Source organism: Panicum virgatum, chromosome 6N, assembly GCF_016808335.1.
Source record: "Panicum virgatum strain AP13 chromosome 6N, P.virgatum_v5, whole genome shotgun sequence".
Taxonomy (NCBI): Eukaryota; Viridiplantae; Streptophyta; class Magnoliopsida; order Poales; family Poaceae; genus Panicum; species Panicum virgatum.
In genome coordinates this window covers 26,209,769-26,281,857 of record NC_053150.1, presented here as the reverse complement: position 1 = coordinate 26,281,857, position 72,089 = coordinate 26,209,769, and the positions used below count along the sequence as shown (strand labels likewise).

The 72,089-nt window shown below is 45.5% G+C and overlaps 1 protein-coding gene, 1 long non-coding RNA gene and 1 pseudogene across 6 annotated transcripts; 2 read left to right on the top strand and 1 right to left on the bottom strand.

Annotated features, from left to right (window-relative positions):
- The first annotated feature begins 37,713 nt into the window (after window positions 1-37,713).
- On the top strand, window positions 37,714-38,332 carry LOC120678030 (annotated as a pseudogene).
- Window positions 38,333-43,451: 5,119 nt separating this feature from the next.
- LOC120680059 lies at window positions 43,452-53,528 on the top strand. The gene is made up of 2 exons (XR_005677454.1): window positions 43,452-43,573; window positions 53,175-53,528. It is a non-coding gene; the product is annotated as an uncharacterized LOC120680059 (long non-coding RNA).
- Window positions 53,529-53,913: 385 nt separating this feature from the next.
- LOC120680159 (probable sucrose-phosphate synthase 4) lies at window positions 53,914-61,855 on the bottom strand. 5 transcript variants are annotated; one of them, XM_039961784.1, is made up of 15 exons: window positions 61,397-61,810; window positions 61,188-61,277; window positions 60,860-60,938; window positions 60,336-60,577; window positions 59,172-59,235; window positions 58,302-59,000; window positions 58,111-58,224; window positions 57,863-57,994; window positions 57,599-57,775; window positions 57,175-57,228; window positions 57,032-57,094; window positions 56,041-56,946; window positions 55,810-55,937; window positions 54,691-55,010; window positions 53,914-54,273 (listed from the first exon to the last, which is right to left on the bottom strand). In XM_039961784.1, exons 3-14 carry the CDS (start codon window positions 60,878-60,880, stop codon window positions 54,734-54,736), a joined length of 2,877 nt encoding a protein of 958 aa, XP_039817718.1. In that variant the 5' UTR covers window positions 60,881-60,938; window positions 61,188-61,277; window positions 61,397-61,810; the 3' UTR covers window positions 53,914-54,273; window positions 54,691-54,733. The 5 variants fall into 5 exon arrangements, with proteins under 5 accessions (XP_039817718.1, XP_039817716.1, XP_039817714.1 ...); XM_039961782.1 differs by lacking the exon at window positions 60,860-60,938 and having other exon boundaries at window positions 53,914-54,423; window positions 61,397-61,855; XM_039961780.1 differs by lacking the exon at window positions 60,860-60,938 and having other exon boundaries at window positions 54,751-55,010; window positions 61,397-61,855.
- Window positions 61,856-72,089: the final 10,234 nt, after the last annotated feature.

Below are 72,089 nucleotides of genomic sequence, written 5' to 3'. Positions count from 1 at the left end.
TGCCAGCGCCTAGGATATTCATCGATCTTTCTCTTTATGAGCTTGATAAGGCTCTGGTTGGATGCTTCAGCTTGTCCATTAGGTTGGGCATAATACGGAGATGATCTGATCAGCTTAATCCCCATGTCATCGGCAAACTTTCTGAACTCCTCTGATATAAAGACCGATCCTCCATCGGTCGTAATGGTCTGAGGGATCCCAAACCTATGAATGATGTGTTCTTTGACAAAGCTGATCACATCTCTCGATGCTACTGATCTCATGGGCACTGCCTCTACCCACTTTGTGAAATAATCTGTGGCAGCTAAGACCCATTGGTGACCCTTGCTAGACGACGGGTTGATCTGTCCAATCATGTCCATGCCCCATCCTCTGAATGGCTAGGGTTTGATGATAGGATTCATCACTGATGCTGGTACTATCTGAATTTTGCCAAACTTCTGACATGCTTGACATCCCTTGTAATATTTGAAACAATCCTCAAGCATAGTGGGCCAGTAATAACCCAATCGCCTAATCAACCATTTCATCTTATGAGCCGATTGGTGAGTACCGCAAGCTCCTTCATGTATCTCATGCAAGAGCTGATTTGACTCTGAAGGCCCCAGACACTTGAGCAGTAGTCCTTCCAAGGTCCTGTAGAACATGTCATCCCCTATCAGAACATATCGGCTCTTCAGTCTCCGGGTTCTAGAAACTGAACCTCCACATTGACTCCATCGGCTGCTTCCCTGTACCCGGAAGCCATCTGTGCCAAATCATTGGCTTCATTGTTCAGAGTCCTGCGTATCCAGTGGAAATTGATGTATCTAAATTGTGACATCAACTCACGGCACTGCATCCATATTGAGAAAAGAGCCTCGCTCTCACATCTATATTCCTCCGTGAGTTGAGAAATCACCAATTTTGAGTCCCCAAAAATTTCCACCGCCTCTGCTCCAGCCTCAAGGAGTAGTTCCATCCCTTTGCGAACGGCTTCATATTCCACCAAATTATTGGTGCATGAGGCAGTCATTCTGATGGAAAAAGAATATGTCGCCCCATGAGGCGAGACCAACAGAATTCCCACACCGCACCCATCATCACAAGCCGATCCATCAAAGAACATAGCCCAAGCACGAATAAATACTGCAGCAATATCAGTGCTAATCTTGTCCGCAACAAGATCCGCCAATGCTTGTCCCTTGACTGCTTTTGCAGGCTGGTATCGGATATCAAACTCTGACAATGCAAACATCCATTTTCCAAGTCGGCCTTTTAGGACAGGAGCCGACAGCATGTGCTTTATGACATCTGATTTGCATATAACAATTGTTTCCACCGAGAGCAAAATATGACGAAGCTTTGTACATGTAAAGTATAAGCAAAGGCAAAGCTTCTCGATTTCAGGGTACCTGGTCTCGGCATCTAACATGCATCTGCTGAGGTAGAAAACCACCCTCTCCTGGCCGTCATGCTTCTGAACCAACACTGAAGCAATAGAAGTGTCACCCACGGATAGGTACACATAAAACGGCCTATCATGCTGAGGAGGAACCAACACTGGAGGCTTTGACAAATATTCTTTGATTTCATCGAAAGCTTGCTGTTGTTCTGCCCCCCAGCGAAACTCATCATCAGATTTGATCTTCACTAGACCCATGAACGGCTCAATGCGCCCAGACAGATTAGAGATAAACCGTCTGACAAAGTTGATTTTACCGATGAGCTTCTGCAATTCTTTCTTCGTAGTAGGTGGCTTCATCGTCTTCACAGCTTCTTGACTCTTTAGGCCGATCTCGATTCCCCGTTCATGCACCAGGAATCACAGAAATTGACCGGCCGATACACCGAAGGCATACTTCTTTGGGTTCATTTTGAGCCCGAACCTTCGAGTCCGCTCCATAACTTGACGCAGATCTTCTAAATGCCCCGCAGTTGACTTGGACTTGACCACAACGTCATCAATATAAATCTCTACCAGCTTGCCGATGAGATCATGAAAAATGTAATTCATAGCACGTTGGTACGTTGCACTGGCATTTTTCAGTCTGAAGGTCATAACCAAGTACTCAAACAAGCCAACTGCACCTGTTACTCTGAACGCAGTCTTGTTCACGTCCTCTGGGGCCATGAAGATCTGGTTGTAACCGGCGTTGCCATCTATAAAACTCATCATTTTGTGGCCAGCAGCGTCATTGATCAACGTCTCTGCAACATGCATTGGGTATTCATCCTTCGGAGTTGCTCTGCTGAGATCTCTAAAATCGACGCAGGCACGCCATCGGCCATCTTTCTTTTGTACCGGCACCACACTGGAGATCCATTCTGCATACCGGCACGGCCTGATGAACCCAGCATCCAGCATCTTCTCCACCTCTTTCTTAACTTCTTCTAGGACTTCGGCCTTCATCTGACGTGTTGGTTGCTGAAACGGCCGAAACCCCTTCTTGAGCGGGAGCCGATGCTCGACGATGCTTCTATCCAGACCGGGCATTTCAGTGTAGTCCCATGCAAAACAGTCCCGATACTCTTTTAGTAATGCAATCATCTCCTCACGCAAAACCGGATTCAACTTTTTGCTGATAAATGTCGGCCGTGGCTTATCCCCAGAACCGATGTCAACTTCTTCCAAATCGTCAGCTGACGTGAACCCATATCCTAGTTTGCCGTCGTCTGAGAAACCAGCTGCGAACGCAGGCGAGTCTTCATTATCTGCAAGATCAGCGGCAAACACAGGGAGATGACAAGAAAAATTATTTGGCCAACCGCATGGGCTGGCCGCCTCTATACTTCCATTATAATTCGAAATCAAATAGTGGATGAGTGGCCAACTGCCAGAGCAGGCCATCGTGTGTACATGATGTAACAATTCCGAACCCAAACAGGATTTTCCTATTTTTTGGGGCCGATCGCCGGGATCGGCCTCTCTATTTCTATTACATCCCGTGGCATGCCAGGATGCATTTACTCTGTGAGGCCAGTGGATAAGACCAGCCTCAATCCGTTTTTTGTCGCCTCGATCGGATCACAGTATTCAAGGGCGATCCCTGAGATTGGCTCTTGTCCTTCTGCATCCCAAGCATGCATATCCGCGACGGAGACTTCGCTGGAATCGTCTGCAGGGACCACTTCTACTTCATCACCGTCCCATTGGACGAGGTACTGATGCATTGTGGAGGGGATACAACAGTTGGCATGAATCCAGTCCCTTCCAAGCAGCGCCGTGTATGTACCCTTGCTGTTAACGATGAAGAACGATGTCAGTACAGTCTTGCGGCCCACTGTCAGTTCCACATTAAGAACCCCCATTGCTTCTGATGGTTGTCCGTTGAAGTCATTGAGCATCACGTTGGTCTTGATCAGATCAGCAGAAGAACGACCCAGTCGGCGCAGCACAGAGTACGGCATCAAGTTGACTGCAGCGCCAGTGTCGACCAACATCCTGTTCACAGGCTTGCCGTTGATGAAGCCCTTGAGATATAACCCCTTCAAGTGTTTGTAGCTCTTCTCCTTGGGCTTCTCGAAAATCATTGGCCGTGGGCCGAGATCCAGCTGCGCGACGGCCAATTCCTCCTATTGGGGTGCTCGAAACTCTGACGGGAGCACGAACACCATGTTCACGTCAGCCGATGGATTTTCATCGGCTTTTGTCTGCTTGGGGCGCCACTCCATCCTTGGGGGGCGCCTCTCTTCCCTCTGCGGTCGCCTAACTTGCTCCGCGAGATCCGGACGCGCTTTTCTCAGCACGTCAAGATACTTTCCTTCTGCGTCTTCGAGGTTGCGCAAGCGCTGTATTCTGCGCTTCTGCGACCGATTGAGCCCGTCAGGACACCACCGTGGGCGATGGTACCTGTCTTCTTCCTCTAGCTCTGAACCACCTCCGGATGGGCGCCCCACATGGTCGTCCTGACGTGTTCTGGGCCCCAAACGCCGGAACACCGATGTCTTGTCTTGTTGATGCCCTCGAGGCCTGCACTCCAAGCAATCATCTATAGTAGGTAATCGGCTCATGCCGGAATTCCAACAGTACCTGAAGAACGGGCAATGCCAGTGGTCGCGTGTAGCCTGGTGCCTGCCCAGTGTCCTTCCTGAGCGGTGCTCGTACTCGTCTTCCTCCGATTTGTATCGGCGGCGTAGCTGATACTGGTACTGGTATTTCTCCAGAAGCCGATTAGAAGCTGGAAGCTGATTGCGGATGTGACGTACTTGCTCTTCAGTCACATGCTGCTATTCCAAATCACGTTCATCTTGCGGCCGTTTGCCAGAAGCGGCCTCTCTCCTCTACTTGTTATGGCGGCGCACAGGTCCCACCATGTTGATCTGGAATGCTAGATCCTGGCCTTCGGATCCGACGTCTGACAGCTCCACAACGTTAACCGGTGGGAAGGGCTTCGTGTCAACCTTCATGGTGTGTTGAGCCAGGATCAATCGGCCTTGTTCGATAGCCAATTGGATCTGTCGACGCAGCTCCTTGCATTCACCCGTGGCATGAGTGAACGAGTGGTGCCATTTGCAGTACAGCCTCCCCTGCAGCTCTTGTGGCGTCGGTAGCTTGTGGTTCTCTGGGAGCTTCAGCTGTTTTTCTTTGAGGAGCAGGTCGAATATCTGCTCTGTTTTGGTTACGTCGAAGTCGAAGCCCTTCACAAGCCCCTGCTGCTTGATCCACTTGCATGGGACAGGATTTGCCCCCGGGTCCACTCTGCCACGGCTACTTCCTGCTCTTCGCCAGAGTCGTCAGATTCCTCAGCTTGTGCCATGTTTACATGGGGCTTGAACTTGTCCTGGTACAGCTCAGGATGGTAATGCTCGTACGCTGTAAGCTTCTGCACCAGGTGAGCCAAAGATGTGAACTCCAACTGGAAAGCCGCATCCTTGATCGGCTTAGCGAGTCCCAGGACAGCCAGATCGACTGCCTCCTTCTCTGTGATGCGTGACGAGTAGCATCGGTTCTTGACCTCCCTGAAGCGCTGTATGTACTCTGACACGGTCTCTCCTCGCTTCTGCCTGACTTGGGCGAGGTCAGCAATTCCGGCTTCTGCAGCTTCCGAGTGGTACTGGGTATGGAATTGATCTTCAAGCTGCCTCCAAGTCCGGATCGAATCCGGAGCCAGTGATGCATACCATCCAAAAGCTGGGCCTGTCAGGGATTGGCCAAAGAACCGGACCCTCAATGGATCCGATACTGAGATCATCCCAAGCTGCATTAAGTATCGGCTCACATGCTCGATGGAGCTGGCTCCTTCTGACCCGTTGAACTTGGTGAATTCAGGAAGCCGATACTTGGGTGGCAGTGGGATCAAGTCATAATCACTTGGATACGGCTTGGAATAGCCAATCTCTTTCCTCTTGGGCAGGATGCCGAACTGGTCTCTGAGTATTGCACTGACCTGCTCCTCACTGAGAACTCCTGGGGCCGATGGCTCAGCATTCGGCCCAGTAGCATACTTTGCCAGCCACGCTTGTTTTTCTGCGTCTGCTCCAGGAGCTCCTGGGTTCACCATTTGCACCGAGCGTGCTGGACTGACGCTGTCAGGGATGTAGGCGCACGTGTAGCCATGCGGGATCTCCTTAGGTGGCTCGGTGAGGAACTGGCCTTCTCCAGGATCACCGCCGATCTTGTGGACGACGTAGATCGGCGAGCTGTGTGGTCTGGGAGCTGCAAACGAGAATGGCAGTTGCGGCCTAGAATGCAGTGCAGCTTCCTCTGTGTGACTCCCAGGATTGGCCCCGATGGAGAGTACTGGTTCTTGATTATCTCCTGGATGACGCGATGCGCCATGCGCTCGAGTTCGTTCATCAAGCTCTGAGAGTGCCGATGAAGCGCATGGGCCACCATGTAGTTCATCTCCTGACGCAGGGCTCTGGTGCGTTCTTCAGATGGTACAGACAGATCTACATTGTCCAGAGCGCCTTCTGGTGAGAACCCCTTCCACTTGATGCCATGGTTGCGAGTCCTCTCAAAAGAGCCGATGAGATCGGCTTCCAGCAGAGCTTTGATCTCATCAAACTTCTTCTTGTGTTCAGGAGGAAGCTCATCATATGTGACGGGCTTGGGAGCGGGTTCTTGATCTTGAGCTCCAGTCATCATTGCGGTGGATGTTGTTGCCGAGTGTCCCACTGGGCGTGCCAGAATGTGTTGTCGACCGAAACCCACCGGCGAGCAACGACGGGCAACACGAAGAGCCGGGAGGTTGCTGGTGCGCTGGCAAGCACTGCTCCCTCGTCGACGGCCCGCAATTTCCGTCACACGCCCGGAGGATGTGTGAAAGCCGGGCGTGCCACCTGACCTATACCCGATCAGGAGGGTGTAGACGTGCTCCGAACAGTTTCCTGCATACAAAGACACGTGTAAACGTAAGTCCGAGCCGTGGTCGGCTCCCCGGGACGACTCTTGCATCGGCTTTGAAGAGCCGATCGAGTCCTGGTGTCAGATGGGATCTGATTGTATCCGGATATGATAAATAGAGCAAATCACTATAAAAACTGCTTCAATCAAGTCTAATTAATCTTAATCCATGATGGTAACAGCTTCACTACTAGATCGGAACATCCTACACGTGACTAGGCCTAGCGAACGTAACAGACGACTAAACCACAACCTAAAACAGAGGCCTAAGAACTAGCAAGAGCCGATTCCCGGAACAATCCCTATCAAGGCTAAGATAAAGCATCTACTACGCCATCGGATCATCCAATGCGTTTGCAAGGCCTAACCCAGCAGATATTATGCCAACTCTTAAGATAAGAGCAAACCATAACAGATCGGATCTACTAAACATGAAAGAAGCAGGGTGTTGTCCCTGTGCGACTAGTTCTATGCGATAAGAACTAGTGAGAGATTGAAACGTGACTGCACAGAGACAACATGATATTCGCAGATGATAAGCAACAAAGCACAAAAGATCTACTAAAAACCATGCTACGAACATCATGATAACTAGTACTACTCGCCATCAAAAATGCTTCAGTACGAGTAATACCAAGGTAAAAGCAAGAACAATACTGCCCTGATCGCAAGAAGCGATCAGGGCAGCATGGCACTTACTTGGTTGAAACCCTAGGATTAGGGGTGGCGATGCGCCGAGAGTTGTTGTTTGCGAGTCGTGATGACGCCGCTCTCCTTTACAAATAATAAAGGATACATATTTATAGTCCGGAGACTTGGGAAACAATCTAAACTGATCTTGTCCCGATTGGACTCTATCTCTAATCTTGCACTAAATCTAAGGATACACGGCCAATGTGGCCTATACGCTCACGCAGGAGCCGATTTACAAGCCTTCCTCAATCTTCTGCTTTAAGCCCATCTTGTTTTCGGCCCATAAATTAACCCTGTTAATTTATGGCGATAACAGGTGCGTTCGTGGAGAAAAATCCTGGCATGACTTCATGGCACGAGCTTTCGCATTAATTGCACTAGTTCACCCTGTTTTGCATCGAGTTTCATGCGGTTACGAAACGATCCCAAATGCACCCAAACACTATGCAACACACCAAAACATGAGTTTAGGGTCCAAAGGAGTGGATTGCGAGTGTTCATTGCAAAAAATCCCGACGTGACTTCGTGGCACGGACTTTAACATTAATTGCACGAGTTCACACTGTTTTGCACCGAATTTCATGAAGTTACGAAACGATTCCAATTGCAACCAAACACTATGCAACGCACCCAAATATGAGTTTAGGGTCCAATGTGGTGGATTGGGTGCGTTCGTTGTGAAAAATCCCGACATGACTTTGTGGCACGTACTTTGCATTAATTGCTCCAGTTCACACTGTTTTGCGCCGAGTTTCATGAAGTTACGAAACAATCCCAAATGCTCCCAAACACTATGCAGCGCACCAAAACATGAGTTTAGGGTCCAATGTGGTGGATTGGGTGCGTTCGTTGCGAAAAATCCTGATGTGACTACGTGGCACGAACTTTTGCATTAGTTGCACCAGTTCACCCTGTTTTGTATCGAGTTTCATGGAGTTACGAAATGATCCCAAATGCATCCAAACACTATGCAACACACCAAAACATGAGTTTAGGGTCCAATGGAGTGGATTGGGTGCGTTCATTGCAACAAATCCCGACGTGACTTCGTGGCATGTACTTTTGCATTAATTGTACCAGTTCACACTATTTTGCACCGAGTTTCATTCAGTTACGAAACAATCCCAAATGCACCAAAACACTATGCAACGCACCAAAACATGAGTTTAGGGTCCAATGTGGTGGATTAGGTGCGTTCGTTTCAAAAAATCCCGACGTGACTTCGTGGCATGAACTTTTGCATTAATTGCACCAGTTCACAAAATTTTGCACCGAGTTTCATGCAGTTACGAAATGATCCCAAATGCACCCAAACACTATACAACACACCAAAACATGAGTTTAGGGTTTTATGGTGTGGATTGGGTGCGTTTGTTGCGAAAAATCCGGACGTGACTTCGTGGCACGAACTTTTGCATTAATTGCACAGGTTCACACCGTTCTGCATGGAGTTTCATACAGTTACGAAACCATAACAAATGCACCCAAACACTATGCAACGCACCAAAATTTGAGTTTAGGGTCCAATGGGGTGGATTGGGAGTGTTCGTGGAGAAAAATCCCGACGTGACTTCGTGGCACGTGCTTTCGCATTAATTGCACGAGTTCACACTGTTTTGCACCGAGTTTCATGAAGTTATGAAACGATTCCAATTGCAACTAAACACTATGCAACGCACCAAAACATGAGTTTAGGGTCCAATGTGGTGGATTGGGTGCGTTCGTTGCGAAAAATCCCGACATGACTTCGTGGCACGTACTTTGCATTAATTGCTCCAGTTCACACTGTTTTGCGCCGAGTTTCATGCAGTTATGAAACGATCCCAAATGCTCCCAAACACTATGCAGCGCACCAAAACATGAGTTTGGGGTCCAATGTGGTGGATTGGGTGCGTTCGTTGCGAAAAATCCTGACGTGACTTCGTGGCACGAACTTTTGCATTAATTGCACCAGTTCACCCTATTTTGCATCGAGTTTCATGGAGTTACGAAACGATCCCAAATGCATCCAAACACTATGCAACGCACCAAAACATGAGTTTAGGGTCGAATGGGGCGGATTGGGTGCGTTAGTTGCGAAAAATCCTGGCATGACTTCATGGCACGAGCTTTCGCATTAATTGCACCAGTTCACCCTATTTTGCATCGAGTTTCATGGAGTTACGAGATGATCCCAAATGCACCCAAACACAATACAACACACCAAAACATGAGTTTAGGGTCCAATGGTGCAGATTGGGTTCATTCGTTGCGAAAAATCCGGACGTGACTTCGTGGCGAGAACATTTGCATTAATTGCACCAGTTCACACCGTTTTGCACCGAGTTTCATGCAGTTACGAAACCATAACAAATGCACCCAAACACTATGCAACGCACCAAAACTTGAGTTTAGGGTCCTATGGGGTGGATTGGGTGCGTTCATGGAGAAAAATCCCGGCATGACTTCATGGCACGAGCTTTCGCATTAATTGCACTAGTTCACCCTATTTTGCATCGAGTTTCATGCGGTTACGAAACAATCCCAAATGCACCCAAACACTTTGCACCACACCAAAACTTTAGTTTAGGGTCCAATGGAGTGGATTGGGTGCGTTCATTGCAAAAAATCAGGATGTGACTTCGTGGCACGTGCTTTTGCATTAATTGCACTAGTTCACACTGTTTTGCATTGCGTTTCATGCAGTTACGAAACGATTACAAATGCTCCCAAACACTATGCAACGCACCAAAACATGAGTTCAGGGTCCAATGGGATGGATTGGGTGCGTTCGTTGTGAAAAATCCCGACGTGACTTCGTGGCACGAACTTTTGCATTAATTGCACCAGTTCACCCTATTTTGCATCGAGTTTCATGGAGTTACGAAACAATCCCAAATGCACCCAAACACTATGCAACACACCAAAACATGAGTTTAGGGTCCAATGGAGTGGATTGGGTGCGTTCATTGCAAAAAATCAGGATGTGACTTCGTGGCACGTGCTTTTGCATTAATTGCACTAGTTCACACTGTTTTGCATTGCGTTTCATGCAGTTACGAAACGATTACAAATGCTCCCAAACACTATGCAATGCACCAAAACATGAGTTTAGGGTCCAATGTGGCGGATTGGGTGCGTTTGTTGCGAAAAATCCCGACATGACTTCGTGGCACGTACTTTTGCATTAATTCCACCAGTTCACACTGTTTCGCACCGAGTTGAATGCAGTTACGAAACGATCCCAAATGCACCCAAACACTATGCAATGCACCAAAACATGAATTCGGGGTCCAATGTGGTTGATTGGGTGCATTCGTTGCAAAAAATCCCGGCGTGACTTCGTGGCACGTACTTTTGTATTAATTGTACCAGTTCACACTATTTTGCACCGAGTTTCATGCAGTTACGAAACAATCCCAAATGCACCCAAACACTATGCAACGCACCAAAACATGAGGTTAGGGTCCAATATTGTGGATTGGGTGCGTTCGTTGCGAAAAATCCCGACATGACTTCGTGGCACGTACTTTTGTATTAATTGCACCAGTTCACCCCGTTTTGTACCGAGTTTCATGCAGTTATGAAACGATCCCAAATGCACCGAAACACTATGCAACGCACCAAAACATGAGTTTAGGGTTCAATGGGGTGGATTGGGTGTGTTCATAGAGAAAAATCCCGTCGTGACTTCGTGGCACGAGCTTTCGCATTAATTGCACGGATTCACCCTTTTTTGCATCGAGTTTCATGCGTTTACGAAACGATCCCGAATGCACCCAAACACTATGCAATGCACCAAAACAAGAGTTTAGGGTCCAATGGAGTGGATTGGGTGCGTTCGTTGCAAAAAATGCCGACGTGACTTCGTGGCACGTACTTTTGTATTAATTGCACCAGTTCACACTATTTTGCACCGAGTTTCATGCAGTTACGAAACGATCCCAAATGCACCAAAACACTATGCAACGCACCAAAACATGAGTTTAGGGTCCAATGTGGTGGGTTGGGTGCGTTCGTTTCGAAAAATCCCGACGTGACTTCGTGGCACGGACTTTTGCATTAATTGCACCAGTTCACAAAATTTTGAACCAAGTTTCATGCAGTTACGAAATGATAACAGATGAACCCAAACACTATGAAACTTACCAAAACATGAGTTTAGGGTCCAATGGGATGGATTGGGTACGTTTATTGTGAAAAATCCCGACGTGACTTCGTGGCATGAACTTTTGCATTTATTGCACCAGTTCACCCTATTTTGCATCGAGTTTCATGGAGTTACGAAATGATCCCAAATGCACCCAAACACTATACAACACACCAAAACATGAGTTTAGGGTTTTATGGTGTGGATTGGGTGCATTTGTTGCGAAAAATCCAGACGTGACTTCGTGGCACGAACTTTTGCATTAATTGCACCAGTTCACACTGTTTTGCACGGAGTTTCATGCAGTTACGAAACCATAACAAATGCACCCAAAAACTATGCAACACACCAAAACATGAGTTTAGGGTCCAAAGGAGTGGATTGGGAGTGTTCATTGCAAAAAATCCCGACGTGACTTCGTGGCACGTACTTTTGCATTAATTGCACGAGTTCACACTGTTTTGCACCGAGTTTCAAGAAGTTACGAAACGATCCCAATTGCAACCAAACACTATGCAACACACCAAAACATGAGTTTAGGGTCCAATGTGGTGGATTGGGTGCGTTCATTGTGAAAAATCCCGACATGACTTCGTGGCACGTACTTTGCATTAATTGCTCCAGTTCACACTGTTTTGCGCTGAGTTTCATGCAGTTACGAAACGATCCCAAATGCTCCCAAACAATATGCAGCGCACCAAAACAGGAGTTAAGGGTCCAATGTGGTAGATTGGGTGCGTTCGTTGCGAAAAATCCTGACGTGACTTCGTGGCACGAACTTTTGCATTAATTGCACCATTTCACCTTGTTTTGCATCGAGTTTCATGGAGTTACGAAATAATCCCAAATGCATCCAAACACTATGCAATGCACCAAAACATGAGTTTAGGGTCCAATGGAGTGGATTGGGTGCGTTCATTGCAACAAATCCCGACGTGACTTCATGGCACGTACTTTTGCATTAATTGCACCAGTTCACACTGTTTTGCATCGAGTTTCATGCAGTTATGAAACGATCCCAAATGCACCCAAACACTATGCGATGCACCAAAACATGAGTTTAGGGTCGAATGGGGCGGATTGGGTGCGTTCGTTGCGAAAAATCCTTTTATGACTTCATGGCACGAGCTTTCGCATTAATTGCATCAGTTCACCCTATTTTGCATCGAGTTTCATGGAGTTACGAAATGATCCCAAATGCACCCAAACACAATACAACACACCAAAACATGAGTTTAGGGTCCAATGGTGCAGATTGGGTTCATTCGTTTCGAAAAATTCGGACGTGACTTCGTGGCGAGAACATTTGCATTAATTGCACTAGTTCACACCGTTTTGCACCGAGTTTCATGCAGTTACGAAACCATAACAAATGCACCCAAACACTATGCAACGCACCAAAACTTGAGTTTAGGGTCCAATGGGGTGGATTGGGTGCGTTCGTGGAGAAAAATCCCGGCATGACTTCATGGCACGAGCTTTCGCATTAATTGCACTAGTTCACCCTATTTTGCATTGAGTTTCATGCGGTTACGAAACGATCCCAAATGCACCCAAACACTATGCAACACACCAAAACATGAGTTTAGGGTCCAATGGAGTGGATTGGGTGCGTTCATTGCAAAAAAATCAGGATGTGACTTCATGGCACGTGCTTTTGCATTAATTGCACTAGTTCACACTGTTTTGCATCGCGTTTCATGCAGTTACAAAACGATTACAAATGCTCCCAAACACTGTGTAACGCACCAAAACATGAGTTTAGGGTCCAATGTGGTGGATTGGGTGCGTTCGTTGCGAAAAATCCCGACATGACTTCGTGGCACGTACTTTTGCATTAATTGCACCAGTTCACACTGTTTTGCACCGAGTTTCATGCAGTTACGAAACGATCCCAAATGCACCCAAACACTATGCAACGCACCAAAACATGAATTCGGGGTCCAATGGGGTTAATTGGGTGCGTTCGTTGCAAAAAATCCCGGAGTGACTTCGTGGCACGTACTTTTGTATTAATTGCACCAGTTCACACTATTTTGCATCGAGTTTCATGCAGTTACGAAACAATCCCAAATGCACCCAAACACTATGCAACGCACCAAAACATGAGTTTAGGGTCCAATGTGGTGGATTGGGTGCGTTCGTTGCGAAAAATCCCGACGTGACATCGTGGCACGAACTTTTGTATTAATTGCACTAGTTCACACCGTTTTGCACCGAGTTTCATGCAGTTATGAAACAATCTCAAATGCACCCAAACACTATGCAACGCACCAAAACATGAGTTTATGGTCCAATGGGGTGGATTGGTTGCGTTCGTAGAGAAAAATCTCAGCGTGACTTCGTGGCACGAGCTTTCGCATTAATTGCACTAGTTAACCCTGTTTTACATCGAGTTTCATGCAGTTACGAAACGATTCCAAATGCACCCAAACAATATGCAACGCACCAAAACATGAGTTTAGGGTCCAATGGGGTTGATTGGGTGCGTTCGTTGCAAAAAATCCCGACGTGACTTCGTGGCATGAACTTTTGCATTAATTGAACCAATCACTCCTTTTTGCACCAAGTTTCATGCAGTTACGAAAATGATAACAGATGAACCCAAACACTATGAAACTTACCAAAACACGAGTTTAGGGTCCAATGCATGCGTTCGTTGCAAAAAAATCCCGACGTGACTTCTTGGCACGAACTTTTGTATTAATTGCACCAGTTCACCCTATTTTGCATCGAGTTTCATGGAGTTACGAAATGATCCCAAATGCACCCAAACACTATACAACACACCAAAACATGAATTTAGGGTCCAATGGTGCGGATTGGGTGTGTTCGTTGCGAAAAATCCGGATGTGACTTCGTGGCACGAACTTTTGCATTAATTGCACCAGTTCACACCGTTTTGCACCGAGTTTCATGCAGTTACGAAACGATCCCAAATGCACCCAAACACTATGCAACGCACCAAAACTTGAGTTTAGGGTCCAATGGGGTGGAGTGGGTGCGTTCGTGGAGAAAAATCCCGGCATTACTTCATGGCACGAGCTTTCGCATTAATTGCACTTGTTCACCCTATTTTGCATCGAGTTTCATGCGGTTACGAAACAATCCCAAATGCATCCAAACACTATGCAACACACCAAAACATGAGTTTAGGGTCCAATGGAGTGGATTGGGTGCGTTCATTTCAAAAAATCCCGACGTGACTTCGTGGCACGTACTTTTGCATTAATTGCACCAGTTCATACTATTTTGCATCGAGTTTCATGCAGTTATGAAACGATCCAAATGCACCCAAACACTATGCAATGCACCAAAACATGAATTTAGTGTCCAATGTGGTGGATTGGGTGTGTTCGTAATGAAAAATCCCGTCGTGACTTCGTGGCACGAGCTTTCGCATTAATTGCACGGATTCACCCTGTTTTGCATCAAGTTTCATGCGGTTACGAAACGATCCCAAATGCACCCAAACACTATGCAATGCACCAAAACAAGAGTTTAGGGTCCAATGGAGTGGATTGGGTGCGTTCATTGCAAAAAATCCCGACGTGACTTCGTGGCACGTACTTTTATATTAATTGCACCAGTTCACACTGTTTTGCACCTGTGGCGGAACCACCCAAAACTACTGGGCCCGGGTGCACTGATCTTTGTTGCTAAGCAACTCTGACCCAAATTGGCACTCACCGGTAGTTCCTCGAGTGAAGCCTCGATAAAAGCCACGCTATTCCAGGATCAGCAGACAACACTCACACGAAGGTGAGCCCAGAGATTACAACACAGAATATTTCCTACATCTCAGAGTGATTGCAGCAGAAAGGAAATTTATTACAAACCATGTTCAGAGTAGCAAAGTACTACGGGGTTCCAACTACTCAATTATTCAAGTCTCATGTTCAGCGGAAGCAGTAAAAGTTAACTAGCGAGATATAGTGACGCATCGATAAACCCCGTACGAATGCGTCACTCAGCGGGAGGGCGATTAGCACCAGCTGAAGGGCCATCCCACTCAACAGACCAACCCGGAGGCAGAGTACACGGCCAAGTAAGACTTGCAAACAGATCCTCAAAGTTAGTACCTGAAAAACAGTGCCACAAGGAAGGCTGAGTATACTAATACTCAGCAAGACTGACCCGTCACCGGATATAACATAGGCCGATAACTAGACATGCAAGGCTTTTTGGTTGGTGGGGTTTGTTTTGCCAAAAAATGCCACTAAGTGTTGATCCTTACTTTCAGGTTTTACTTAGCCGGATTCTAGTGGGATTAACCATTCTAAATTTGCAACTAACTCTACACAAACATGGTAGAGCAATCATTTAATCAACCAGCAGTATTATCATCATCATGTTCCACTTGTTACTCTATGTGACCGAAATCATTAAGCAATCTCATACCGTGAGAGGCGGACGATTCCGAATCGAATTTCAACCTGGCCAGGGGAACCTAGACCACACGTATGGGAACCAAGTCACCCACACAACATTTCCCCTTTCTTTCCAGTCCGTGGATCCGGCACACCCTCCCCGACTACAGAGTCCGACCACTCTGTACCCGTACGTCGCGACATAAAAATAAACCCTACTTCTACCAGGAGGGTGCGAGATCGTTCCACTCGCCGGTCCAATCAGGTACTTCAGCTTCCCGATTACCATATTTCTCGGTATGTGGCTAGTACTTTCAAACGCTTAATGAAATGAGCCACACACTGCGACCTTAGCCATTTTTGACTACACCAGCGGGCTATCACCACTACACAACCCCGCCCGTTGTCCTTACATTTCACCAGGAATTAAAGTCAGTACAATTCCTATTTGCTCGCGAGAGGCAGGGAACCACTCGACTTCTACCGTACCTATTTAGCATGGCAACTAGTTGATAAAAGATCCGGTATCAAACATAGGTTCCTAGGGATCATGCATCTAAGGTTTTCGATCAACGCCTAGAAAACTTAAATGCAGAAAACAAAGTATTACAATACATTAATAAATAGATAGCTGAATGGTAATTCGGAAAAATAGTGGGATTATGCTCCGGGGCATGCCTTCTTGGGCACTGTCAGGCAGAAAAGCTTCTGGGGCATACTCCAGAAAAATTTTCAAGATTTAAGTCACTATGGTAAATTAGTTATTCAGTTAACTTAGCATGAGTTTGCATAAATTTCTCAAGGTGCATTTAACCAGTATTGCATCTGAACTTTTTATTACAGGTAGAACATACTCTAAACAAGATCATGCCCAAAAATAACGATCAGAAACATTGTAGATTACTCAGAACAAAAAAAAAAGTAAATCTAGCCCTAAGATGATAAGCATGATTATTCACCAAAGCAAAACTCAGCAATTGCAGCTCAAAATTTTTAGAAAGATATACAGAGCTAAAAGGAGACTTCAGAAATAAATATAGATTTTTCTGAGCCTAAGAACTATATATGAAGAATTAAGTTGATTAAACAAGCATAAATCATGGTATATAGCAAATGAACTCTAATAAATCTGAAATTTAGTTATTAACAGTGTTTTAGTCTTACATGCACGCAGTAAAAATTTCAGAGTAAGTTCATGTGCATATTTTCCAGAATTAAATCAAGAAATCTAACAACAGATTAGAGAATCTTGATTGTTCCAATATGATACTGCTTTGGTTGGGTGCCATATTTTTAATATGATCTTTAAATTCCATTAGTGATAACATATCCAAAAATCAAGGTCATTTGATGGGCAGAACTTCATGAACATGCATAAGGTGGTTTTCTTATTCTTTTCCCTAGATTAAATTCGGTTGAGTTTCTGCAAATGTGAATGTTACAAAATTTGTAGATCTTGTTACAAGGAATCCAGATCAGTTGAGTTTGCATTTTTCTGATTTTTCTGTGATTTGTTTCGCATTTTAGCAGTTCACTGGTATACACTGAAAAACTTGCAGAAACACCCTTGAACGAAGAAAAGTATTTACAACCGGGTCCTTCACCGGCCTTCTCCGCCGTGACATCTTGCCGGTGGTGTTCTGCGGTGCAGGGCTTACCGGGGCTGCCACGGGGAGGCGCGTGGGAGAGAAAGGATCGAGGAACACCTACCCTGGTCGACGTTCGAGCGTCTGGTGTACGGGTTCGAGCTCGTCGGCGTCAATGGCGGGGTGGTTGTTCGGTTCGCCGGCGCTGGAGGTGAAGGAGGGCTCGGGGTAGGGGAACAAGGTGCGCACGAGAACCGCGTGAGCTCGTGGATGCTTCTGGGGTAGCTGTCGTGCTCGGTCTCCTTCGGAGGTGGCCGGTCCGCGGTGAGCCTGAGCTCGCCGGCGGCGGCGCCAAAGGGGAATGGCGTCGGGAGGAGGTTAGGGTTCGATTCCGCGCGCGTGGAGCGTGACTAAGAGGTGGCTAAGCGATTGCGGTGGTCGGAGAGGGCAATGTGGGGCTGGGCTAGCCGGTCCGCGCGAGCTGGATCTCGGCGGCCATGGCGGAGCGGCGGGAGGAAGAAGAAGGAGGAGAAGGGGTGCGACGGTGGAGCTCTGGGGGTCTTTATAGGCCAAGGAGCTCCTGGGCGAGGGATGTAGCGACTGGGGGAGGTCGATTTGGGTCGGGGGCGCACGACGGCGAGCGGGCGGAGCTGCAACGGCGCGGCGCAGGGCGGGGGGGTGTCGTGGCGGCTCGGGGAGCGGCCTGGGACGCGTGTGCGCGTGAGGAGGTGCCAAGGGGCGGGCCAGGTGGCGCTGGGGGACTTCCTGGGTCCGTTTGGCCGCGGGCGCGCGGTGGACGAAGTCCACCGGCAGCGTACGGCGGGCGGCGGGCGAAACAGAGCCAGCCGGGAGAGAGAGAAGGAGATGGGGGCTCTTTTGCGATTTCTGAAAAATTCCAGGGACCCCTCGGTAAACTAAAATTATCTCCTACTTAGAGGGCTCAAATGAAAAAGTGTTGAATACCACTTTTGCATAACTTTTCAAGATCTACAACTTTCGTGTTATGCAAATTTTCATTTGAAACTCACATTTTGAACTATTGGTACATTTGCATATTTGCACAAAAGGGCTTTAGTTTTATTCAGTTTTTGACTTGATTTTGGCTGAAGTTCAATTGAGCACATGTCAATTGAAACACCTCTCATGAGCCAACAAAAATTTTGTGCACATTTTTCAATTAAATTTTGAGTAGCCTTTCACTCCTTTTTCTTTTTCCTTTAATTTCTTTTGTATGATTTGTCTTTTATTTGATCCTTTCTCTTTGAATTAATTTCTCAAATTTTTCTTTTAACTTTAACTAAGGTACATTGATTGTATTTAAATATGCTAACACCTGAGGTGTTACAACCTACCCCCCTTAAAAAGAATCTCGTCCCGAGATTGGATGATTGAATTGAGGTGGGGAAAATGATATACCTGAGGTAGAGCTAAGGAAACCCGGATAGTGTCGATTAAGATAATCCTCCGTCTCCCAGGTGGCTTCTTCTTCAGTGTGATGAGACCACTAAATTTTATAAATTTTTACCACATTTCGACGAGTACCTCTCTCTTTTTGATCCAGAATTCTGAGTGGATATTCGGTACATGAGAGATCGGGCTCCACTAAAATTTCCTGTTGATCAATGATTTCCGTAGGAACTCGAACACATTTCTTGAGTTGGGATATGTGGAAAACATTATGGATGGTGGCGAGCCGTGAAGGAAGTCGCAAACGATAAGCCACAGGTCCACATTCTTCAATGATTTCATATGGCCCGACATAGCGAGGTGCGAGCTTACCCCTGACTCCGAAACGTTGAACGCCTCGAGTTGGGGACACTCGTAAATAGACGTGGTTACCAACCATGAACTTCAAAGGATCCCTTCTTTTATCGAAATAACTCTTTTGCCGAGACTGGGCTGCTCGGAGATTAGCTTGTACTATTTTTACTTTCTCCTCAGCCTCGACCACTAATTCGGGTCCAAATATTTGACATTCCCCAGTCTGAGACCAACTCAAAGGGGTTCGACACCGCCGACCATACAAGACCTCAAATGGTGCCATCTTCAGACTGGCCTGATAGCTGTTGTTATAAGAAAACTCCGCCAAGGATAAACACTTGTCCCAGTTCTTATCATAGTGGATGACACATGCTCGAAGCATATCCTCAAGAATTTGATTCACCCTTTCGGTCTGTCCGTCAGTCTGTGGATGGTAAGCTGAGCTTCGAATTAATTTGGTTCTGAGAGCCTCGTGGAGTTGCTCCCAAAACCTTGCCACAAACTGAGGACCACGATCCGATATAATGGTTTTGGGTATACCGTGTAGGCAGACAATCCGATCAATATAGATTTCAGCATATTTCTTGGCTCGATATTCAGTATGCACTGGAATAAAATGAGCAGTCTTTGTGAGCCTATCAACAATGACCCAAATGGAATCATGGTGCTGAGAAGTATTTGGTAAGCCCACGATGAAATCCATGCTGATATCTTCCCATTTCCAAGACGGAATTGGTAGCGGTTGGAGAGTTCCAGCAACCTTCAAGTGACTAGCTTTCACTCTCTGACAGGTGTCACACTCTGCGACATATTTAGCAATCTCTCTCTTCATGCGGGTCCACCAAAAATTTTGTTTTAGATCTTGGTACATCTTGGTGCTACCCGGATGAATAGAGAATTTAGAGAGATGTGCTTCGTCCAGTATTTGTTTCCGCAGCTCATGATTCTTTGGAACGACTAGGCGATCCTCGAACCACAAAATTCCTTTATGGTCCACTCGAAAACACTTGTATTTATTTTCACCTTCTACTACTTGCTGCTTGATGATACCAACACTTTTGTCGTGTAATTGTGCCATGGTGACCTTGTCATAGAGTGTCGGTTCCACCGAAATATGATTCAAAGAGCCCTGAGGAATGATTTCTAATTTCAGCTTTTGCATATCAGCACACAATGTGTCATTATACGACTCTACTGAAAGGCAATTGCAGTGAACCTTGCGACTGAGCGCATCGGCTACAACATTAGCCTTGCCCGGATGATAATGAACTTCCAGGTCGTAATCTTTGATTAATTCCAGCCATCTTCGTTGCCTCATATTCAGCTCACTTTGAGTGAAAATGTATTTGAGACTCTTATGGTCGGTGTAGATATTGCAATGAGTGCCCATAAGATAATGTCTCCAAAGCTTGAGAGCATGAATAACTGCGGCTAGCTCAAGATCATGAGTGGGATAATTTAGCTCGTGTGGCCGAAGAGCGTGGGAAGCATATGCTATAACCCGATTGTCTTGCATTAGAACACAACCAAGACCAGTACCTGAAGCATCACAATAAACGTCGTAGGGTTTATTGTTGTCAGGTTGAGCCAAGACTGGTGCAATGGTTAGATGTGCTCTCAACGTATGGAATGCAGCATCGCACTTTGCATTCCATTTAAATTTGACATCCTTCCTTAGTAGTTCTGTCATGGGCTTAGCAATTCGGGAGAAATCCGGAATAAATCTGCGGTAATACCCCGCCAAGCCGAGAAAACTGCGGATCTGATGAACTGAAGTAGGAGGCTTCCAGTCCATCACTTCCTGTACTTTGCCGAGATCAACTGAGATGCCTTCACTAGATATAGTGTGACCCAGAAATTTGACTGTGTCCAGCCAGAATTCACACTTGGAGAATTTTGCGTATAACTTATGATCTCTGAGACGTTGAAGAACAATGCGCAGATGTTGCTCATGTTCCGCCTCGTTCTTGGAATAGATCAGAATGTCGTTGATAAAAACCACGACAAACTTGTCAAGTTCCGGCATGAATACCGAGTTCATGAGATACATAAAATAAGCCGGAGCATTGGTGAGACCGAAAGACATAACCAAATATTCATAGAGACCATATCGGGTTGAGAAGGCGGTCTTGGGGATATCACAAGGCCGGATTTTAATTTGATGATAACCCGAACGAAGATCAATCTTGGAGAAGATCTTTGCTCCCGCCAACTGATCAAACAGTACATCAATGCGGGGAAGTGGATATTTATTTTTGATGGTCACCGCATTGAGAGGCCGGTAGTCAACACACAACCTCAGACTGTCATCCTTCTTCTTTACGAACAATGCTGGACAACCCCAAGGTGAAGCACTTGGGCGAATATAACCCTTGTCCAGAAGTTCTTGCAGTTGGATCTTTAATTCAGCTAATTCTTTAGGCGGCATTCGGTACGGCCTTTTTGAAATGGGGGCTGTACCAGGCTGAAGTTCAATGACAAATTCGATATCCCGGTCTGGCGGCATACCAGGTAAATCATCCGGAAACACATCTGCATATTCACGGACTACCGGAATATCTTCGAGATGAATATCTTTCATGGCATAGGCACAAGAGTTGTTGCATTGGTGATGAGGTAAATATAGAACCGAATGACCATGAGTTGGAGAATTTATTTCAACAACTCGGGAAGAGATATCTAACATTACCCCATGTCTTTTCATCCAATCCATTCCCAGGATAATGTCCATACCTTCTAGTGGCAACAATATTAAAGTGGTAGGGACGGTTTTACTACCCAAACTTAGTGGCGCATTATTAACGATTTGGTTTGATGCAACTTTGCCACCCGGAGTAGATATCATGAATGACCCTTTTGTGTGGCAAAAATCTAACCCAACCCTTGCTCCGAATTTAGAACTAATGAAGCTATGAGATGCACCAGAGTCGAATAAAATAACTGCGGGGTGATGGTTTATGGAGAATGTACCCGACATAATTGGTGCTCCTTCTGGAAGGTCAGCAAGGTTGGTGAAGTTAAGTCAGCCTTGCCTGACTTGAATGGTTTGCCTCTTGCCCTTGTTCTGATCATTTCTGCGAGAAGCCTGCCCTTGAGTTTGTCCCGCCTGGGGGCACATCTTGGCAAAGTGATCCGGACTCCCGCATCTGAAACAGCGGTTATTGTTATCGGGGCGAGCGGCTGGCTGAGCATTCGGCCTAGGGCCGTTCTGCTGCTGCTGAGGTGCAATTCGAGCTTGCTGAGGAAACCCGAATCGAGTCTGTTGCTGCTGTTGAGGAGGCCGAATAATCCAACGCCCTGGCTGAGGGGCCTTCTGAGAGGGTGCGGGTGGGTTATTCTGCACAATACGATACCTCGGTGCAGAGGCACTCGAGGGTCCAGCAGGTGTCTTGCGCTTCTTTTCAGCGCGGTGTGCAGAAATCAGATCCTCCTGAGATATAGCCATATTCACCAATTCATTGAATGAGTCTGCTCGGACAAGATTTAGCCTCTCCTGTAACTTGGTACTAAGGCCTCGACGGAAGCGTTCACGCTTCTTAGCGTCGGTGTCCGCGTGATGTCCAGCATATTGACACAATTGATGGAATACTTGGGCATACTGCACCACAGTACGAGTGCCCTGAGTCAAGGCCAAGAACTCGTTGAGCTTACGGTCAAGAAGTCCAGCTGGAATATGATGATCTCGAAAAGCCAATTTGAACTCATTCCAGTTCACCACATGATCAGCTGGTAGCATCCCGTGGTAATGATCCCACCACATACGAGCTGATCCGCGAAGCTGCTGCGCGGCATAGCGAGTCTTGTTCGCTTCGGAACAAGGAGTAGTCAATAGAGAAAACTTGGACTCGATCGTGCGAATCCAAGCGTCCGCGTCCAGAGGCTCATCCGCTTTATTGAACAGCGGAGGCTGAGTGCTGAGGAAATCTTGGTAGCTCACCTCTTGTGCGTGATGAGCATAATGCCCACCCCGCGGTTGTTGCTGAGCTTGAACCAGCTGCCGCAAAATTTCCGTCTGGGCGGCAAGAACCTCAGCGATACCCACTGGTGGAGGAGGTGGAGGTGGATCGCCATTCCCCCCGGCTCCAAAACCACTAGGGGTGCCTCGAGTTGATCCAACCATCTGAAATGTGAGTATTTTTACATTAGTTTCAACATTATCATCATTTTAAACAGAAGGTACAACTCCAAATGACATGGAAGTAATGGGGATTGCTTAAATCATGTGGTGCAGCAGAACCAGTGATACGAAAACGATCATAACTAGAGTTCTGTACAGGATATAAACTCGAAATTTTTACAAGAGATAGACAATTTCATGTGCTACAACTTTGGTAGTCATCACAAGGTCAGATTTCCAGAGTAGGTTAGTCGAAAAATTCATTTACTCCTCCTCTGGTTTTTCTGTTTCACAGAAAACAGAGCTTCTGTAATTTACGATTATCTCCTGCGATACTAATCCGTTTGGGCTGAAATTTTGCGAGCATGTTCCCGATGAAATTTGGAACAACTTTGGTATTCAACTCAGGAGCTAAATCCGAAAGGAAAAGAGGGTAAAAATTCGAACTTGCTGCTGCTTTCAGCTTTTCACAGATCACTAATAATTTACACTAGTAGCATTAGGGATTCATTACATCCATCATTCTCTCATTTCTACTTGGTCACTCCTAACATCAGTACTAAGGGGGTTACTCAACTCTAAGTTAGCCTAGTAGCCATGATCCAAAAGTAGGCTACACTAAGAGGAGTCTACAAAAGCTAAGAAACAGCGCCTCGGTCTACATGTTGACCGATGCCTCGCTCGCCGCGGGAGTGTGAACCTCAACCGGTGCGGGCTGCGGCGCCTGGTCCTCGGAGTCCATCTCTGAAACGCCCTCGATCTCCTGGGGCTCGTCCTCCTCGTCCACCTGCATCTCGTCGGGAGGTGCGTGAAGGGCATCCTGCGCGTGCTGTATCGCGTGGAGCTGCCCCTAGGCCTCGTCCATCTCAAGCTGTAGGTCGTGAAACTGGTCCTCCAGGAAGTTGATCATAGCATCACGATCCGACACAGTGTCCTAAAGCTCGTGAACCTGGCCGTGGAGCTGGGCGATAAGAGTAGCCCTGCTCTCGAGCTCGGTACTAGCCTCCTAAAGCTGCCCATCTCTCAGCTGGACCGCCAGGTGCAGGGCCTGAGCGTGGTCTATCAACTCAGCGACGGCGTAACTCTGGTAAGTGTGAAGTCTGTAGAGACCGTCCAAGCACCTCGCTGTCGTCCGAAGTGCCCCGACCGGGTCAAGGGTAGCGACCACGTCCACGTGTGCCATCCGGTCGAGCCAAAGCGGGTCTGCCGGGTCAGGTGCAGGGAACAACCCGAACGCGGTCAGAACCACCTCCAGAGGGCGCAAAGAGCAAAAGGTGGTCATCGCCCTCATGGCGGTAAGCTCCCAAGTGTCCAGCAGGTAGTGACCGACCATCTGAGTCACGATCGGCTCCCACCCATTGAGCGGGTGCTGCGGGATCACCATCGTCACACTACAGCGATGAACTCCGTCCTCCACAAACTCGTGGCCATCGTAAACCGGTGGCTGGAGGTAAACAGGTTGCACTCAACAGCTCCCAGAGACGGCGGGGAAACCCGTCCCAGTGCAGGCAAGCGGAGTGCACGTGTCCCTGCGCGTCAACGACCAGCAGCTCTTCCATCTGTCCCAATAAAAGACCGATGGATCAGCTGATGGTAACAAGAACTACTAACTCTGGACAGTGAAAGAAATGGTCAAAACTGTAGATAACTTGCTTCAAAAATTCTCAAAAAATTACACAAGATCCCTCTGATATTAAGGAACGATTCATCTAGTCATCACTAAGCTCAATTCGGATTCCATGGGGGTGATATGCTCAGGTATTCAGAGTGATGTCAACCAGGAAAACTGAGTGTCCAGAGAGGGTGCATTTTGACCATAACTCTCAACCCAGACGTCAAAAATTTTTCAAATTTTTAGGGTAAGATCATCACTTAGTTGTCTATAACTTTCATGTTGAACGATTTTTCTTTTGAACAACTTATAAGGGTCGAAAAATTTCAGTTGTACAGACTGTTCAGAGTTAACAGTTTTACCCAGGGTTGATCTAAAAATACAAATAGCATGCTAGAGGGCTTCAAAAATTTTCAAATTTTTACAGCAGCTTGATAACTGAGGAAAAATCATTTAGTCTTACTATCCCAAGTCGATTTAAGTAACTTAACAGGAGGTAAAAATTCGTGGAAACCAGGTTACAGACTTTCTGGATACTCCTTAGGATAGTGTTTTAGCTGATTTGCTTGCGATTTCTCCAGAGATTTATTTGCTAACCTTTTTGAGAATGAATGCAGAACCTATACGTCCTCTCCAAGGAAAAGAATTGCCAAGTAACCTTGGTCTTACGCAATGACTTTGGTGGCATACCTATTACGTCTCTCACTATATAGCTACTCGATATAGCTAGATAGCCTATAATTCGATTTCGAGTTAGCGTACCTGCAGAAGATTGACAGTATATAAAATGAACCTTTCATGCCAGCACTCACGAAAGCGTTCCCATACATTACCGATCACTATAGAATTGGCATCCATACCATTACCGCCGTATGGACAACATTAGGCATACGTTATCGAAACAACGTATTGACTGAGTACCGTCTTTGATGGGGAATTGAGTTCCAATTTCGAACCATTACTCCCCATATATTCAACCCAAGTTGGTATATGGGCAGCAGCTCAAGTAGGCCACTGCTTGAGCTCCAGCGTTCGGCTCGCATCACCGACGGGAAGGTCAGACTCCCTCAGCTGACTGAGTAAGCATACCTTCGTGGCGATGATGTAGTTGTAGAATTTAAATTACAGAATTTAAATACTGAAAAGTAACGTGCTGGAAGTTAGCCATACAAAATAAGCCACCTGATAATACCCATAAGATTCCCTGGGGCTTTACGTCCTAGACTTGTCCTTGGAGATCCTAAACTCTTTCAAAAACTTTAGTAGTTTTGAAGTCAAGTTTTAAATTGTTGTTTTGAAAACCGAGGTTGCCATCTCTGGTAGGCTGTCTGCGAGCTCTGATGCCAGCTGTGGCGGAACCACCCAAAACTACTGGGCCCGGGTGCACTGATCTTTGTTGCTAAGCAACTCTGACCCAAATTGGCACTCACCGGTAGTTCCTCGAGTGAAGCCTCGATAAAAGCCACGCTATTCCAGGATCAGCAGACAACACTCACACGAAGGTGAGCCCAGATATTACAACACAGAATATTTCCTACATCTCAGAGTGATTGCAGCGGAAAGGAAATTTATTACAAACCATGTTCAGAGTAGCAAAGTACTACGGGGTTCCAACTACTCAATTATTCAAGTCTCATGTTCAGCGGAAGCAGTAAAAGATAACTAGCGAGATATAGTGACGCATCGATAAAGCCCGTACGAATGCGTCACTCAGCGGGAGGGCGATTAGCACCAGCTGAAGGGCCATCCCACTCAACAGACCAACCCGGAGGCAGAGTACACGGCCAAGTAAGACTTGCAAACAGATCCTCAAAGTTAGTACCTGAAAAACAGTGCCACAAGCAAGGCTGAGTATACTAATACTCAGCAAGACTGACCCGTCACCGGATATAACATAGTCCGATAACTAGACATGCAAGGCTTTTTGGTTGGTGGGGTTTGTTTTGCCAAAAAATGCCACTAAGTGTTGATCCTTACTTTCAGGTTTTACTTAGCCGGATTCTAGTGGGATTAACCATTCTAAATTTGCAACTAACTCTACACAAACATGGTAGAGCAATCATTTAATCAACCAGCAGTATTATCATCATCATGTTCCACTTGTTACTCTATGTGACCGAAATCATTAAGCAATCTCATACCGTGAGAGGCGGACGATTCCGAATCGAATTTCAACCTGGCCAGGGAACCTAGACCACACGTATGGGAACCAAGTCACCCACACAACATTTCCCCTTTCTTTCCAGTCCGTGGATCCGGCACACCCTCCCCGACTACAGAGTCCGACCACTCTGTACCCGTACGTCGCGACATAAAAATAAACCCTACTTCTACCAGGAGGGTGCGAGATCGTTCCACTCGCCGGTCCAATCAGGTACTTCAGCTTCCCGATTACCATATTTCTCGGTATGTGGCTAGTACTTTCAAACGCTTAACGAAATGAGCCACACACTGCGACCTTAGCCATTTTTGACTACACCAGCGGGGTATCACCACTACACAACCCCGCCCGTTGTCCTTACATTTCACCAGGAATTAAAGTCAGTACAATTCCTATTTGCTCGCGAGAGGCAGGGAACCACTCGACTTCTACCGTACCTATTTAGCATGGCAACTAGTTGATAAAAGATCCGGTATCAAACATAGGTTCCTAGGGATCATGCATCTAAGGTTTTCGATCAACGCCTAGAAAACTTAAATGCAGAAAACAAAGTATTACAATACATTAATAAATAGATAGCTGAATGGTAATTCGGAAAAATAGTGGGATTATGCTCCGGGGCATGCCTTCTTGGGCACTGTCAGGCAGAAAAGCTTCTGGGGCTTGGCCCAGGTCTTGAGACAAGTTAGTACAGTTCAAGGAGACCTCCTGATCCACACGAGAGTCCGCGGGCACCAACTCGTAGTCACCGTCCGCGAGATTAACCGTTTCTATATGCAATGCAAGATTATGAGTTATTCATGGATAATAATTTCTTTCCTTCACGATAAAGTTATAGTCCAACGAAAGTTAATTTAGTGACGATTTCACATTTCATTGCATGGGCAATCATTTATAGAGTAGTAAACATAACTATGTTCATTCATGAATGAGTGGGGGTTTTAGTTTTCATTTTTCAATTTCAACACATAGCATGCTTCCCTTATTTCTTATCAACACAACTACTAAAGAGCTAGTGATGAATCACTAAAGTAACACAGATCCAAACTTGAACCTTCATGGCATAAATTCAGCATCTACCATAGAGCAAAAACTATAACTATTCATGCAAATGAATTACTCTAGTTACTTTATCTTTTTGTACAGAACGTTCAACATGTGTTCTGGTGCTACAAATTTTATGAGAGAAACTTCAACGCATATACTCAGCACTGAAATTTTTCCAGATTTTATTCACTTATATAACTGAGCTGATAAAAAGAACAAAAACAGCAAGCTTTTAACTAAGAGTAAATCTACAGAGAGTTTTACTAGAGATATGGCTCTCAAATTTTTACCAGAGACTAGTCATGAGTTAGACATACTCCAGAAAAAATTTCAAGATTTAAGTCACTATGGAAAATTAGTTATTCAGTTAACTTAGCATGAGTTTGCATAAATTTCTCAAGGTGCATTTAACCAGTATTGCATCTGAACTTTTTATTACAGGTAGAACATACTCTAAACAAGATCATGCCCAAAAATAACGATCAGAAACATTGTAGATTACTCAGAACAAAAAAAAAGTAAATCTAGCCCTAAGATGATAAGCATGATTATTCAACAAAGCAAAACTCAGCAATTGCAGCTCAAAATTTTTAGAGAGATACACAGAGCTAAAAGGAGACTTCAGAAATAAATATAGATTTTTCTGAGCCTAAGAACTATATATGAAGAATTAAGTTGATTAAAAAAGCATAAATCATGGTATATAGCACATGAACTCTAATAAATCTGAAATTTAGGTATTAACAGTGTTTTAGTTTTACATGTACGCAGTAAAAATTTCAGAGCAAGTTCATGTGCATATTTTCCAGAATTAAATCGAGAAATCTAACAACAGATTAGAGAATCTTGATTGTTCTAATATGATACTGCTTTGGTTGCATGCCATATTTTTAATGTGATCTTTAAATTCCATTTGTGATAACATATCAAAAAATGAAGGTCATTTGATGGGCAGAACTTCATGAACATGCATAAGGTGGTTTTCTTATTCTTTTCCCTAGATTAAATTTGGTTGAGTTTCTGCAAATGTGAATGTCACAAAATTTGTAGATATTGTTACAAGGAATTCAGATCAGTTGAGTTTGCATTTTTCTGATTTTTCTGTGATTTTTTTCGCATTTTAGGAGTTCACTGGTATACACTGAAAAACTTGCAGAAACACCCTTGAACGAAGAAAAGTATTTACAACCAGGTCCTTCGCCGGCCTTCTCCGCCGTGACATCTTGCCGGTGGTGTTCTGCGGTGCAGGGCTTACCGGGACTGCCACGGGGAGGCGCGTGGGAGAGAAAGGATCGAGGAACACCTACCCTGGTCGACGTTCGAGCGTCTGGTGCACGGGTTCGAGCTCGTCGGCGTCAATGGCGGGGTGGTTGTTCGGTTCGCCGGCGTAGGAGGTGAAGGAGGGCTCGGGGTAGGGGAACAAGGTGCGCACGAGAACCGTGTGAGCTTGTGGATGCTTCTGGGGTAGCTGTCGTGCTCGGTCTCCTTCGGAGCTGGCCGGTCCGCGGTGAGCCTGAGCTCGCCGGCGGCGGCGCCAAAGGGGAACGGCGTCGGGAGGAGGTTTGGGTTCGATTCCGCGCGCGTGGAGCGTGACTAAGAGGTGGCTAAGCGATTGCGGTGGTCGGAGGGGGCAATGTGGGGCTGGGCTAGCCGGTCCGCGCGAGCTGGATCTCGGCGGCCATGGCGGAGCGGCGGGAGGAAGAAGAAGGAGGAGAAGGGGCGCGACGGTGGAGCTCTGGGGGTCTTTATAGGCCAAGGAGCTCCTGGGCGAGGGATGTAGCGACTGGGGGAGGTCGATTTGGGTCGGGGGCGCACGACGGCGAGCGGGCGGAACTGCAACGGCGCGGCGCAGGGCGGGGGGGTGTCGTGGCGGCTCGGGGAGCGGCCTGGGACGCGTGTGCGCGTGAGGAGGTGCCAAGGGGCGGGCCAGGTGGCGCTGGGGGACTTCCTGGGTCCGTTTGGCCGCGGGCGCGCGGTGGACGAAGTCCACCGGCGGCGTACGGTGGGCGGCGGGCGAAACAGAGCCAGCCGGGAGAGAGAGAGAAGGAGATGGGGGCTCTTTTGCGATTTCTGAAAAATTCCAGGGACCCCTCGGTAAACTAAAATTATCTCCTACTTAGAGGGCTCAAATGAAAAAGTGTTGAATACCACTTTTGCATAACTTTTCAAGATCTACAAGTTTCATGTTATGCAAATTTTCATTTGAAACTCACATTTTGATCTATTGGTACATTTGCATATTTGCACAAAAGGGCTTTAGTTTTATTCAGTTTTTGACTTGATTTTGGCTGAAGTTCAATTGAGCACATGTCAATTGAAACACCTCTCATGAGCCAACAAAAATTTTGTGCACAGTTTTGAATTAAATTTTGAGTAGCCTTTCACTCCTTTTTCTTTTTCCTTTAATTTCTTTTGTATGATTTGTCTTTTATTTGATCCTTTCTCTTTGAATTAATTTCTCAAATTTTTCTTTGAACTTTAACTAAGGTACATTGATTGTATTTAAATGTGCTAACACCTGAGGTGTTACAACACCGAGTTTCATGCAGTTACAAAATGATACCAAATACACCCAAACACTATGCAACACGCCAAAACATGAGTTTAGGGTCCAATATGGTGGATTGGGTGCGTTCGTTTCAAAAAATAACGACGTGACTTCGTGTTACGAACTTTTGCATTAATTGCACCAGTTCACACCATTTTGCACCGAGTTTCATGCAGTTACAAAATGATAACAGATGAACCCAAACACTATGAAACTTACCAAAACATGAGTTTAGGGTCCAATGGGATGGATTGGGTGCGTTCGTTGCGAAAAATCCCGACGTGACTTCATGGCACGAACTTTTGCATTAATTGCACCTGTTCACCCTATTTTGCATCGAGATTCATGGAGTTACGAAATGATTCCAAATGCACCCAAACACTATACAACACACCAAAACATGAGTTTAGGGTCCAATGGTGCGGATTGGTTGCGTTCGTTGCGAAAAATCTGGACGTGACTTCGTGACACGAACCTTTGCATTAATTGCACCAGTTCACACCGTTTTGGACGGAGTTTCATGCAGTTACGAAACCATAACAAATGCACCCAAACACTATGCAACACACCAAAACTTGAGTTTAGGGTCCAATGGGGTGGATTGGGTGCGTTCGTGGAGAAAAATCCCGGCACGACTTCATGGCACGAGCTTTCGCATTAATTGCATTAGTTCACCCTGTTTTGCATCGAGTTTCATGCGGTTACGAAACGATCCCAAATGCACCCAAACACTATGCAACACACCAAAACATGAGTTTAGGGTCCAAAGGAGTGGATTGGGTGCGTTCATTGCAAAAAATCCCGACGTGACTTCATGGCACGTACTTTTGCATTAATTGCACTAGTTCACACTGTTTTGCATCAAGTTTCATGCAGTTACGAAACGATCCCAATTGCACCCAAACACTATGCAATGCACCAAAACTTGAGTTTAGGGTCCAATGTGGTGGATTGGGTGCGTTCGTTGCGAAAAATCCCGACATGACTTCGTGGCACGTACTTTGCATTAATTTCTCCTGTTCACACTGTTTTGCGCCGAGTTTCATGCAGTTACGAAACCATCCCAAATGCTCCCAAACACTATACAGCGCACCAAAACATGAGTTTAGGGTCCAATGTGGTGGATTGGGTGCGTTCGTTGAGAAAAATCCTGACGTAACTTCGTGGCATGAACTTTTGTATTAAATGCACCAGTTCACCCTGTTTTGCATCGAGTTTCATGGAGTTACGAAATGATCCCAAATGCATCCAAACACTATGCAACGCACCGAAACATGAGTTTAGGGTCCAATGGAGTGGATTGGGTGCGTTCATTGCAACAATCCCGACGTGACTTCGTGGCATGTACTTTTGCATTAATTGCACCAGTTCACACTATTTTGCATCGAGTTTCATGCAGTTATGAAACGATCCCAAATGCACCCGAACACTATGCGATGCACCAAAAAATGAGTTTAGGGTCGAATGGGGCGGATTGGGTGCGTTCATTGCGAAAAATCCTGGCATGACTTCATGGCACGATCTTTCGCATTAATTGCACCAGTTCACCGTATTTTGCATCGAGTTTCATGGAGTTACGAAATGATCCCAAATGCACCCAAACACAATACAACACACCAAAACATGAGTTTAGGGTCCAATGGTGCAGATTGGGTTCATTCGTTGCGAAAAATCCGGACGTGACTTCGTGGCGAGAACATATGCATTAATTGCACCAGTTCACACCGTTTTGCACCGAGTTTCATGCTGTTACGAAACCATAACAAATGCACCCAAACACTATGCAACGCACCAAAACTTGAGTTTAGGGTCCAATGGGGTGGATTGGGTGCGTTCATGGAGAAAAATCCCGGCATGACTTCATGGCACGAGCTTTCGCATTAATTGCACTATTGAGTTTAGGGTCCAATCGAGTGGATTGGGTGCGTTCATTGCAAAAAATCTGGATTTGACTTCGTGGCACGTGCTTTTGCATTAATTGCACTAGTTCACACTGTTTTGCATTGCGTTTCATGCAGTTACGAAACGATTACAAATGCTCCCAAACACTATGCAACGCACCAAAACATGAGTTTAGGGTCCAATGTGGTGGATTGGGTGCGTTCGTTGCGAAAAATCCCGACATGACCTCGTGGCACGTACTTTTGCATTAATTGCACCAGTTCACACTGTTTTGCACCGAGTTTCATGTAGTTACGAAACGATCCCAAATGCACCCAAACACTATGCAACGCACCAAAACATGAATTTGGGGTCCAATGGGGTTGATTGGGTGCATTCGTTGCAAAAAAAATCCCGGCGTGACTTCGTGGCACGTACTTTTGTATTAATTGTACCAGTTCACACTATTTTGCACCGAGTTTCATGCAGTTACGAAACAATCCCAAATGCACCCAAACAACATGCAACGCACCAACACATTAGTTTAGGGTCCAATGTGGTGGATTGGGTGTGTTCGTCGCGAAAAATCCCGACATGACTTCGTGGCACGTACTTTTGTATTAATTGCACCAGTTCACCCCGTTTTGTACCGAGTTTCATGCAGTTATGAAACGATCCCAAATGAACCCAAACACTATGCAACGCACCAAAACATGAGTTTAGGGTTCAATGGGGTGGATTGGGTGCGTTCATTGCAAAAAATCAGGATGTGACTTCGTTGCACGTGCTTTTGCATTAATTGCACTAGTTCACACTGTTTTGCATTGCGTTTCATGCAGTTACGAAACGATTACAAATGCTCCCAAACACTATGCAACGCACATAAACATGAGTTTAGGGTCCAATGTGGTGGATTGGGTGCGTTCGTTGCGAAAAATCCCGACATGACTTCGTGGCACGTACTTTTGCATTGATTGCACCAGTTCACACTGTTTTGCACCGAGTTTCATGCAGTTACGAAATGATCCGAAATGCACCCAAACACTATGCAACGCACCAAAACATGAATTCGGGGTCCAATGGGGTTGATTGGGTGCATTCGTTGCAAAAAATCCCGGCGTGACTTCGTGGCACGTACTTTTGCATTAATTGCACCAGTTCACACTGTTTTGTACCGAGTTTCATGCAGTTACAAAACGATCCCAAATGCATCCAAACACTATGCAATGCACCAAAACAAGAATTCGTGGTCCAATGGGGTTGATTGGGTGCCTTCGTTGCAAAAAATCCCGGCGTGACTTCGTGGCACGTACTTTTGTATTAATTGCACCAGTTCACACTATTTTGCACCGAGTTTCATGCAGTTACGAAACAATCCCAAATGCACCCAAACACTATGCAACGCAGCAAAACATGAGTTTAGGGTCCAATATGGTGGATTGGGTGCGTTCGTTGCGAAAAATCCCGACGTGACATCATGGCACGAACTTTTTTATTAATTGCACCAGTTCACACCGTTTTGCACCGAGTTTCATGCAGTTATGAAACGATCCCAAATGCACCCAAACACTATGCAACGCACCAAAACATGAGTTTAGGGTCCAATGGGGTGGATTGGGTGCGTTCGTAGAGAAAAATCTCAGCGTGAATTCGTGGCACGAGCTTTCGCATTAATTGCACTAGTTAACCCTATTTTGCATCGAGTTTCATGCGGTTACGAAACGATTCCAAATGCACCCAAACACTATGCAACGCACCAAAACATGAGTTTAGGGTCCAATGGGGTGGATTGGGTGCGTTCGAAGAGAAAAATCTCGACGTGACTTCGTGGCACGAGCTTTCGCATTAATTGCACTAGTTAACCCTGTTTTGCATCGAGTTTCATGCAGTTATGAAACGATCCCAAATGCATCCAAACACTATGCAACGCTCCAAAACATGAGTTTGGGGTCCAATGTGGTGGATTGGGTGCGTTCGTTTCAAAAAATCCTGACGTGACTTCGTGGCACGAACTTTTGCATTAATTGCACCATTCACACCGTTTTGCACCGAGTTTCATGCTGTTACAAAATGATAACAGATGAACCCAAACACTATGAAACTTACCAAAACATGAGTTTAGGGTGCAATGCATGCGTTCGTTGGAAAAAATCCAGACGTGACTTCGTGGCTCGAACTTTTGCATTAATTGCACCAGTTCACCCTATTTTGCATCGAGTTTCATGGAGTTACGAAATGATCCCAAATGCACCCAAACACTATACAACACACCAAAACATGAGTTTAGGGTCCAATGGTGCGGATTGGGTGTGTTCGTTGGGAAAAATCCGGATGTGACTTCGTGGCACGAACTTTTGCATTAATTGCACCAGTTCACACCGTTTTGCACCGAGTTTCATGCAGTTACGAAATGATCCCAAATGCACCCAAACACAATGCAACGCACCAAAACATGAGTTTAGGGTCCAATGTGGTGGATTGGGTGCGTTCGTTGCGAAAAATCCGAACGTGACTTCGTGGCACGAACTTTTGATTTATTTGCACCAGTTCAATCTGTTTTGCACCGAGTTTCATGCAGTTATGAAACGATGCCAAATGCACCCAAACACTATGCAACGGACCAAAACATGAGTTTAGGGTCTAATGGGGTGGACTGGGTGCGTTCGTAGATAAAAATCCCGGCGTGATTTCGTGGCACGAGCTTTCACATTAATTGCACTAGTTCACCCTGTTTTGCATCGAGTTTCATGCGGTTATGAAACGATCCGGAATGCACCCAAACACTATGCAACGCACCAAAACAGGAGTTTAGGGTCCAATGGAGTGGATTGGGTGTGTTCGTTGCAAAAAATCCCGACGTGACTTCATGGCACGTACTTTTGCATTAATTGCACCAGTTCACACTGTTTTGCCCTGAGTTTCATGCAGTTACGAAACAATCCCAAATGCTCCCAAACACTATGCAGTGCACCAAAACATGAGTTTAGGGTCCAATGTGGTTGATTGGGTGTGTTCGTTGTGAAAAATCCCGACGTGACTTCGTGGCACACACTTTTGCATTAATTGCACCAGCTCACACTGTTTTGCATCAAGTTTTATGCAGTTACGAAACGATAATAGATGAACCCAAACACTACGAAACTTACCAAAACATGAGTTTAGGGTCTAATGGAGTGGATTGGGTGCGTTCGAAGAGAAAAATCCCAGCGTGACTTTGTGGCACGAACTTTCGCATTAATTGCACTAGTTCACCGTATTTTGCATCGAGTTTCATGCGGTTACGATACGATCCCAAATGCACCCAAACACTATGCAACGCACCAAAACATGAGTTTAGGGTCCAGTGGAGTGGATTGGGTGCGTTACGAGCTTTCGCATTAATTGCACTAGTTCACCCTGTTTTGCATCGAGTTTCATGCGGTTACGAAACGATCCCAAATGCACTCAAACACTATGCAACACACCAAAACATGAGTTTAGGGTCCAAAGGAGTGGATTGGTTGCGTTCATTACAAAAAATCCCGATGTGACTTCGAGGCACGTACTTTTGCATTAATTGCACTAATTCACACTGTTTAGCATCGGTTTCATGCAGTTACGAAACGATCCCAATTGCACCCAAACACTATGCAACGCACAAAAACATGAGTTTCGGATCCAATGTGGTGGATTGGGTGCGTTCGTGGAGAAAAATCCTGGCATGACTTCAAGGCACGAGCTTTCGCATTAATTGCACTAGTTCACCATATTTTGCATCGAGCTTCATGGAGTTACAAAATGATTCCAAATGCACCCAAACACAATACAACACACCAAAACATGAGTTTAGGGTCCAATGGTGCAGATTGGGTTCATTCGTTGCGAAAAATCCGGACGTGACTTCGTGGCGAGAACTTTTGCATTAATTGCACCAGTTCACACTGTTTTGCACCGAGTTTCATGCAGTTACGAAACCATAACAAATGCGCCCAAACACTATGCAACGCACCAAAACTTGAGTTTAGGGTCCAATGGGGTGGATTGGGTGCGTTTATGGAGAAAAATCCAGGCATGACTTCATGGCACGAGCTTTCGCATTAATTGCACTAGTTCACCCTATTTTGCATCGAGTTTCATGCGGCTACGAAACGATCCCAAATGCACCCAAACACTATGCAACACACCAAAACATGAGTTTAGGGTCCAATGGAGTGGATTGGGCGCGTTCATTGCAAAAAATCAGGATGTGACTTCGTGGCACGTGCTTTTGCATTAATTGCACTAGTTCACACTGTTTTGCATTGCATTTCATGCAGTTACGAAATGATTACAAATGCTCCCAAACACTATGCAACGCACCAAAACATGAGTTTTGGGTCCAATGTGGTGGATTAGGTGCGTTCGTTGCGAAAAATCCCGACATGACTTCGTGGCACGTACTTTTGCATTAATTGCACCAGTTCACACTGTTTTGCACCGAGTTTCATACAGTTACGAAACGATCCCAAATGCACCCAAACACTATGCAACGCACCAAAACATGAATTCGGGGTCCAATGGGGTTGATTGGGTGCATTCGTTGCAAAAAATCCCGGCGTGACTTCGTGGCACGTACTTTTGTATTAATTGTACCAGTTCACACTATTTTGCACCGAGTTTCATGCAGTTACGAAACAATCCCAAATGCACCCAAACACTATGCAACGCACCAAAACATGAGTTTAGGGTCCAATGTGGTGGATTGGGTGCGTTCATTGCGAAAAATCCCGACATGACTTCGTGGCACGTACTTTTGTATTAATTGCACTAGTTCACCCCGTTTCGTACCGAGTTTCATGCAGTTATGAAACGATCCCAAATGCACCCAAACACTATGCAACGCACCAAAACATGAGTTTAGGGTTCAATGGGGTGGATTGGGTGCGTTCGTAGAGAAAAATCTCGGCGTGACTTCGTGGCACGAGCTTTCGCATTAATTGCACTAGTTAACCCTGTTTTGCATCGAGTTTCATGCGGTTACGAAACGATTCCAAATGCAACCAAACACTATGCAACGCACCAAAACATGAGTTTAGGGTCCAATGGGGTGGATTGGGTGCGTTCGTAGAGAAAAATCTCGGCGTGACTTCGTGGCACGAGCTTTCGCATTAATTGCACTAGTTAACCCTGTTTTGCATCGAGTTTCATGCAGTTACGAAACGATCACAAATGCACCCAAACACTATGCAACGCACGAAAACATGAGTTTAGGGTCCAATGTGGTGGGTTGGGAGCGTTCGTTGCGAAAAATCCCAAGGTGACTTCGTGGCACGAACTTTTGCACTAATTGCACCATTCACACCGTTTTGCACCGAGTTTCATGCAGTTACGAAATGATAACAGATGAACCCAAACACTATGAAACTTACCAAAACATGAGTTTAGGGTCCAATGCTTCTTCTGACGCCTTGGTCGTGACACAGTAATTTCCTCACGTTCCTCTTGCCCTTCCCCGCGCACGAATCGCGGCTCGCGTTCGCAGCAAGACCCTACCGGCACGGCTTCCTCCTCTCCGTGTAGCCACCAAGGAGCTTAATTCCTTCGCTGTGAAGGACCACCCGGGGGAGCAGTGGGTGTGCCTCCGCTCCCGCGCCGGAGACGGTGGGGGGGTCAAGGTCGAGGCCACCATGTTCGACGCCGCTGCGGAGCCGTTCCCAGAGGACGCGCCACTCTTCCGCCGTGTCGAGTCGCTCAAGCACGGCCGCCACCTCTACCTCAGCCTCATCATCGAGGTCACCTGGGGGCTGGGGCGACCGCGTGCTCAGCTTCATCTGCTCCGCCTAGCCCGACGATGTCGCCGTCCGCCACGTGCTCGCCCTCAGGGCTGGCAGTGGGATTATTGTTCCCGGCAATTTAATTTCAAGTTCTGTGTTTCTTGAGGTTTGTGTGGTTTGATTTACAGGAAGTTGGGTGCTGCGGAGAGGGAAGCGGTTTCAAAGTTCTTCAACGAGAGGGAGGTGGACGAGTAGCTGGCTGAATTCTTGCATGGCTACATGGTGAATAAAGAGAAGATGAAGCTTCACTGGTGGTTGAGGACCGTCGAATCATTCCTTGACAAGTAGGATAAGAACACATACAACAGGTAATATGGGTTATACGTATGGATATATCCTTGATTCTAGCTAAATTTTAGTATTCTCAGCCCAAGGAGAAATGAGTTCAAGCTCGAGGGCTCTATTGCTGAGAAGTATAATTACCCATGAAAAATGTTAATAGATTACATCTAAGCCCTAAACACCTATTGTGGGTGAGGGGGAAACAATAATCTATCGGCTAGCTGTGAAATTTCAAAATTCATACAACAAAAAAAATATTGTTGAGGGTTTTCTAGATCTCACCATGTGCTGAAAAATAGTAGTTACAATTACAACGACTCTTACCTTTGTTATTTACAAAGAATAGTGCTCTTTTCTTGCAGAACTTTGGAAACGAGAAGAACTTAGCACAGAGAGTGGGATATTGCTTTAGAGCACATCTTTTTTCTTTTACATTTATTTTATTTGAGCTTCAAGTCTTATTTGCATGTTGGTTCCTTGCCAGTAGAGACTTAGTATAATGGATTATTTTCAATTTGCTTTGACCTGACATGTGTGACTGTCATACATATAATAGTTTATGCACCCACTCTAACTGAGGGCATTTGGTGGTTACATATAGTTTATTGCCCTGAAATTTGCCAGGGCTGACCACGCATATAAAGACAGACGACAAGCTTCATATTTTTGAGTTGCATGCACTCCAAGGTATTTTGTGTCTAGATAATTTTACTTAATGAAGGTGGAGCAAGTAAGCGGTATCCTTGCCAACTTTGTTCAACTACTCCGTCAAATTCAGAGTGATGAATGGAAGTCCTAAGATTTTTTTTATGTGCCAGTTTTATAAAATAATTGGATGACTTGTTTTCAGAGTGACGAATGGATGTCCTTCTATGCAAGAAATTAATGCAGAGAACATGGCTAGGTTGGCTGGGATGCCTGCATGGGAGATTGCGGAGGAACAGGCGGATATCATAAATAAGATGAACCCTGCATTAGTGGAGATGTTGAGACGACAGGGGAGGGAGAAATCTGGTGGGAAGGGTGTGGATAAGGATAAGAGTACGCAAACCTCAGGGACACACAGAAGACCAGAATGTGAACATAGTGGGCGCTCTTGGAAGTCATGGAGTGAGAGAGTGGTGTCGTGGGCTTTTGGTGGTACCCACAGCCGGGTGGCGGAACGCACCCGCCTAATCCCAGAGGAAAAGTACTCGGGAAAGTGCTGAGCGATTTGGCCAATCTAGCTTGGGGGCAAGAACACAAGAACACTCGGGTTTTTGAGTGGTTCGGGCCACCGGAGCGTAATACCCTACGTTCACTGTGAGGTGTATTGCTCTTGATATGAACGAGTCTATCCTCTGCCCAGCCGGGCCTCCACCCTTCCTTTAGCGAGCGTCTCCCTTTTATAGACCAAGGGGATGTGTACACAGGCATTCAGACCCCGACAGGTGGGTCTAACGTGAATGTATAGTATACTGCGCAGAAAGCTTCAATGGAGCTACAGCGGTTGAGAATCTCTTCTTGGATACGCTTCATCGCCCTGTAGACTCTCTTGACTGAAGGGAGTCTTTATTTGTCCCATCAGCGAGGCGCCCGTTGGGGCAATGTAGCATGCGGCGTAGTCTATCGAGGCTACCAGGTAGGCGACATAACGGGCGAAGCCGAGCCGTCGTGCCCAACTGGCATAGTAGACTGACATACGCGGCGTGGGCGGCGCCAGCGACTGCACTGTGCGTCTTGGTAACACGCGACCAACAGTGCAACCTGGCAAAAGCCGCCTCGGGCTCTGCTGTGGCAGAGCGCACTTCTGCCTACCGCATTGAATGCGGTAGGTAGGCGAGTCTTCCAGTGGAAGCCATGCGGCTCCGTGCGCGTGCCCGCACCGGCAGACACGTGTGGGCTCCGGACCTGCCCAGGCGGGGTGTCGGATAGTAGCTGGGGATCCGGGACCCGGCGGGGGTCCGGTACTCCCTGGGAGGTCCGGGGCCCCCAGCTGTTTTGGCTGAGGGCTACCTCCCCCGGGACACGTGGCGACACCGGACCTTCCCCAAGCGGGGAGCGGGTCCGGGCCGTTTGCCGGGAGAGTAGGGCTCCAGACCACAGGGGTCTGGCTGCTCGGGCGTCAGTGCGTAGTTAAGGATAACTACGAGACTCTTGTTTAGACACAGCAAGAGGGGGTACCCCAGTCCTGGGGTACCGATAGTGGCCCCCGGGCCCACCTCGGGAGAGGTACGAACCCGCGGGTGGGGCCACTATCATGACCCCCTAAAGGCTGTGTTGGCGTGCTCATGTCGCGAGCGGGTGCTCCGGACCCCCTAAAGGACGGAGCACATGTTGCCAGGTTCAGGTACTAGAGCGCTCTCTGCAGGGCGGCGAAAGTGCAGGCTTAGGGTACGGAACCAACCTAAGCAGCTACACAGACCTCGAACCGCCCAGGGAGCGTGTACCACTTCCCTGTACCTGTCTCCAGGCGACCGTGGCGAGCGGTCTCCGCCGGAGCGGGCCACCGGAGTGGACTTTGAGTCGACCGTGGCGAGCGGTCTCCGCCGGAGTGGGCCACCGGAGTGGACTTTGAGTCGACCGTGGCGAGCGGTCTCCGCCGGAGCGGGCCACCGGAGTGGACTTTGAGTCGACCGTGGTGAGCGGTCTCCGCCGAAGCGGGCCACCGGAGTGGACTTTGAGTGTTGCTGACGATCTATGAATTACGCCACCGGACCTTGCAGCAAGGTGTAGGAAACCAGGCCTTATACTAGAAAGGAGCCCGGGACCTCTAGGGACAGCAGTCTCGGATACTAGGGGACTCGTAATAGGGCAGTGAAGTACGTAGGCTTAGGGTACATTAACAGGCTAAGCTATGCGGAGCTTCTCTACCCCAGGATACGGGCACCACTTCTCCTGAGCAGGTCCCTAGGGGTCCGAACTGCCTTCCAGCTAGAAGGAGTGTCCCCACCTGACCACAAGCCAGCAACTCAACTTGGATCGTTAGTAACTAAAGAAAAGACTCCGTTTGGGAGAAAGACACAGTAAAACCAAAATGGATAAGAGTAATCAAGGTAAAGTTCAGATAGGACTGAGAAAGCAATTCTCCTTTATTGTGGCTATTGTGGTGTACATCAGAGGTCGGGATTACGAGGCCGGATCTCTACCCCTCTGGACCACTTGCTGGCGTTGCCTGTTTGTGCGATGAAGCCAGAGGTCGGGTTTACAAGGGCGGACCTTTACTGCTCCGGACCACACGTAGGCGCCATGTTATTACAGGGATGTACTCTCTTAGTCCTATCTAGAGGTAACCTACGACTACCTTCTGTAAGGCATGCACATTCCCAGCCGGAGCAGAATTGCCACCTTTGAGTTCTCCACAGTCGTCGGAGGCGAAGGCATCCCGGACGTGCCTGAACTGCATCATCCAGCATCACCTCGGGAGCTTGGGGGACCCTTCCCTGCCAAAGAACTGTCATATGCCTAGGTAGCATGGAGACGAATTATTTGGCTCTGAATGAGAGTGGCCTAGCCGCCGCCGTTTGCCGCCGGAAGCCAGCCCGATGATCGCTCATCACGAGCTGGGTGCTCATTTGGATGAGCACGGAGCGTGGAGAAGGGCGGTCGTTCACCGGCTCAACCTTGGTGCAGGTGTTAGGCCTCCGCGCCTGGTGGCGGGATCCTGTCTGCAGCAGCACCGAGAGAGACTCGGTCCTGGCGAGGGAGGAGACGATGATAGACTTCCCCCGGGCCACAACGGTCGGCTCCAGGCTTTACATTGAGAGAAAGCCTTGAGCCGATGCCATGCCGCTGTAGGGGAGTCCTGGTGGTTGCTTGAGAGAAAACCTTGAGCCGACGCAGAGGTGTTGTAGGGTGACGCACTGCGGGTGTCTCCGCTGCGCGCCACCGCGCCGGCTCCAAGGTGTCGCAGTGGCGACGCACAGCAGGCGCCGCTGCTGTGCGCCGCCGCACCGAGGGCACCGCTGCCTCGGCGCTGTGGCATGCGGCGTAGGTGCTGCCATGCTTCTCTTCATCTTCTCGTCGCCGTTGCAGATGATGAGCTCAGCCTTAGAAGCCTGGAGATCTAGCCAACGCTTGCACCTCCCCACGGACGGCGCCAAATGTCGTGGGCTTTTGGGGGTACCCACAGCCGGGTGGCAGAACGCACCCGCCTAATCCCAGAGGAAAAGTACTCGGGAAAGTGCTGAGCGATTAGGCCAATCTAGCTTGGGGGCAAGAACACAAGAACACTCGGGTTTTTGAGTGGTTCGGGCCGCCGGAGCGTAATACCCTACGTCCACTGTGAGGTGTATTGCTCTTGATATGAACGAGTCTATCCTCTGCCCAGCCGGGCCTCCCCCTTCCTCTAGCGAGCGTCTCCCTTTTATGGACCAAGGGGATGCGTACACAGGCATTCAGACCCCGACAGGTGGGTCTAACGTGAATGTATAGTATACTGCGCAGAAAGCTTCAATGGAGCTACAGCGGTTGAGAATCTCTTCTTGGATACGCTTCATCGCCCTGTAGACTCTCTTGACTGAAGGGAGTCTTTATTTGTCCCATCAGCGAGGCGCCCGTTGGGGCAATGTAGCATGCGGCGTAGTCTATCGAGGCTACCAGGTAGGCGTCATAATGGGCGAAGCCGAGCCGTCGTGCCCAACTGGCATAGCAGACTGACATACGCGGCGTGGGCGGCGCCAACGACTGCACTGTGCGTCTTGGTAACACGCGACCAACAATGCAACCTAGCAAAAGCCGCCTCGGGCTCTGCTGTGGCAGAGCGCACTTCTGCCTACCACATTGAATGCGGTAGGTAGGCGAGTCTTCCAGTGGAAGCCACGCGACTCCGCGCGCGTGCCCTCACCGGCGGACACGTGTGGGCTCCGGACCTGCCCAGGCGAGGTGTCGAATAGTAGCTGGGGATCCGGGACTCGGCGGGGGTCCGGTACTCCCTGGGAGGTCCGGGGCCCCCAGCTGTTTTGGCTAAGGGCTACCTCCCCCAGGACACGTGGCGACACCGGACCTTCCCCAAGCGGGGAGCGGGTCCGGGCCGTTTGCCGGGAGAGTAGGGCTCTAGACCACTGTGGTCGGGCTGCTCGGGCATCAGTGCGTAGTTAAGGATAACTACGAGACTCTTGTTTAGACACAGCAAGAGGGGGTACCCTAGTCCTGGGGTACCGAAAAGTGGAGTGGATCGAATCATGCAGATTCACATTGGATGGAGATATATTGGGGTTACAATCATGTAGGAAGTCCTGGAGTGTGGAGCGTCATCGGTCAAGACTCCCTCTCCTCCGTTTCGCTGGTAAGGCCCGTGCCTAATTGACTGATGTACTTGATGCTGCCTTCATTTGTTCTATTGTTTGATTTTATTGGCTAAATTATGAATTAGGAAGTACTATGATACTTCAACATACGTGGATGCAAAGGTAAGGGCAAGGCCAACGCCAAGATGAGAACTGCACTTTGTTAGCCATTTATCCTATGCTTTCTTGGTGGATCGTTCCATCTTGGTTATAGCTCTAGAGGTTAGAAATTTTAGGATGCAATCCTGACACATGTAGTAGATAGATCTAGCTAATTCTGAAACTGCTACAGGTCGCTGACAGAAGAGATCAAGTGAATAAAGGCATTTGCTAGGATGTTCCAACCTTTTGAAAAAAATCTGACAAGAGCAACAAAGTAATGTACTATGTTAATTTGTTAACGTTTAGTGTCTAAACTCATAGCATTTTTATACTGCACAAGTCAAGTGCATCAGCTGCGCGCATTTGCTTAATAGAAAAATACCAGAAGCCGGAGCTAGACCCTCACATATTTGACTCTCGAATGCAACTCCATAAGCACGGTGGTCTCAGTTTACATCTTAAGGCCTGTTTTTGTATAAACAGGCTATGTATGCCTTCTGAAAGGTTATCAAATTCATATATAATTAAGGTGAATTAAAAAAAAGTGCTGACAGAACACAATTTAGATGCTATCCCCTTCTTGGATCTTGGATCTGGGGATGCTCTTAGATGTAATGCACGCATGTCCTATATCTGAAGCTGATAGCACAATTTGAAGATAATTGATGGTTGTGAGCAGCAAAATGCATTTGTTTTATTCAAAACTGAATGCCTCAAGTTAGTTTGTGGAATACTCATACCTTTTGATGAGGACACCACGAGTACGTCTACACCAGCAGCACCTTCTCCAGCGTCTCCAGATGCACCTCCACCCCAGGCGCCACCTTCTAGGCCAATCACTCGGGCCCGTGCAAGAGAACTGAACTTCGTCATGCTACTGAAGAATGAAGGCCCAGAAGAATAGAAGCTGGCCCAACAGAGGCCCTTGTGTGGGCGCCTAGGGCTGCGCCCTCCCCCTTTGCCCTGGACACCAGGGGCGGCGCCCCCATCTCCTGGCCGCCCTTCCCTAGGGGCTGCGCCCCCTCTCCCTCTATTTAGAGAGAGGTTTCTTTTCAATTCAGACTCGAGTTTTGTTTTACATCTAGCTTTAGCTACTCTTGAACACGCGCAAATCAGCGCTGTCCTCGTGTATTCAGAACTCCACCTTCGAGAGATAATCAGATTGCTCGCATCCTTTTCTTGTTCGTTCTTCGATTGCGGACAGGAAACGATCTTCGTGATCAGGCTGATCTTGCATCAACAAGGTCGGTAACCACAGGGAGTTGGTTCAGCGATTGCATTGGCGCTTCGGGTTCGCTCGTCGTAGTCGGATCGTGAGGGTCATCTTCCGCCAAGTCGAATTTATCCCCACTCACCGAAAGATCGGGCACTCCGGCTCTAACAAGTGGTATCAGCTTTCCAGGTTGATCGGTGAGTTTATCGAGTGTTTTTCCATTACCTACAGTACACAAAACCCAAAAAAATTATCAGGTTAGATCCTTGTCCCAGCACCTTTTGAGCCTTGCACTTTCTTTTAATAATTTGCATTGTTGAATTTGTGTGCTTACGCGTTCAATTGTTGCTGGTTACTTTGTGTTCTATCCTTGTTTTTCTTCTCTTCTAACCCTAGCGCCGCCACCATCTCTCTGCCGCTCGCCATCCCCCACGCGCCAGCCTTTCTTCGGGATCGTGCGTCTCTGGAACACGCCGTTCTGTGGGTCGCGCCTGCCCCTGGATTGCGCCGACCTGCCCCTGATCGCCCTCCGCTGCCTTGTGTGTTTGGCAAGTCAAAAACAAAAAAAGGAAAGAGAGAAACACAACCGCACGCGTGATTCCTGATCACACCTCCCTGTCCACCGGTTGTGTATTTCTTTTGGCAAGTTTTTTTAAAAAAAGGGTTTGCCTAATCCTGATCGACTTCAATTGAGGAAGTGTTGGTCGCCTCGGCAGTCCTACCATACAAAGGGACGTCATGATCTTCTTGTTACCGGAATACCCCTACCTTTTCTGAAAAGTGTGTGTGGTAACTTGCTCATTTGTATTCCTTTGTTCATATAATCAGTTTGTGAGTTTCTCCGAAAAAAAATAGAAACAAAAAAAAGAAAAGAAAAGGGAAACAGAAAGGAGGTTACCTCATTTGGGCGCATCACGCAGGACGCCCAGGTCTGTGCACCTGCTGCTCCTTGTTCTTCCCTCTTGTGTTTTTCCTTTGCCCCCATACCCTTGCTCCACTTTTGCACCTTGTTTCCAGCAGCTTTAATTACGTGTTTGGCACTATAATTCAACCTTGCATTATTGTTTGATTGTGCTAACCCTTGAATTGAGTGCAGCCTACCCAGAACTCCACATAGTTCTACGACGAGCAGACTTTGTTTCTCCAGGCAATCGCTCCTCCAATCTGTCGCCGGTTCTACCTATTGGTTGCAAATCACCCCTGTGTGCTTGGAAAGAACAGATAAGAATTTGATAACAGCACTACTGTGAGCGCCTTGTGAGCCGTTGCACCCTTGTTGTCGTAGGCTTTGTTTTTGTGTTTGCACTAACTATGGCAGGAGACGAAGGCACGCCGGATGAGAAGCTGCAGGACATGCGGACACGAGTTGATGGACTGGCCGCGGACATGAAGACGATGCATGAACGGCTTGACTCGACGATCACATCATCGACCGAGAGGTTCGATCAGCTTGACCTCGCTCAGATGGCCGCTAAGACCACGCTCGACACCATCGTGGCACGGCTCGACACATTGTCAACATCGATCACAGAGTTGCAGAAGGATTATGGTGGTGACACGGAACAGGAAGAGGGTACTCGCACCGGTCGTGCCCGCCGTGTGGTACGTCATCAACATAATGACTCATTTGCTAAGATCAAATTTAAAATTCCATCCTTTAATGGCAAATATGATCCTGCTGCATATCTTGATTGGGAACTAGAGGTCAACCAGAAATTTTCATGCCATGATATTCCTGTTAATTCTCAAGTTAAAGCTGCTATTAGTGAATTTACTGATTTTGCTTTAATTTGGTGGCGTGAATATAAACAAAAACATCCCACTCCCACCACTTGGACTCAATTAAAAGCTGCCATGCGACACAGATTTGTCCCTTCATATTATGCACGAGATTTGCTTGAAAAAATGCAGTGCTTTCGACAAGGTCAATAGTCTGTTGAGGACTATTATCAGGAGTTACAAAAAGGTATGATTCGTTGTGGTTTGTTTGAGACGGACGACGCTACTATGGCTCGTTTTCGTGGTGGTTTGAACCGCGAAATTCAGGACATCCTTGATTATAAAGAATATTCTGATATGACCACATTGTTTGCATATGCTTGCAAAGCTGAACGTGAAGTGCAGGGACGCCGTTCAAAGACATATCCTAACTCTTTTGCAGGAAGAAGCTCGGCAACTAGCTCAGCGCCTGCTCTACTTGCGTCATCCACGACCAGCAGTACACCACGCGAGAGGTCGGCCAAACCTACAGCACCCTCTCCCACAGGCGCTGTTCCTTCCACAGGACGTACACGGGATATTCAATGCCATCGTTGCAAAGGATTTGGGCACATGATTCGGGACTGCCCAAACAAGCGTACCTTGCTTATCCGTGACAATGGTGAGTACTCTTCTGAAAGTGATTCCAAAGAAACTCGACATGCTATGCTTGCCACTGACCATACAGCTAATGAGGAGGTACATGTCACCCCGGGCGATGCAGATAGGTATGAAAATCTTGTTGTGCAGCGTGTTCTTAGTACACAGGTCGCCCAGCCCGAGAAAAATCAGCGACACACTCTGTTCCATACAAAGGGCGTTGTGCAGGAGCGGTCGATTCGCATCATCATCGACAGTGGCAGCTGCAACAACTTGGCAAGTACCGTGCTGGTCGAGAAGTTGTCATTACCCACTCGTAAGCATCCGAATCCATATCACATTCAGTGGCTTAATGATGGTGGAAAAATTAGAGTAACACGGTCAGTGCGTGTCCCTTTCTCCATGGGTGCTTATTCTGATTTTGTCGATTGTGATGTTATTCCCATGGAAGAATGCGCTTTGTTACTTGGTAGACCTTGGCAATACGATACTGATAGCTTACATCATGGTCGTTCGAGTCATTATTCTTTCAGGTTTAAGGGTCAGAAAATAATTATACATCCAATGACACCTGAACAAATTGTTAAAGATGATCTTGCTTGAGCTGCTAGGAATGCTAAACAACTTGAACCATCACCATCGCCCTCTAATTCTGAAATCAAGTTGAATGCTCCTGTTTTACTTGCTACACGTGCTGATTTTGATGATCTCCGCGATGCTCATTTGCCCTGCTATGCACTTGTATGCTCTAGTGTGCTCGTTGTAAGGATCACCGGGGTGTCCGACCCTAGAGGGGGAGGGGGTGAATAGGGTCGCTAATCGCTTTTCTATCCTAGGGCTCAATCTAATTGCATAAGATAAACCTAACACGTCCTACACATGCTAGTTATGACTAAGGTTTATCTATGCTACCCTCTACTTACCCCAAAAGACTTGCAACCTATAGCCAATCCTAATCAAACTAACTAGGAAAGTAAAGGTAAGCAAGAAAGAGTAAATGCGGAAACGTAATGCGGTAAGTAAAGCGGTAAGGGAGAGAGGGATGCAAACTCCCGAGTAGACACGGTCATGTAACGTGGTTCGGCATAAACGCCTACGTCCACGGGACACCGAGGCTCTTCCGATCACCGTCTTGCACTACGCCACCAATGGCGATGCCGGCAAGCAAAGGCAAGTGCCCACAAGACACCGAGTCTCGTGCACCGCCACCGTCTCTCTCGGTCACCCGGCCGAAATCCACTACGGAGCTTCTCCACCAAGGAGGGGGCCTCCTCTTCCCCCGCACAAAGTGTCGTTGCCACTCCACACCAAGACGGAGGGTCACACGACAGATCACAAGTTGCTTGCCGCAGCAAGACTTTCTCTCAAGCTAGTTCTCTCAAGAACTAAGCCTAAACAAGCACTAAGCACTCTCACAAGTGTGCTTAAGCCTATATGATGTACAATGAAGCTCTATGGTGGTTGGAGATGATCTTTAGCTCTAGTATACTTCTTTGAACTCCAGCACACTCAAATGATGCGGCCTTGGGGGTATATATAGGCAGCACAAGCAAATATAGCCGTTGGAGAAAAGCTGCCAGAAATGTGCTTAACACCGGTTAATCCGATGCTCCCCAAATTGTCATCGTCGGTTTAACCGGTGATACTAAACTGCCCACTGAAAACTAGCCGTTACGTGTACGGGCAATCAACCGACGCAATCGACCGGTGTATGTAATATTAGCGTCGGTTTAACCGGTGAGTGCAACTGTCCTCTGATCCTTGAAAAACAAACTCTCTGGACAACTGCACCGACGCCATTAACCGGTGCATCATCGGTTCATCCGATGTATGCATTTTTCTTGGTCTGCTTCTGCCATTGCACCGACGTATTCAAACTTCCTATCGTCGGTTCATCCGGTGCCAAACCCTAGCCCGCAGGCCATCTCTGTCATTGCACCGATGAGTACATTTTGCCTTACGTCGGTTTAACCGGTGATACTAAAACTTCCCAGACGTGCTCAAGTCAATGCACCGACGTGTGTAATTTGCTTGGCGTCGGTTCAACCGGTGACTTGATTTCTTTTAGGTTTCAGGGCGCTGCCCTGAGACCCGCGAGGGGCGGCTCCCCCTCGACCCCCGTCCGCTAACCGGGTAGCGGAACCCCCGTAGGGGCGGCCCTTCGGGCCTAGCTTCGCCTCTCTTCTCTTTGTCATCACTTGAACCTAAAAGCCTGAGTATATCATCTAAGCAAACACATTAGTTCAAGTGTTGCGTGTGTCATCAATCGCCAAAACATTATATTGAAATATGGCATGAGAGGCCATTTTCGCTACACTCGTTTCACTCGATGATGCACCGTCTTTGGATATTCCCCCTGTGGTTGCTAACCTTTTGTAGGAGTACGCTGATGTCTTTCCCAAGGACTTGCCATCGGGTCTTCCACCACTCCGTGGTATTGAGCACCAGATTGATCTCATTCCAAGCGCACAGCTTCCGAACCGCGCACCGTACCGTACAAATCCAGATGAGACGAAGGAGATCCAACGCCAGGTACAGGCGTTGCTCGACAAGGGTTACATCCGTGAGTCTCTTAGCCCTTGCTCAGTTCCTATGTTACTTGTTCCAAAGAAAGATGGATCATGGCGTATGTGTGTAGACTGTCGTGCTATTAATAACATCACCATTCGTTATCGATATCCTATACCACGCCTTGATGATATGCTAGATGAGCTTAGTGGTGCCATTATTTTCACTAAGATTGATTTGCGTAGTGGTTACCACCAGATTAGAATGAAACTGGGTGATGAATGGAAAACGGCTTTTAAAACGAAATTTGGGTTATATGAATGGTTGGTTATGCCGTTTGGATTGACTAATGCTCCCAGTACCTTTATGCGCTTAATGAATGAAGTTCTAAGGCCTTTCATAGGATTGTTCGTTGTTGTCTATTTTGATGATATCCTGATTTACAGCAAGTCTATGCAAGAACATTTAGAACATTTGCGTGCTGTTTTTGATGCGTTGCGTACTGCTCACTTGTTTGGAAACATAGAAAAATGCATCTTTTGCACACAACGTGTCTCGTTTCTTGGCTATGTTGTTACTCCACAGGGCATTGAGGTGGACAGCAGCAAGATCGATGCCATTCGGGAATGGCCTACACCGACGACGGTCACACAAATTCGGAGCTTTCTTGGACTTGCCGGTTTCTACCGTAGGTTCGTCCGTGACTTTAGTTCCATTGCAGCCCCTTTGCACGAGCTTACAAAGAAAGGTGCGCCATTTGCTTGGGGCGACTCGCAGGAGGTAGCGTTCAACACTTTGAAAGATAAGTTAACACATGCTCCCCTCTTGCAATTGCCTGATTTTAATAAAGTGTTTGAGCTTGAATGTGATGCTAGCGGTATTGGGCTAGGTGCTGTTTTGTTACAAGAAGGAAAACCGGTTGCTTATTTTAGTGAGAAATTAAGCGGTGCTAGCCTGAGATATTCTACTTATGATAAGGAGCTTTATGCTTTATTTCGCACTTTGCAAACATGGCAGCACTATCTTTGGCATCGCGAGTTTATAATCCATTCTGATCATGAGGCTTTGAAACATATTCGTACCCAAACAAATCTGAATCGTCGTCATGCTAATTGGGTAGAATTCATTGAGTCTTTCCCTTACATTATTAAACACAAGAATGGGAAGGAAAATGTCATTGCTGATGCTTTGTCTCGTCGATATACCATGCTGTCCCAGTTAGATTTTAAAATCTTTGGCTTGCAAACTGTGAAAGATCAATATGTCGATGATTCTGATTTTAAAGATATCTTAGCTCATTGTATGAATGGCAAACCATGGGGCAAATTTCACATGCAGGATGGGTTCCTGTTTCGCGCTAACAAGCTGTGTGTTCCAGCAAGCTCGGTTCGTCTTTTGTTGTTACAGGAAGCACACGGAGGCGGTCTCATGGGACACTTTGGCGTCTACAAGACGCATGAGGTGCTGGCCGCCCACTTCTTTTGGCCCCGGATGCGCTGTGATGTCGAGCGCCTTGTTGCCCGCTGCACTACTTGTCAGAAAGCTAAGTCACGACTGAACAACCATGGTTTGTATATGCCTTTGCCTGTCCCTACTTCCCCTTGGCTTGATATTTCTATGGACTTTGTTTTGGGATTGCCTAGAACTAAGAAGGGGAGGGATAGCATTTTCGTGGTTGTTGATAGATTCTCCAAAATGGCTCATTTTATACCATGTCATAAGACTGATGATGCTAACATTGTTGCTGAATTGTTCTTTCGAGAGATTATTCGTTTGCATGGTATTCCGAATACAATAGTCTCTGATCGTGATGCTAAGTTTCTCAGTCATTTTTGGAGATCACTTTGGATAAATTGGGAACTAAATTGCTGTTTAGCACAACTTGTCACCCTCAGACTGATGGACAAACTGAGGTGGTTAATAGAACTTTGTCAACCATGCTTAGGGCTGTTTTAGACAAAAATTTGAAACGTTGGGAAGATTGTTTGCCTCATATTGAATTTGCGTACAATCGTGCCACACATTCTTCTACAAAGATGTGCCCTTTTCAGATTGTTTATGGTTACATTCCTCGGGCGCCTATTGATTTGTTTTCGCTTGATGCTGAGGGCGCCCCACATATAGATGTTGTTGCACATGTTGAACACATGCTTAACCTCCATGAACAAACACAACAAAACATTGCTGCTACTAATGCTAAGTATCAGGTTGCTGGTAGTAAAGGAAGAAAACATGTTACTTTTGAACCAGGTGATATGGTTTGGTTGCATTTGCGAAAGGATCGTTTTCCTACTTTGCGTCGTTCTAAATTGATGCCTCGTGCTGCTAGTCCTTTTAAGGTGCTAACCAAGATTAATGATAATGCTTATGTTCTTGACCTACCTGCGGAGTTTGGTGTTTCCACTAGTTTTAATGTTGCAGATTTGAAACCATATGCGGGCGAGGATGAGGAGTTGCCGTCGAGGACGACTTCAGTTCAAGAAGGGGAGGATGATGAGGACACCACGAGTATGTCTACACCAGCAGCACCTTCTCCAGCGTCTCCAGATGCACCTCCACCCCAGGTGCCACCTTCTGGGCCAATCACTCGGGCCCGTGCAAGAGAACTGAACTTCGTCATGCTACTGAAGAATGAAGGCCCAGGAATAGAAGCTGGCCCAACAGAGGCCCTTGTGTGGGCGCCTAGGGCTGCGCCCTCCCCCTTTGCCCTGGACACCAGGGGCGGCGCCCCCATCTCCTGGCCGCCCTTCCCTAGGGGCTGCGCCCCCTCTCCCTCTATTTAGAGAGAGGTTTCTTTTCAATTCAGACTCGAGTTTTGTTTTACATCTAGCTTTAGCTACTCTTGAACACGCGCAAATCAGCGCTGTCCTCGTGTATTCAGAACTCCACCTTCGAGAGATAATCAGATTGCTCGCATCCTTTTCTTGTTCGTTCTTCGATTGCGGACAGGAAACGATCTTCGTGATCAGGCTGATCTTGCATCAACAAAGTCGGTAACCACAGGGAGTTGGTTCAGCGATTGCATTGGCGCTTCGGGTTCGCTCGTCGTAGTCGGATCGTGAGGGTCATCTTCCGCCAAGTCAAATTTATCCCCACTCACCGAAAGATCGGGCACTCCTGCTCTATCACCTTTTATGTCTGAAACTCATCACATTTGATCTCTATTATATCTGAAACTGATAGCAGCTTGGAGATTGTTAATATATCCAATGGATGGTTGTGTACAACAATACTAGCAAGTGGCAGCATTAGTATTATTATATTCTGATGAAAAGCCTCAAGTTGATTTTAGCTACATCTTGCAGCATTTAGTAGTTGATCATAGAAGTATAAGTAAAATGTCTGAATAATATAATGTAAAATAATTAATTCAATATTGTTGCATTGACTGGATGCTCACTTTGAAACTAATTTGTCAGATATTCCAGAGATGACTTGTAACCGCTGGGAAAGTTGAATAACTCATTTGTCCAAAGTCTTCCTTTATGCATTGTGCATTTAAATGAACACCACCATGTACTGCAGGTCAATAAGTTTGACAGTTTTTCATGCACTGTCGAGCTACCAAGATTCATTGCTTGTCTTTGATTTAAATGAACATAGGCCATGTTCACAGTTTCACTTTTTCATCCACCAGTTTGTATGTGTATGTTGGTCGTTGATTTAAACTATGAGCAAAGCTTGTGTTTTGATGTTGTATACTTCTGTAACTACTATATGATTTATTTATGCTACAAAAAGTTAATTTGCTACATAATAACTATTTCTCTTCTTATATGTTTATTGTATATATTTTAAGTATTCATTTAGTGTTATTTTATGAAAATATGATCTGAACCCGTAACAACACACGGGTACAAGCCTAGTAAAATTAAATATAATAATGGAGGTAGTATACTCGAGCAAATTACCATGATCCTAAAATGTCTTTTGGCAAAGACAAAAATTTTAGTGGTTTGTTTCAAAAGCCACATTTGAAGAGTGTCGACCCACCAATTTTGCCATGTCGGTTCAAAAAAAAGAGTGTCGACCCACCAATTTTGCCTAAATCTTACGATTTACGAACAAGCTAGGTTCAAATATAAGAGGCAAAAAGAAATCATAATGGAGTTCAGAACCAAAGCCCAAAAACAGACATTATAATGGGGGCGCATCAGCGATCAGAACCAAAGCCCAAAAACAGACTTTATAATGGGGGCGCATCAGCGATACAGATCTCAGCAAAGCGGGGTCCAGACAAACTGGAGAAACATTCAGCCCAAGGCTTTCGAAAAATATCCTGATCTAGGAAAATTAAGATTTCAAATGAGCTTGAAATGAAGTTGTGCCCATTGTACGTGTCTGTAAACATCAGCCTTATTGCAATGTTGTTACAAAATAGAGTTTTGGAACAGAAACTAACAAGTTTGTGTCTCGAATCCTCTGTGTGTAGTAAGGGCCATACAAAGCAAGCCCGTTATTTCTGGCATAGTTCTGTAGAACAGCATAGGGGAAGTCATGCCAGTCCTCTCGCCGATCCTATGTCAAAAGAATTGATTCCTTTTGAGAATATAGTAATAAAGTAGCCAAATAACTGAGCTATATGAGACACCAAATAAACAACAAATAGCTCCTGCATGTAGTGCTGGTTTTAGTTGAAACCAGACGAGTGAAGTTCCTGTTCAATTCCTACATTCCAAGCCAGGAGTTTATGTATGTGTGGTTCACTTATCCAATGGAAACTGACAATGAAATGTAATAATACCTATGCTGGGTAGTTATAAACAAAGATGTATTCTACTGGGAGGAAAACCATGCAAAGAAACATCAACTTGTGTATTTGCTTTCGAGTTTCTAAGTGATTTAATGACACGTGGTATTTTAAGTTTACCCTCCAAATGTAGTCCTTGGGTGCAAGATATTGTTCTACATTAGTAAAAGTGTGTCTTAACATACCTAATTTAGTTTGATTCCTCTGCTGACCGACAAATCAAAAATTTTAGTCTTTCAATATACCAAATTTCTGTAGAGCTGATTTTAGGTTGTCTGGACCATATCCCTCAACTGAAGCAAGTCCTGGTTTCTCAAAGGATACAACATCTTGCAAGGAATAACTCCTAGCAGCATGAACTTGGTTTGGAACAGCATTGAACGAGCCTTTGAGTATGATGGTCTTGTGCACACCTCCAAGTAAACTTTCATAATCTGTGTCACCACTTTCACCAACAACCACTGTCATGTTTGACAGCTCGACACCCCATCTTATATACAGATACCTGCAAAAACATAGATCACCGAATATATTAACATCAAGGACAATAATGCTCAAATATCAGTTTTGCACTTTCTAGTGGAGAACTCCATCTTAAATCAAGAATTGCAAAATGATTATTTAAAGTGAAACTAGAAAAACAATAAACTATATAATATCTTGGTACTTTCTAGTTTCTAAATCCCTTTTGTAATGGGGTACCACTGCACTTCTCCAACAGTCCATGCACAATAGATGGATGAACATGTTCTATACTCTTCCATGCTCTGACTTCAAGAATAGACACTTACACCGAAAACAAACATTTAATGTACAGCATAGCTGCACCAATTGAAAGACAGTCATGAGAAAGAATAACACCAAGTTGAGAATTCACAAGTATGCATTCCACTTTGTAAAAGAGATTAGTTACATATATTTGTAGAAGAGCTTAGTTACATGGTCAACATTCATATATTTAAAAACAGAGGGAATAATCACAAAATATAAGGCATTTTGTACATCACCCTTCAATATTACTTCGATGGCTCAACCACAGATTTCAACTATACAGTAATTGTAATCACGAAAACTATGGATGAGGTATTGTGGAATAGAATTTACAAGGAATCTATTAAATTGAGAATTCATACCTTGTGGAAAGAACTAATGGATATTACAATTGGTCAAACTAAGGGATATTACTGTGAGTGTTCTAGGGCAACCCATATTTGGTGATGTAGCTAGTATAGCATTTTGCTCAAATAGTAATATTAATAACACGCTTGTTGAAGGAAAGGAAGGTATTAAGGTAACAATCAGACCTTAAAGCCTGCGAGCGAGAAGCTAAAACAGGAATAACATTCAGCTTGCTGCCATCATGGCTGTACAAAACATGACAGCGCAGGGCTTGAATTCTCATTGTCCGCCTAATCTCTTTCACAGGTGATGCCTAAACAAGTGAATGAAACATGATAAAGAATCAACATCAGCGCAACATAAAAAAATTCAGTGGAAAATTTGACAGACGGAACAACAGGATTAAAGAAACATACAGCCTCAGTATTCGTCACTTTAAATGAAATGCAATAAGTGGATGAACTTTCCTCATCCTCAACAATTACATTTTGTCCACTTTCACTGTTTTTTTCAGCTGCCCAACGAATTAGTGTCTTCCTTAAACCTTCTCCACCCCAGCGATATTCAATTTGAGTGTGATAATCAAGATCAATCATGAATGGGAGCTCAGCAGGGCTAAGCATGTCTTCAGAGCTTGAAGATGGATAACAAAGATCACTGCCACTGTTGCATATGAAGGCATCAAAATCACTAGTTTCTATGCCTCCGGATATTAGCAAAGCATGTATTTCTGATATGGATTTAGATGTAGACAACACAAAACCAACAGAACAACTTAATCTCCTATAGCTTGAAGCTTCAAAAATATTTTTAATAATCTGAACAAAGTCTGCATCTTGCACAGAGTCTACAGCAATCACAATGATGTGCTTCCTCCCACACAATGATGGCCATCTAACATTCTCACTTAACCCCTCCACACTGCTGGCACTAACACTGATTGACAACTTTTGTACTGCATCCTCAAGATGTCTTCTCACAATATTTGAATTTCCTTCTTTGCTGCCTGATTTTTCACTGTCCAAGGAAAGCTTTAAGTTAAGAGATATGTCATGAACATCCCTTAGAGAGTCTTCAGGTGAATCTGCTTCAGATATTTCAGTTGCATCATTACTCTTTTGCCAGCGGGGATGTCTAGGCTTGAGTGTGCCAACACGTGACAAGTAGTTCTTGCAATGTTCAGGCCATGAAAATTGATGGATGTTTTTCAGACCATTCTGCCGGCATTGTGCCCACAAATGTTTATCTGATACAAGCTTATAAAGTGCTTCAGCTATTTCATTTTGATTGTGGGGATCAACAAGAATACCATTATCAAGAACCTGGGTCAAGGAAACAAAATATACACAACATTAACTAGAGCAAGAAATTTTCCCATGGTAAAAAGGAAGGCTCGTGCATCAATACCCGATGTATGTCGACAGGCCCACCATTTCGTGTGGCAACCATTGGTAAACCATATGCAGCAGCCTGGAAAGCAACAAGGTGTCATGTTCAAATAACCATTGTTAATGCAGACAAAGGAAACGAAATGATGGACAAGTAACAACCTCAATCAAGGTAAGTCCAAATGGTTCAATGAACGCACAATTGATAAAAACCCCCTGAAAATAATTGAAAGATAAGCATGAGCTCAGCATGTAAAAGTAAAGAATTAAGTCACGATGAAGCATTTAATCAGTAAATTTCTAGAAGTGAATTATGAAACAAAAATGCAAATCATCAAGTCAAATATCTAATATTTTACATAGCAAACACCAAAATCCATTAGTCGACATATCATGTTGTTGAAAACTAGTTACCAATACTGGTAGACCTATACAGTTTCGTAAATAATCATTAACATCCGATCAAGAGTGATTTCTGATACAATAATATAATCTCAAAAAAGAAAAGACGGAATCCCCTAGCACTCTGATCTTATAAATCATATTGAAATATTTCACACATTAAAAAAATAGAAGGCTTGGTTACCTTTGTTCTCGCCGCTAAACGATAAATATCAGGAACTTCTGATTGCTTATGGTGCTTTGGATATGCCACCTGCCCATATAGATCATATTTATCAATTAGCTTGAGTACTGAAGTCAAAACAGCTGCATTTGTGCTTGACATTTCATCAATGACATCACGATTGCCCATGATCAGTGTCTGCACGAAAAGCAATTATAAAGTGTTGAGCACATACATCAGTAATCAGCACACAACTAGCCAAATACAAAGAAATGACATACATACCAGATTTGCTAAATTTCTCAATTCACGATGTTCACCAAATGCCTTGATTAGAGTAGTGATATTCTTCTTGGGATCAGGACGAGCAAGAGCAAGAATCATGGGCTTACGGGGGTTTGAGAAGAAGCGCATTATCTGAAATTATTTCAAATAGAAGTCATAAGTAAATAAAGCAAGTTGTCTCTGTGTTGCATCTGCATATTCTTTCACTCTGGCTATCTTATGGGAGAAAAGAATAGAAAGAAACACACATCAGCCCAAATAGGTGGATCTGGTGAAGCTGAGTCATCTTCATTTCCAGCTTCACCATCCAGATCAACATCATGAGGTGCTATATGGCTAAACTCCATGCCAGGAGGAATTGCCTGATAATATAAAAAACAACAATAAAGTTAATATAGAAAGAATGAAGATCTTTGGAAGTTCATGCAGATGTACGTACAATCATACGGGGCATGTAACGACCAAAGCAGCTCACACCACGTTTTATTCTTGCTCTAAGTTTCCGGGCCATAGTTAGATCAAAACCATCATATAATCCCCATTGCTGTTCTATTTCTTGCCTGGTGCTTGTAATTATGATTTCAGATGCATCAAGACAAAGTTCTTCAGCCTCAATTCGGCGCATTATTTTGTAGGTTGCATTTATTTCATCCCTGGTTTGACGCCCTTGCTTCAAAATCTGCTCCAACTTGTCTCTGCCAAGAGAATGGCCTGTGAATACCATAGGTACATTAAGTGCCCCAGACAGTAAAGCAGCAGAATCACCAGCATCAGCATAGTGTCCGTGTATAACAACAGGCCATACAGGTTGCCCACTACCAACTTGTTCTCCAAGTACCTTGGACATCTGCACAATGTGAACAAGTGCACCATCAACGAATTCCTGGATGTAGGGCCACAGATGCTCTTTAGGGATATATTTATCTCTTGGTCCAAATGGTATACGAACAATGTAGGCACCACTGCTTTCGCCCATCTCATGCCCAAAGTTCTCTGAACATATTGGACTGAGCATCTCAGTAGGTTCCCCATAACTCCAATCAACATCAGGTGCAGAAATCTGCCTTGTAAGTAGATCCACTCTGTATATGCCTGGTGTTGAACCTAAAGCCCTAGCAAGTTCTACAACATATTTGACCTGCAAGTTGTCGAACAAATTATTTCAATTGGTAACATGATTGTTACATACTCCAAACTGCGGGAACAAGTAGAGGAAAGGGCTGGCATATACTCCACTAGCAACAAGCATAAACACTTAGGCACAAACATACTGAAACAAGTGGATATGAAAAACAAGGATAAATTGTACCTGACCACCTGTATCTGAGTCCCGCCCTAGCTCCATATTCTCACCGCGTATTAGGCCGTGAATGCTGTGTAAACAAGCAATTATCAAATGGAAGGAAAAATAAGCTTCCATGTAAATGATGTACAAACAAAACAGAAAAACATCAAATGGACTCCAACAGTAAAATATCAAAGTAGTGTAAAAAATTATACTGATATTTTTTTTACTTTCTTAGATCAATAACCAGAACACCATAAGACAAACCCATGGCTGCATATTTCATCAACATTAAGCAGCCAAGAAAGCAAAACGGAAGTCAATTGCAACTGGTTAAATATTAGTGCATTATGTTAAGGTCATGTTACGTGATATATAGACGCAGAAAAAGTATGGACTTAGTAAAAATAATAATGGCATATATGGAGAAGAGGGCAATAGGCAACAAATACAAGCAGGAGTGTACAATTGGCATAAGTAAAACTACACTAAACAAAGCGCAAATGTTTAGGAACAAATCGGAGAAAATCCTCAAGTACAATGGATGATGACTATGTTGTCAAGTATGCATGAATAAGAACAAGATGGATAAAAAGGATCATCAGTAAATGTTAAACATGAAATTGGAAGGAAAAAAAGGCCTAACAAAAAGCAGTGTATCAATAAATTAACAGAGGCTACCCTCAAAGAGAAAGACAATCATAAATCATTTGAATGTCCATCAATTATGGTTACAATAGCTGGTGTTTGAATTTGAAGCATGTATAATCGGGCCATCATATGAACTAATGATATTTTATTGAGAATTGATTCTAGGCTGATTATGTGAAGTGATTCTCTGAAATGAACTAAGGGGCTAGAAGCTATGTTTCACTTCCCATTTAAATGAATTTCTCCTTATAAGTTTAGCTTGCATCACTTTCAGTCACATAATCACTTCTCTCAGAGAATCATTTTCTATAGAGAATTAGAAGCAGCAGGAGCTCTAACAAACGTCCCTAAGAGATATAGTGCATTTCCAATGTTGACTCTGGAAGCATAATCGGTTAAACTTGTTTGTGAACTATATAGAGAAGAACATCTATAGGCCTCTACTGAGAGCATTTGATATAGGGTCACTCCAACCCTTATTCACATTGAAAGAAAAAAAGAAGATTAGCTGCAGCTATTAGTTCCAATACTCCATACCTTATCAATACAATGTACAATTTTTTATCTTTGTGCTGGCTTGCCCATGCTTCAATAGCATCAGTTGAACCAATCCTTGGCATCCGTGTCATTGTCCTCTCATCGTGAATAGATGGTTCATTACTGTTTTCTCCTTTTTCGCCTTCAGATAGATCTTCAGAGAAATCAGCAGCAGCATATTGACGAGCTTCCTCACGTTCCTGGTGCTGTTTAGACAAACGAGAGGCTTCCTCTCCTTCAATCTGTAATTAATACATTTAATTAAATTTAAATACAGGGAAAACAATTGCTGAAACCAACTCGCAATCTGATGGGAAAAAGACATAATAATTCATCTTCAACGGAACTTGCATGAAAAAGAAAAAGGAAAATTAGCTAGCTTATATGACATTTATGATGTATTGATTTATTCTTCTAAAAAATATGGTAATCTACAGAACCAGAAGTACTTCCTTTAAGCAGAACGCTTAAGTGAACATTGGACTACGAAACCCTTGCATAACAGCACCATCGGAGAAATTCACCTGAAGCAAGAAACAGCGCATAACACCCTTGGGTATCCACCAGAAGAGCCGATTCAGGCACAGCACAAATAAGCTTTATCTATTCCCACATGCAACAAAAGTTAGCTGGAGTGCCTGACTACCCAATCGACCAGGACCCACATACACAGAATAAGTCAACAACCAGCACTATATATAGGATACTAAATCAGTAAAGTCCTCAATAATTACTTAATCGCACGGTCCCCAAAAGGTTAGTTGGTTACTAATGCCGTTATCAACATGGTATGTAAATTTCAGAAGGCAAGTAATACCGTTATGAACTTATGTTAACAGCAGACGTGTATACCTGCTTCTTCTTCCTGGCGAGGTTCCAGATCCTCCAGGACATGTTCTCCAGCCGCGTGTTCCGCTCCTGAGGGCTCCTCATCGCCGATGTCTGAATCCAACATCCAGAAATAGGCCAAAAAACAATCACACCAAAAACAAAATCGCGCTTACACACCTCGGAATAGGCATCAGCTGGAGACGACAGCGGCGAGCAGTGAGAGGACTTACTCGGACCCAGGTCTTGTAAAGGTCAGTCTCGTCGAAACCGGAGATGACCTCCTCGACAAAGTATCGCGCGGGGCTGAACCGGCCGCGCTCCCGGAGCATCAGCGACGACTTGTCCCGCTTCTCTCCGGACGCCCCCGCAACCCCGCTGCCACCACCTGCGGCTGCCGAGATCTCCCCCGCAGCCCCGCCCGCGTCGAGGATTGCCTCCAGGTAGCTATTGATCCAGTCGTTCCCCGCCATCACGCTCCGCCGAGCTTAGCCCGCCCGTGCGCGCCCTCTCAGCTCACGCGATGCGATTGGAGATGCTTGGAGTGGGAGGGTTCTGGAAGGGATGGAAGGGGTGGGTGGGAGCCTGGGAGGCTGGGACTCTGGGACAGGTGCGCCTGCTGCGGGGTAATTCTAATGAATAATGATGATGGTTTCGTGATTTCGTGGCGTTCTCATTATATTTTTCCTTTCGAGAGCGGAAGCACACCGCGCCCAGCTAGTTTGGATAGTAGGGTGGAGTTTTTTTTTTATTCAATGGTAGGGTGGAGTTAGGCCAGTTATGAGAGTGTCATCATCATTAAATTTGCTGATGTGGCAGAAGAGAGAAGGGAGAGTGTCATGGAATATGAGAGGAGGGTCATCACCATAACACTTCTCCGGCTTGGTTACCTAGTTTACAGTCTAGGTAACCGTGTGATGACACTCCACACTGAGACTGGCTTTATAGGCCTTGTTTGGTTTTATCCTCGTGTTACTTTGATCGCTAATTACAGTGTCAAACAACTCAGTTTACAAAACCAACTTCAAAACCCCGCGCTAGCGACTCTGAATAATCTAATGAGGCCTTTGACCGCGCGATCAGAGGATGGTTACTGTAGCATCACTGAATAATTACCGTCATTAGATTCGCCGCGAAAAGTTACACACATCCCTAAAAAGGTTTTGCAAATAGACTTCATTTAGTACACCATGCATGCGAGATTCTCTTTTCGGGTAGTGTGCGCGCTAAAATCTTTGCGGAACCAAAGGCCATAATTGGCCATCCCGCAGTCCGTGGACCGGCTCACGGTCCAGATTTTTGAAACGACACGAGCATGACCAGGCACGGGATTAAACGGGCCCGGACCGATTCAGCACGGACGTCGTGCCATGCCTAGGGCACACCCTCGGCACGTGGACCGCCCCGATAGAGACACGCAGACCAGCACGAGCACGAAAGGCCGATTAAGGCCCATGAGCCCGATTAACTTTGCGTATATGTATATTTGATTGTGTATGTGTGAATAAAAGTGTTTGAATTTGAGAATGTGTTAAGATTTCAATAATTTTTTTTGTCAAATTTGTAATTTTGGGATAATTCTACATTAAAGAAGGGATTAAATAGCTATATGGGCTCACGGGTCGTCCCGGCCTGCGAAGCCCGTATAGGATATCGGGCCGGGCCGGCACAGATAACAGGTTTGCGGGCCGTGCCTGGGCCGAGACCTCGGCACGTGGGTCAGCCCGGCCCGTCACGGATAAATATTCAAGCCAACTAGGCCGGGCCTAATCGTGCCGGGCCGAGTTGAGCTCGGGCCGTGGCGGGTCGGGCGGCTCGTATGGCCAACTATAGGTGGAGTCCATTTCACAGACACTTCACAGCCGCGCGCTAGGATAGAACCGTTTTCATTTTTTTTATTTTTTTTACTTGGTTGGAACTTTATTGAGTTGTCATAGTCCATTTGCTGGCACCAACTTCACCACCGCATGTGGCGCGATAGAGCCGCCACGCTAGCCTTGTAACATTGTGCCTATGATAGTTATCGTACTACCACAATAAGATCTTCCTCCTCAGTATCCCTCACTCTTCTATTTCTCCTCCATGACCAAGCTAGACTCCCTAACCGCCACACGCCAACAGCCTCCAATCCTCCCCAAATCGGTTGATTTAGTGCGGGACAAGTAGGGGGAATCAATCCCCACTCTTCAAAAAATGTATTCTCCTAAAAACCTTTTATTAACCGTTGGATTCTGTTGATGCTATTTTTTGACACGTGTCAAGATAAACGTTAGAAAAAAAGAGGGATTGTTGATTTGGGAGGCAGTAACGGATTTGGCAATAGAATCGGCTGATGGTTTGTTGCCGATGGGAGGCTCTGTTGACCGGCGGAAAGCTAGGGTTGACCATATTTTAACAGGTCCTGGTTTGGTAGGAGATATTGTTATTTAGAGAGTATTTTTCTTTTGCGTCAAGTTTGTATCTGCCGTAATCGCCTAGGACTCGGTTAGTGCGGGATATAAATACATGTCCCCAGTCATTGTAAAAAGTTTGATACACATCCAATACAACAAACCTTTACAATTTTCTGCAATTTGCTTTCTTTTCAGCGACTTCGCCATCATTTTTCTGCGACTTCCTTCAAGTTGATCAAGGACGTCTCACATTCGAGCGACTTGGTTAGCTGGTAAGCTTTCGTTTTCATCGATTAAATCTAAGCTTTAGTTCAACCGGCATATCGTTGTTGCTTCGTTTAGATTTATTCTCAATTTATCAATATTTGCATGATCTATAGGTTTTTTTTCTATCATTTTAGCTTTTATCAAACCTATCTAGCTCAAAACATGTTTGATCGGTTGTAGAACCCTTTGCTTTGTTCAAGATTCCATAAAGTCGATTAGATCTTTGAGCATCGCTTTGCTTAAATATGCACATTTGTAGCTTTGTGCATCGCTTTAAGTACGCTTCGGTTAAATCCAGCCGATTCGTCGCCTGCTGCATCGGCAGTGCTTGCCGATTCCTATAGATTGCATTAATACATGTTTATCTCGATCTTTATCTTTTTCAGTATCGGTAGCAGTTGTCGATACGTCGTGCGACGGATATTCGGAAATCCAGCCGATATGCTCTCGAATTTAACGTTTGCCGATTCCTTGTCAATTTTTCAGATCAAATTGATTGGCACGCTTGGTTTTAAAGCAGTTGCAGTCTGAGCTTAGCGAACGGTGCTCTCGGGCTTGGTGTGTCGATCTTTTACGTCAACACATCTTTTGGCACGCCTAGTGAGACCAGAAAGATCTCATCATGTCCAAATTCAGCATTGGCGAGGATAACTACATCCCGGTGGACAAAGGACAAGCTGAAGGAGGAATAGAAGGCAGAGCTGAAGAAAGCCCTAGAGGCGTATGGAAAGAGTGCCTTAAATCCTTCAGTGCAACCAGGGCTTGCGAGGTGATCAAGAAGTTTGATTTTCCCACTCTACAGCGTTAACTGAGGTGCAACGTGAGAACAAGATGTTGGATATGGTTCATCAGTCAGTCGGGCATGCTTTTGTTAGTCATGCGCCCGTTATGACCAACACTATCCATAATGCTATAATCAAAACACTTAATGAGGGTGGATTTCAAGGTTACACAGGGCCGGCCTATCAGTAGTCGAGCTAGATGAATTTCACTCCCATTGGATTGGCTACAATAACGCCTTCGGTGGTCTCCCAAAGTCAACCAGAGGGGAGCATTGGGTCCTCACAGCCGATTGGTTGGGCAGTGCCACCTCAGTTTGATCCAGTTTTTACAAGTTTCACACTGCTAACTGCATCAATGCAAGGGGGATCTACATCAAAATATCCCTTGGGTTGGGACCCCGCTACTGGTCTTGGTATGCCTCCTGGATTTTTCATCCCATCAACAGTAGGGCAAACTAGTGCATCGGCTTCGCAGCCAATCGGCCAACAAACAAGTGCATCGGCTTCACAGACGATTCCCCAGCAACAGAACGCATCGACTTCACAGCCGATGGTACAGAATGTGTCAGTGCCTCAACCGACGGGGCATATTAACGCATCGACCTTACAGCTGATAGCTTATCAGGAAAATCTGGCAGCATTGATACAACCAATGACTCCTACAGAAATCATGTTATCAAGGCTACCTCATCGGAACGGAGTTGATTGGGTGTTTCATGATCCAATGGCTGGTTCTGTGCATCACATAAATGTACCGTATCCACATCCCATGGCGCAGCAATCGGTCAATTAGGTGGCACAACAACGATGTGGTTCTGTATTAGTAACCGTCCGCTCAAATTGCTCAGCAGGCGCCGCAGACGACATCGGCTGCCCAGCCGATGGCTCCAAATGGTCCACAACCAGCATCGGTTACCTTGCCGATGGTTCCACCGCCGCCCCAGCCAGCGCAGGCGGCTGGTCAGCAAGTTGACTGGATGTCGAAGATTGCTGAGGTGATAAGGGATCAGTTTGGGTTAAGGCCAAAGCAGCAATCCTTCATGTACAAGTCTCCGTATCCTCCTGCTTATGATCAGATCCTAATTCCCCATAAATATAAGTTGCCAGATTTCACCAAGTTTTTAGGGCAAGGGGAGGTCTCTACAGTGGAGCATGTCAACAGATTCATAATGCAGTGTGGAGAAGCGGCAAACCAAGATGCATTGAGGGTGCGGTTGTTCTCTATGTCTCAGTCAGGATCGGCCTTTGCATGGTTACCACACTCCCAGCCAATTCCATATTGTATTGGGCTGATCTGGAAAAGCAGTTTCATCAGTTCTTCTATTCTGGTGTATGCGAGATGAAACTCACTGATTTGACAAGTCTTGGGTAGAGGAATGATGAATCGGTTGCCATATTTATACAAAGGTTCAGAGACGTCAAGAATCGGTGTTATAGCCTGGTTATGTCTGATCAGCTGTTAGTAGAAGTTGCTTTTCAAGGGCTCCTATTGCACATCAAGGAAAAGTATACTTCTCAAGAGTTTGACAGCATCAGTTAGATGGCTCATCTGATGTCTGGAGAAATTAGACCTTATGAATAGAAGAAGAACAACTTTCAGAAGAAAGTTAATTATGCCGACTGTTCAGACTCTTTCTATTCAGATGATGATGAGTAGATGGTAGGATCGGCTGAGTGGGTCCAAAATAATAAGAAACCGATCTCCTGCCCATTTGGGAACAGAGAGCTTGAAAAGTTTGGATTTGACATCACCAAAGCTGACAAGATCTTTGATTTGTTGTTGTCGGAGGGACAGATCAAGCTAAAGCCTTATCATAAGATCCCAACAGATCAAAAGCTCAAGAGCATGAAGTACTGCCAATGGCATAATGCAACATCTCATGACACTAACAAATGAAAAGTTTTTCGTCAGTAGATACAATCGGCTATTGAGCAGGGAGGCTCAAGTTTGAAATCCCTAAGAAGCTGATGAAAATTGGCCAGCACCTGTTCCATGCAAATATGGTGGATATCGGCGGGAGAAAGAATTCACTCCAAACAAAGGTTAAGGGGAAGAAGCCGCAGGAGGAAGCTGAGTGCTCTGCGGCGCCACAGAAGAGAGTCACGTCTCAGATGCTGTTGAATAAATTCCAATGTGATCGTGAAATACAACAGTATAGAGATGAAGTAGCACACAGCAACGAGGGGCACTGGAGGTGCCCTTTCTTTGTGTACTGTTGGGAAGAGGGTCTGACTCTGCCGATGGTTGATAATTGTACTGAATGCAATGACTTTTATCGTGATAGTCGATTGTACAAAAGACCACATATTGATCATTGGCCTCAGGGGTCGATCATTAAGGAAAGACGTACTCCCGTGCATGATCGGCTGGGGGTAGGGTTTCTGTACATCTCGGCTGGGAGACAGAACCATGCTGCGTGATCCATCATGAGGTCGAATTCCCATGCATGATCGCTTGGAACAGATGTCCAATGATGGAGTCCCTGATGATCAACGTTGCGTAGGGATCCAGAGAGAGAACCAGCTCACAATCGCGTTGACCAGCCTCGTTGGTGCCCAACGGGTTTGACCAAGTCACAAAAAAGACGTGTTCAGAAGTTGCGTCAGTTGGAAATACTGGAAGAAGAACAGAAGCAAGCCCTTAATAGGAAGGGAGTCAAGTCACAAGTTTGGCACGCCAAGCCAAGAGCCGATGATTGGCAGGATCCTGGGTCATCGGCTGCACCCGTTAGCATGGTTTTCATGCTGCCTAGAGAATTTATGGCGCCAAATAATGATGAGGAGGAACCAAAACTGGAGGAGGCTGTGGCTCAGTTGACTTTGGAGCCTATACCGGCTACTTTCGAAAAACCAAAGGATGAGAAGCACCGGCATCTCAAAGCTTTGTTCCTGAAAGGGTTTGTTGATGGCAAACATGTTACCAAGATGCTGGTTAATGGAGGTGCGATAATGAACCTAATGCCATATGCAATGTTGCGCAAGCTTGGAAAAAGCAATGAAGACTTGACCAAAATAGATATGATGCTCTAGGACTTTGAGGGTGTTGTTTCTCCAACTGTGGGAGCTTTGTGCGTTGATAATTGACAGTAAGACCCTTCCCACTACTTTCTTTGTTATTAATGGTAATGGATCATATAGTTTGCTGTTGGGGAGAGATTGGATTCACGCCAACTGTTGCATACCGTCTACCATGCATCAGTGTCTTATATAGTGGATCGGTGATGTCGTTGAAGTCCTTTCCGCCGATTCATCTTTCAGTATCGCATCGGCAGAAGCTCATGCATGGAGCTACAAGAGGGTAAGCTGTTTTTCTGGTCAAGCATGGGAAACAGAGTTCTTAAGAGTTGCCGATTATGAGCTGACACCGATCCAAGCAGCGGTCCTTCTGATAGTTCTTAATGGATCGGTTCCTTGATGATGAAGGCAAGCTGGGGCATGGGTTTACGTCGGCCGATGCATTAGAAGAGGTAGATCTTGGAGATGGCGATAGGCCAAGGCTGATGTTTATTAGTGCTAAATGAGATCTTGAGTATAAACATGAGTTAGTAAAATTTTTAAAAGAGTATAAAGATTGTTTTGCTTGGGAGTATTATGAGATGCCTGGTTCGGATCGGTCTATTATTGAGCATCGGCTGCCTATTAAACCTGGATATTGGCCGTTTCAGCAAAGTGCAAGACGATGCAATCCTAAAGTTTCGACAGACATAAAGGCCGAAATCACAAGGTTAATTGAGGCTAAGTTCATTAGGCAATGTAGGTATGCTGAATGGATATCTAATGTGGTCCCTGTGCACAAGAAAGATGGAAAGTTGCACGTGTGTATTGATTTCAGGGATCTTAACAAGGCTACGCCGATGGATGGTTACCCGATGCCTATGGCCGATATGTTGGTGGATTCTACTGCGGGGGCATAAGGTGATTAGTTTTATAGATGGCAATGCTGGGTATAGTCAGATATTCATGGCAAAGGAAGATGTTCATAAGACTGCATTTAGATGCCCTGGGCATATTGGCTTATTTGAGTGGGTCGTAATGACCTTTGGATTGAAAAATGCTGGTGCTACATATCAGAGGGCCATGAATTATATTTCCCATGAGCTCATCGGCAAGATTGTAGAAATCTACATTGACGATGTTGTAGTGAAATCCAAAGGACATCAGGAGCATCATCTAGCCGATTTGTGCAAGACCTTGGAGTGCACCAGAAACCATGGGTTAAAGATGAATCCCAACAAGTGTGCTTTTGGTGTATCGGCTGGTTAGTTTTTGGGATTTATGGTTCATGAGCGTGGAATTGAAATTAGCTAGAAGACCATTGCAACAATTAATAAAGTAGTGGCTCCAGAGACAAAAGTTGAACTTCAATCATTGATCGACAAGATTAATTTTATCCAGAGGTTTATTTCTAATTTATCTGGGAAAATACAGCCGTTCAGTTCAAGCCACATCAAAAGGCGTTAAAATAAATCAAGCAATATTTGATATCGCCTCCCGTGCTAGTCCGACCCCAGAAGCACAAATCCTTTAAATTATATTTATCGACTGATGAACGTGCTATCGGATCGGCCCTTATTCAACAATTTGAAGGAAAGGAATGTGTGATGTACTACTTAAGCAGAAGGCTTTTAGATGCTGAAACCAGGTATTCCCCAGTGGAAATATTATGTCTTTGCCTGTATTTTTCTTGCACTTAGCTCAGGCACTATTTATTATCGGCTAAGTGTGTTGTGGTGAGGAAAGATGATGTGATTAAGTATATGCTGTCATTGCCAATTTTAAATGGGATAATTGGAAAATGGATTTTGGCTTTATCTCAATTTGATTTGAAATATGAATCGGCTAAAGCAGTTAAGGGACAGGTTATGGCCGATTTTGTTGTTCAGCATTGTGGGCCAAAATTGGATGTTGTGGATCTTGTTCCTTGGACATTATTCTTTGATGGTTCATCGTGTGGAGTGTGGAGTTGGATCTGGTATAGGCATAGTGTTCGTGTCGCCTCGGGGGGGGCAGCTTTTGAATTTTCTTTTCTGATAGAATCTTCTGCTACTAATAATCAAGCTGAGTATCAGGATATCCTCAAAGGAATTCGATTGCTGCGAAAAGTTGGAGCCGATTCAGTGGAAATATTTGGGGACTTCATGTTGGTGATTAATCAGTTAATCGGTATTTTACGAGTGCAAGGATGATATTTTGCGTGTTTATCATGAAGAGTGTTGCGGATTGCTGAAGGGATTCAAGAAAGTGACTATATAACATGTCGCTAAGTTTTACAATAGTGATGCTAATCAGCTAGCATAGCATGCCTCTGGGTATTGGCCGATGGAAGGTGTGATGGCCTTGGAATTGGTGGCCGATGATTGGAGAAAGGAAATTGCCGGTTACTTGAAGGATCCCTCCAAGAAAGTGGACAGGAAAATTAGATTCCAAGCAACCAAATATGTATTGCTTAAAGGAGAATTATATTATCGAACGATTGATGGGGTGTTGCTCAGATGCCTTGATAAAGAAGAAGCTAAGGTTCTGATGGTTGGAGGATTGTTTCACATATAATAAAGGTTGCCAAGAGTGTCAGAAATTTGGTAACATATAGAGAGCTCCGACATCGGCTATGAATCATATAATTAAGTTGTGGCCATTTAGAGGATGGGGGATTGATTTGATCGGTCAGATTTACCCACCATCCAGCAAAAATCATAAGTTTATATTGGTGGCAACTGATTATTTTTGTAACACCCAAAAAGAATAAAGGGCAAAATACGCTTTCTACATGGGAATACATAAAGTTGATAGCAAAAATTAATGTTTTTAATCTGTTGCTTAAATGGATGAACGGACACTGTGGCTGCGTAGAGCTCATCGAGTACATTCCGTTTGACTATTTACATGTCGCGTTTGGAGTTCGGATCAAAAGGTTATAGTTTTTTAAGTTGCCAGGCGGGTGGGCCTGCACTATAGTAGATGTTCTACAGTAACTGTGGTATAGTACCCGACTCCTCCCCTTTCCCAACCCTAAATCCGTCGCCCCTCCTGCGCCGTGGATCAAAAGAACAAAGAGGGGAGAGGGAAAGGGAGAGAAGAGAAGAGAAGGAAGATTAGAGCATGCCGCCGTCCGTCGTTGCCGTTCCTCTCCGAGAACCAGTAGGAATTGCTCTTCTCTTTCCGTTTGTCCCCATATCCATGGTTTTCCTCACTGTTCATGGTGGTGTCACCTTCTGTGGTGTAGCGCAACGATGTTGGATGCAAGAAAGAAGGGGAAACGGAGCGGAATCACCATAGTTGTCGTCATCACCGCCATCTCCTTTGTTGTTTGCAAGGGGGAGCGCTAACTGAGGCTTGATCTTTCTGTTGAACATGTCTCCCCTCAGTTTTTAGAAGTTTTTAGCTCATGGGTTTAGCGGTGTTAGTCGCCGTTTGGATTAGGGTTAAGGGTTTACCCTCGTCGCTGTTCTCAGCACGCTGTCAATCTGCGCAGTTTCTATTCCTAGCAGTTTTTAGTGCTCTTAATGACCTAATAAAAATATTATAGCTTTATATGAGTTGGAGAAGACTTTGAGATCTTTCCGTGGCTGCAAAGAACACCTCGATCGGATTTAAGATGAGGGAGAAACCAAAGTTGGAATCTGATTGTTTTTCAGTCTCGTAATTCTAGGCAGCGTCTGTTAACATGAAGTTTAGGAAACATTAATGGCAGAACTGTATTTTCTGGTAGTTAAAAGAGTTGTAGATAATTTCACAAACTTTCCAGATTGGTATAGTTCATATTCATACGAATTTTGGTGCTTCAGTTTTGACTATTTTAGTAGGACTGTTCTACAGGATCTGTCAATTTGCCAGATTAAGGTTGACCTCAAATTTACCCAATGATGATGATTTTTCCTCTACTTTTTGACAACTAGAAAGTTGTAGTCTGTGAATTTATCTTTCAGATGGAAAAATATCATAATTTTTGTCCATCAGGATTTAACGATACAAAAAGAATAAGTTGCAGTGCTGCTGTTATGACTAGATTGGAGTGTTTTGTGTGAAAACGTTGGGTTCGGGCGTAGGAATGCCTTACTCGATGTATTTATTATGAAGTGTGTTTGTTTTGGTGTGGAGCCATATTTGTGAATAGGTGGAGCATCTTCGGACGGTGCTTAGCTCACGTTTTTTATCTTCGGTGAAGGCAAGTAAACGTGGCACTATGGTCCACACGCTTTGGCTTTGTTGTTTGAATTGCCTCCAGTAAATTTTAAGAGTCTCACACTAGCCATGTAATCTTAAATTGGAAGTTATTTTCTTTACTTTGCTCTACTTTGAAGTATATGATGTTATATCTTGTGGACTATTGTTGAATCATGAAGTGCATACGTTGCAAAATGTGCATTTTGCACTCTTCCTGCTGATATGCATTTGAAGAAACCGTAGCTGAATTGGTGCGGTAAGTATCGGTACAACAACGCACATTGAGATATAGCAATTTGGTTGCAGCCCTCACTCCCTTT

Bases quoted from the DNA above. Each gene is read 5' to 3' on its own strand.
- LOC120680159 (XM_039961780.1), bottom strand. From the start codon at position 61,636: ATGGCGGGGAACGACTGGATCAATAGCTACCTGGAGGCAATCCTCGAC. The intron at 59,001-59,171 runs GTACAATTTATC...GACAACTTGCAG, and splicing joins ACTCAGATACAGGTGGTCAG to GTCAAATATGTTGTAGAACT. The intron at 57,229-57,598 runs GTAACCAAGCCT...AATTATTTTCAG, and splicing joins GTTTAGCGGCGAGAACAAAG to GGGGTTTTTATCAATTGTGC.